The following is a 62,043-nucleotide window of genomic DNA, read 5'->3' as shown; positions in this document are numbered from 1 at the left end:
ATGGCATATGGAGCATTTCTGGGACCTTATTTCTGTCAAACATCAGAGCTCATTCTCTAAGAGCACTGACAATCTCAAGGACAGAGAAGTCACATCTCCTAGAAGGAGACCTGCAAGGTAGACACATAGCCATAAGAACATAAGAACGGCCGTACCGGGTCAGACCAAAGGTCCATCTAGCCCAGTATCTGTCTACCGACAGTGGCCAATGCCAGGTGCCCCAGAGGGAGTGAACCTAACAGGCAATGATCAAGTGATCTCTCTCCTGCCATCCATCTCCATCCTCTGACGAACAGAGGCTAGGGACACCATTCTTACCCATCCTGGCTAATAGCCATTTATGGACTTAGCCACCATGAATTTATCCAGTTCCCTTTTAAACATTGTTATAGTCCTAGCCTTCACAACCTCCTCAAGTAAGGAGTTCCACAAGTTGACTGTGTGCTGCGTGAAGAAGAACTTCCTTTTATTTGTTTTAAACCTGCTGCCTATTAATTTCATTTGGTGACCCCTAGTTCTTGTATTATGGGAATAAGTAAATAACTTTTCCTTATCCACTTTCTCAACATCACTCATGATTTTATATACCTCTATCATATCCCCCTTAGTCTTCTCTTTTCCAAGCTGAAGAGTCCTAGCCTCTTTAATCTTTCCTCATATGGGACCCTCTCCAAACCCCTAATCATTTTAGTTGCCCTTTTCTGAATCTTTTCTAGTGCTAGAATATCTTTTTTGAGGTGAGGAGACCACATCTGTACACAGTATTCACATGGATTTATATAAGGGCAATACTATATTCTCAGTCTTATTCTCTATCCCCTTTTTAATGATTCCTGACATTCTGTTTGCTTTTTTGACCGCCTCTGCACACTGCGTGGACATCTTCAGAGAACTATCCACGATGACTCCAAGATCTTTTTCCTGACTCGTTGTAGCTAAATTAGCCCCCATCATATTGTATGTATAGTTGGGGTTATTTTTTCCAATGTGCATTACTTTACATTTATCCACATTAAATTTCATTTGCCATTTTGTTGCCCAATCACTTAGTTTTGTGAGATCTTTTTGAAGTTCTTCACAATCTGCTTTGGTCTTAACTATCTTGAGCAGTTTAGTATCATCTGCAAACTTTGCCACCTCACTGTTTACCCCTTTCTCCAGATAATTTATGAATAAATTGAATAGAATTGGTCCTAGGACCGACCCTTGGGGAACACCACTAGTTACCCCTCTCCATTCTGAGAATTTACCATTAATTCCTACCCTTTGTTCCCTGTTTTTTAACCAGTTCTCAGTCCATGAAAGGACCTTCCCTTTTATCCCATGACAGCTTACATCTACATACATTCTCCAAATTCTACAGATTGGTCATCTAGGACAAGATCTTCACCTCCACTTTGGCCCCTTTACACCAGGTCAGAGGGACAGAGCAGTGTAAAGCAGCCCTCAAAGCCCCATATCTGGCCAGGAGAGCATTGCCTTGGTGCAGATATTAAAAGACAGCCATGAGGCTGCCCTCCAGTGGTCCCGCTTGCAAGCCCCAGCACAGGGGGCATGCTGGAGGCATGAGGGGGATGTTGGATGATGGGGCAAGCATCCAATGCTCATAGATTTTGGTTAGTGCTTGGCTCATAGGGCAGCCATAACAAATAGACGCCCTCTCAACGGCTATTGGAATTTCACCGGGGGCTTCTCCAGGCCTCAGAGCAGCACAGGATCAGGACAGGAGGGCACAAAAATGGCTTGAGGCTACCTTATGCCCTCCCTTTGGGCTTAGGGGCATAGCACAGAATCTCAATCTTAGTGTTCAACAACACTATTTGTCAGTAGAAGTGTTGTCTATACTCCAGTAAGGAGAAGATGACGTGTATACATTTTGCCACATTTCTGGATGTCCATAATTAAAGGATAAGCCTGCTTTCCACCCTGGAGCAATGCTGCTATAAGAATCCCACAATAACAAATCTGTGGACCTTAGTTGTCAGGACACTGGTCTTGAACCCAGGCCCATAGGCAGCAGCCTTAGTCGCTGCACCAGACTGGTGCCTCTGACCAACAGCCTTCGTGCTAAAGGCCCCTGATTGGATGGACAGGCAGCACTCTCATTGAGTACCTGGACAATACAAAGGTCTCAGTAGGAAGAGGATGCTATCTGAGTTACAGACCCAAGCCTGCTGGTTGCTCTCCAGAATGCCTGGCACTGCTGTCTTGCCTCCCCAATCCTTGACTTGGCCCCTTGGATTGGATCTTCTGGCTACTGAGCCCTGTGAGAACTCAGACCATTGCCTTAAGCTGCCTCTGAAATGGATTGACTTGCCAGCTACCCAGCCACCTGAGTGCACTTGGCTACTTGTTCTAGACTGTGCCCTAATACGCCTCGGCCACATTAGCACAATGAAGAATAGGAACATTTTATCTGAGCCTACTGAAAAATTTCCTTTCTTTACATAATAAGGTCCACAGTTTTATCCCAGCCTGAACACAGAGATGGAAATTGACATCCAAAGATTCAGATTTATTTTGTTAGTGGAAATTATCACCTTCCTCTGCAACAGGAGAGGCTGTTTTGGTTTTCTATGTAAAGTGACACAATCTCTAATTTAGGAAAGTAGGATGAAATTGTCCTGGTGCCTGTAGAAGTTGTCTCAATAGATGGGAACTTCAGCGGGTGGGCTTCAAAGTCTTGTTCTGAGCCATGCTACAAGCAGGGTGAGTGCATCATTAAGAAAAAAGTGCAAAGCATTCCAATCGTTAAGTGACATTCAGCCTTTTTTCTCTTAGTAAATACATCAGGAGAAAACATTTTGGATATAAGCTCTTGGTGCCAAAAGGATTCCCACAAAGCTGGGGTACATGGAACTCCATGAGCAATATGGGTGTTGGAGTTCAACCTCCAAACTGTGAACATGCTGCAGGGCTGCGGAGTACAGCACCTCTGCAGCAGATAGTTACAACTATTGTCTGGAACAGAGGCTACCACTCCTCTGCATCTCCTTGGGTAGGGGTCCCCAGCCACTGGGCCCATGTAAGTTCAGATACAGTGCACTCCTGTAGTCTGTGCTGATCTGTTCAGGGTTGGTGCAGAGTCCCCCTGCTCAGCATTCAGAGGGTACAGAACCGCCTCCATCAGATGGAGAGATTGGCATCCAATCACTCCCCGCACAGCCCTATCCCAAGACTTTAGTTGTGAAGATGGTCTTGGGCAGCCCCTCAGTGCTTTTATGAATTTCATCCATTTTGTATTAATAAACCTGCCTATCTTATTTTAAAACTAATAAAAACTTGTACATGATAACCTTGTTAACCCAAATAGGACTGGAGTGATGGGATTTATTTGCATAAAAAGGTAGCTTTTAATTTAAGTGGTATACAACAAAGACAATGTACATTCCAGGGATTGTTAAAGATGGGTTCTACTTACAATATACTACATTCGTTTCTGTTCATAGTTAAAAATAAGCTGGATGCGGCTAGCCAAAGCTAAGCTGCAAGTAGCGTATGGAAGTTATGATACTTTGCAAAAATGGTTTAAAAAAACATTTGATTATTACATTTCAACCACTGAAACAAACACAGATACATAGTATAAAATTATTTTTTTTAAATATAAGATTTTGCCCTTTTATACTTCAGTGGATAAAATAGTGGATAACGATTATTCCAAATGTATGAGTTCCTTAGAAGCAGTAATGTTACCTAGTGAGAGTTACTGCTCACTAGAATTAATAAACAAATCAACTCACTCGCAAGTCTTACGATTATGTATTTCTCTTAAGTAATGTAGTTAATGAAGAAAAGTCATATGAGAATAGTTTTTCCTTAGAATCTCATGGACACTCTGGACCAGTCCTGTAAACACTTAAACACATAAGTAACTTTATGTAGGTGAGTAAAGATGGGACTCATCAGGTGAGTAAAGTTAATATTCCAGCAACTACAGATTAATTCTTGGCAGTACTGAGTCTCAAAAACATGATACTCAATAGCTGCAATGTTTGCATGCCTTGTAAAAATAAAGGGAAGGATTTGTTGACTTCTGCCTTCTACACGATTCAGACAGAAGAATGTTAGGTTAGTATTAGAGGGGTGACCCAAACTGAAAATGTCATACATTCTGCAAAATACTCAATTATAACCGTCAAACTTTACACTTAGAAAATATGCCATGTTCTAATATTTCAGTTGATTGGCAACATTTTGTTTTCTTCCAAGCAATCATTAGAAGGAGCTTAAAAGAATTAAGAAAAAATAATTTAAAATGAAATATTCATTATTAAATTTAGCAAATTACAGTTCCTGATGATCTTGAATGCCTCATAAAACATTTTAACACTACTTAAAGATAATGGCAGCAGCAATTATTAGCAATGAAATCATACTTAGCATAGTTGTGAATAAGTTTATAGCAAATCATAAGATTTTATGGATCCTGCACAGGAATGAAACTCTAGCTGGAATATATATTATACAAAACAAACTCCTCACCGTTTCAGTAAAGAAATGCTTTTGAGGTATCTTGTGGCTAGGCACTGGGTCATGACCTAGGTCTTGAGAAGCTTGAGTTAGTAGATGTTAGGTTTTTGTTTACCATGGACTTAGACATTTTGTATTATTAAGAATCTGTGGCTTATGAGGACATTCTATTTATCTTACCAGTCTTTTTTGATGGAAATGCCTGAATTTTCTTGGAAACAGGGATTTTATTGTGGATTCTTGGTGCCCCTTGGAGAGGCTTATTTTTCTGGACAATAGTTTTCCTTAGTGTCACCACCCTTTTGATTTCCCAATGTCAAAGGCTCCCAAGGTCGTGCAGAGTGCATCCTTTTGTTATAATGAACCTAGAATTGTATATAAAAGGCACCAAAAAATTTCCATTAGTAATTTAAATATATTTACAGTCATGTATCTCTGTATTAGAATTTTTCTGGTCTGACTAAAAACCTGAAAAAAAGGAAAGGTGTGAGATGTAAAGGCAAATTGCAAGAATACAATTAATATAGCCATATCTTAAAAATCACCATATATGCTCCCATATGTAACTGAAATGAGAATTCTGAAATAAGACTTTCTAAATAAACTTCTGTACCATTTAAAAGTTCAATGTAATCAGTGATACTGTTTCTTAAACATATTTGCAATGTAAATATTAAACCAATATGCCTTTCTTTTTTGTTTTTTTCTTTTGATTGTTCCCCCCCCTAGAAAATGTGGTCATTTAAATGATGCTGCTTCTTTTAAATCCTTGTTGTTGGTTGTCTGTAGTAGAAAGTGTTGATCATTGCTGTGGCTCACTGCATTTTATGAAGATGCTTAACTTGCCTAGAAGATGAATGGCTTCTCTCAGCACTGATCGGAAAGAGCAGAACTCTATGAAGGTTGAACACTCAGTGAGATTAATAAGAATTTTAACTTGAAAATTTCCCTTAAGATTTGCCTGTGTTGCAATTTCCTTTTGACCTCAGTAGCATCAACTCTTGATTAAATGTGAGAAAACTGTGTCATCCTTCAGGAGTATTTCCATTCTTTATCTTTTCCTTACCTTTTCTAGCAAGATTACATAGAATTCTCTATAAACTTTTTCTCTGCTTAGATGGGAAGTATATTAAATCTACTAAAACACTATCTGAAAAGATGGCTAGCAAAAGGTGTAAGCACTTTAATAAAGTTTTTGCCTGCCAAACCAGAATAAAGTGTCCAGTTGCTTAATAAGTCATTTATGGGTATTATTACTAAGTTTTCATTAATCATGGTAGACTGTACTTTCATGTTATTTCTTCTGTTTTCCATAATCAAGTCAACCAGTTTTGTACACTGTCAAATGGATTGCCAAATAAATATAATGCCATTCCATAATTTGCAACAGAAGAATTACCGCCATCAGAAATACAAAGATTTCCTGTTTCCAAGACAGGGGTATGGATTTTGCCTTTAAACTAGCGGTTTTACTTGTTTCTGCAGAGATGGTCAAAAATTACAGCAGAATTTATGTGTTTTTTGCAATGTCTTTTCCTTGTCATTGTTCCTCAGAAATAACATTAAAATGGCCATACATTATTTTTGTGTATTCTTTTTAATTTTTATGATTACATCTATGTTGTTTAAAGGGAAACTGTCAGGTTTTAAATCATGTGTTTCAAAAAATATTTTTCCATGTCACCCTATTATGTAAAACTAAAATTTTTTATAACTACTTTCCACCAAATATACTTTTGTTTACTTTTTTGCTATTACTTCACTAGGCTTTGAAACTGTGAAGACTAGTCAGTTTCACTTTTGCTTACAGCATCCCATAATTTTCACTTCCTACAACTAGTGAACTAGCTGATAAAGCTGTAGAGGAATGTTCATATCCAAATAAAACTGCTTTAATTTAACATTTTTAGCTGTAAACATTTCCAGTAATAGATTTTTGCTTAATTTAAATAGAAACCTAAATTTGATGCATAAACTACCTGGTAATGTCCCTTTAAGCATATGGCATCTGATCCAAAGCCCACTGAAATCAATAGGAGTGTGAGTATTTCCTTCCATTGACTTCAACAGAATTTGGATAAGACCCTTGAGAAACAATTTTGGCAGATTACACTGTAAGATTTGCAAAATGACAACACCTACTAACATATTTTGCAACTACACAAAACGGTGGCTTATTCTATGAAAATGTAGGGTGGGAATCACACCAATTTTTTTTTAAAGTATGGTTCTTGTTCCACATTACTGCTTCTTGGGTCCAATTTTGCAGTCCTCTATGAAAAAAAATGTCATTGGCTTCAGTGGCAGCTTTGCCTGATCAAGATTTTCAGGGCTGGTCTCTCTTTTTGTATTTGAAATGTTTTCAGGTCAAAGAAGAACTCATTCAGTAATTAAGCTCCTAGGGTACTAGTAAGGACAGAGATACGAGATGATGAATTCTGTAAATCCTCCATTCTTGACAAACCAAGTTATTCCCATCTGCTCCTATTTGCAAGAAGCGCTTATTTAATCTACCTCTGTGATTCCCACAGAGTAGCAATTAGGATTTTATTTACCTTGGATTTACACATTTCATATGTTAAGAGACAGTGGCTTCTGAAAACATTCTCTTTAATTTAGTTGGTTTTGAGGAAATGCTGAATTTTCTTGGAAACCAAGATTCCTTTTCAGTTTCGAGCCTTTGTTGAGCTTTTTGATGATCCAACACATAGCCATAAACAGCCACACAAAGGCAACTGGGATTTTATTCTGCATTCCTGGTGCCCCTTGAAGAGCTTATTTTTCTAGACAATAGTTTTCCTTAGTGTCACCAACCTTTTGATTTCCCAATGGTCACAGGGTTCCAAGGTCGTGAAAAGTGCATCCTTTTGTTCCTCCTAACCTAAAATTTTGTATAAAAAGGCAGCTAAAGGACCCTAAAGTTGGTTAAGACCTGGAAGAGTGCATTTTGTATTGCAAAATTTTGTATGAAGAAATGTTTAAACAATTTCATGCAGTTAAATGTAAAGTTAATATTTTGGAAGAGTCTTTTTATGTTATCTCTTGCAGCACTTCTAAATATCTGATTTGCTTTAAGTGCAAGAACGTGCATGGCTTGAAGAAAAGCTTTTATTATATGTTTGGTTTTAATGACAATTTTTTTTTGTTAAAATACAGTTAAGGTTGCAATTAAAGAAAAGATGTCCTGAAATATGTCCTTTAAAAAACCCAAATGTTTAACTCACTGAGCAGCACCTAAGCAACTTTAGCTATAATTATTTTTAAAATTGTTATTTAGTTTTCTAGGATTATTTTAGAAGTTTTATGATGTTGCATTTTAAATTCTATTAAGATGTGTTAAAGCGATGGGAAGTTATAACCACGGCTGACGAGAGGGAAAGAAAAGAGGGACAATTGTATCAGCCACAAAACGCGAGTAACATCTGTGTAAATAAAGTGAAATGGGAGGGGGTGGGCCCCAGAGAACATGATGTACCAGGCCCCCAACTTTCTCCCAACAGCCCTGGTTATATCTGTTCTTTAACCATTTAGGGTGGTAGCTCTTAGAAGCCCTTCTGTTGTTTCAAAAAGAAAATGGAGATTCTTATAGGAGTTTCAGCAGCCCATTATGGAGGTTTTCTAAAAAGACATCAGTGCCTTTTCTTACTGAGGTGTACCTCATGCTGGGAATAAAACCAATTGTTCTGATTTTGAATACTTCTGTGCCTAATATTACCTTATCCCTCTAAAAGGGATACCAATCTCTCTTTAATAGTTCAACAACACTGTTCTGTAGCATAAGTCCATGGCATCTCCCTAATACCATCTGTCTATGAGTGACAGGCCTTTCCATGGGTGGCCATTTCAGGGAGAGGGTACAGGCCTAGTGGAGACTGTTCTAATTTCAGCCCAGAACATCGGAATTCTAGGGAGTGTAATTCTCAGAACTCATGGAAGTTGAAGGGTTAGCAGCAATGCATTTTGAGAAAGGGGGAGGGTTATCAAATAGCTCCTTCCCCCTTGCACCCTGAGAGAGAAAGAGAGAGAGAGCTGGACGGATGAGAAAAACAGGACTGACTATTGTTTCCCTCCAGCCAAAAGGCCTGGGAGGGGCTTTTAAAGAGCTTCAAAGAGACCTGGAGAGAGCAACAGCTGCTGGTGGGGACTCTCCTGTGAAGAGACCAGAGTGGCCATGGAGAGTTATGTGGATAAGTCTGGAATGGCTATGCAGAGAAGCCAGAGAAGGTCTGGGGAGAAGGCCTAAGAGACAGGGAAGTCAAGTAAACCTAGGGAATAGCACAGAAACTTGGAGAATGGGGAGAGAGTGAAACAAGGATGCTTGAAGCGGGAGTGGACAGCTGCTTCATTGTTTAGTGTTTCAGGACTGGAGCTTGCAGTAGAGGAAGGACATGGGCTCTCCCTTATGCTTCAGTAATAGTGCTGGTCACAAATTTATCATCAAAATTGGTTTTTGATGGAAAACCGTTTTTTTGACCACATGAAATGTTTAATGAAAAGTATCTGCTTTTTGTGGAAAATCTCCATACCAGCCCGGCCATGGTAAGAGCCACATCACGGGCAGCTGTGGGGAGCCACAGATCTTCCACCTGCCCTGGGTGAGGGTCCTGGGGGGCAGGTACACAGGCTGGGCGCTGCTCTCAGGCCCCTCCCCCAGGGCAGGTGGAGGTTCCACCGCGGCTCCCCACAGCTGCCCATGCAGCTCTTATCATGGCTGGGCTGCAGCTCCGAGGCCCCACCCCGGGCCAGAGCCAGGTCAGGGAGAACCACGCGGGCAGCTGTGGGGAGCCTGGGTCCCTCCACCTACCCTGGGTGAGCAGGGTGCTGCTTTCGGCTCCCCGGCCTCACTCCAGCTTCTGGCTTGGCCAGGGAGGAGGCTTCGGGAGTTTGGGAGGGAGGCAGGGCCTTGGGCAGGGGGTAGTGGCTCCCGGCCCTTCCACTTTTGGGAAGGCTGTGGTGCCCCTGCCGACCAGGGAGGCCAGCCTATAGAGGGATAATGGAAGCATGAGGCACCAAAACTACAATTTCCATCAGACACTACGGCAGCATTTCCAAACTGAAGTATTTCAGTTTACAGGTGAAATATTTCAGTATTTTCATTTATGTGAAAAACAATCAAACATTTCCATGGAAAATTTATTTTTTTAAATTTTCATCATAATTTTCCATGGGGGAGAAATACTATGTTTTAAACAGTTCTATTCAGCAGTGCCACCTTGAGGTGATATATGCTGATCCACCTGTATCAAGAGGAGGGCATCCCTGAAATCAAGAAGCAAAGGCTGCATGGTCTCTGGGAAAAGGGCTTTGTCCAAAGGACTCTTGCTTTGGCCAGACTTTTTGTTACTCTGCAAAGGGAGGAGGTTTCCTAATGTAGTTGGAGGGCTAATTTAAACCAACCAGGCCAGAGTGGGACTAGTTTGCTAACCAGAGAAGCGCTGGATTGCCTGGTGTTAATCGATAGGAATGCCTTCCTGCAAGCATTTTCCACAATTTTTGATGACCTTCGTCATCAGGGATTAAATTAACTTAGAATATTTCCCGGACCCCCTCATTTCGCCCCCATTCTCTGCCTACCAGACAAACAAAAAGCTACTCAAGGAAACTCCTTAACTGTATCATGTTGTTTTCATACATTTTTTCTTCTCTGACCTTGCTCCTGATATCAGTTGCAGTGTATCTTCCCTTCCTGATCTAGGATCTCACATATGGCTCAGCATTGAACTTTGTGAGAGGTGGTCCTACCAAGCTAATGAAAAGTAGCGTTGATATGGTCTGCACTTTCAGAGATGATCACAAAAGGGGTCACGACGCACTTTACAAGAGATTTTATGGGAGCTGGCATTGCCTTCTGGTCATTGTCCTTGTACTCTCTGAACCCACATACTACCCCTCTCTCATCCAATTTCTACCTACAGCAGAGAGCCTGGACTTCACATTCTCCTTGGAGTATGTCAGCATCCTGTGGCCAGTTCCTAGGATATAGATTTGACAGCAGCAGCAAGTTGCTCACCTGTTTCATCTATGAGCCTATGCTGCAGCTGGTTTGCCAAACTTCCGTAGAATTGGGATTGGTCGATTGAAGTGATGCCCCTTGTGTTTGTGTTCAGCGCGATGCCCTGAAATTCCATCACAGCTTTGGCTTCTTGCACAAGCCTCTCTTGCTCCCCTGGTCCTTGTATTCTCTGCTCAAAAACACAAATCTGCCTCAGAATTTTGACTTGTGCACTTTGGATATTGATTTCCCTGGACTATAGCTCAAGTGACAGTTCCGTTAACTCTTGTAGAGTATCAGAAAAATATGCCCAGGTTGAGTACATATGATGTATAGGTCACGTATTCTGGAGTCTACTGAACATGTCTTTTTCTTTACCTTGTGTTTCTGCAGACTGCTGGAAGTGAAGAAAGAGAGCACGGTAATTCTTCCAGACTGCTGTCACTGCATGGCTAGTTGATGCAACTCATCATGTTCCCAGAATGTGCCCAATTTTCAAGATTTCTACATGCAAAGTTGCTGCACATTCTTGAAGTTCCCTTGCACTTTTAGGGGAGACATAGTACAGAGAGTACAGTTTGTTTGTCCATAAACACTTTAAAGTGGTTGACTCCGTGAACATCCTGCACAATGTCGTGAACAGAGAGTTCTAATCAGTGGACAGAGCAGTGCCAATTACCTTTGGAAAATACAACTGTATCAGAGTAGCCACTCTGCTTTTCTGACCTAGCATGACTGCAGCTCCATCACAAGCAAGAGCCACCAAGTGCTCCTTCAAGTAAGCCTCTGTGAACCCCACTGCAGCCAACTTTAGCAGCAAGATTCTGGCAGTGGTTGAGGCATCAGTGGCTGGAAGTTCAGTTAGGTCAACAAACATGTTTACAGGCTGCTCCATTTCCTCTGTTGCAAATGGTATGTAGGTGGTAAGAGTGGAAGCCTGGCTCAAAGTAGTTGACTCATCAATCGTTACTGTGATTTTGCACTTACAAAATATTATATTTCAAGATATTTTTTCTTCATTTCCTCCGCAATGTGCTGCTGTATGCTACTGCAGGCAACGTTTCAGTGCAAAATTCACCCCATATTTAGTGCGTTTAACTTCAGATCAATTTCTGTTTCAAAATCATAGGACAAATAATTTTGTTTCGCCAGTTTGTAACAGAGTACGGAATACTCTGCACATAGCTTCACTATGCTGTGACTGCCCTTGCACTTAACATGCTGTCAATTTATCTTTCTCTGCCTCACTCTGAATATTTTCTGCAGCTTTGTGACTCTCTGAGACTTTGTGCTCATATATCTTTTTCCTCAGACACTTCATTTATTTTAATTTGCTGTCCCCATAGCTTGAAATATCAGAATTAGCCCAGGCTTTAACAATCCTCAAGCCATGATCTCTGCTCATATCTCCAAGAGACAGTACTTTTGAGCAGATGCTGCAACCCAGCTTACCTTTTCTAACATTTAGCCACATTTTTTTTTCCGCAAAAATCTTTTTTTTGGGGGGGGTGGGGAGTGTTCTGGTTCATCATCATGTACTTCTTGCTCGTCAGGGATACTGTGCACTGCTTCTTCATCCTTCAACCTAACGCATGTTAGGACAGAAGACGAATAGAAGACTGCCTTTTGAACCCGCTATAGGCATTTTGAATATTTGGTAATGCCATTTTGTTGGACCAATGCTCTCACAACCTTTCAACATCCTGGACCAGTATGTAGTCATCTATCTTAATGACATACTTTGTTTTTAAATAACTCTGAGCAGCATTGTTACCACATTTGTTCAATCCTGGAAAGACTATGAAAGCAAAGTCTGTACATGAAATTGGAAAAATGTACCTTTGACCAATTCTTCACAGAATATTTGGGTTATATCCTTTCCCCAAAGGGCATTAAGATGGATCCCCCAGAAGGGGGAGGTCATCCACAGCTGAGCAGTGCCCAGGTCCCATTGGGAATTACAGCTCTTTCTGGGCTTTGCAAATTTTTACCAGCAATTAATTCCTGGCTTCTCAAGGCAAACAACCCGCATGACAAATCTTCTCTGAAAGGCTGTCAAATTTGTTTGGATGCCTGAAACTCACCATGCCTATGACCAGCTCAAAGCCAATTTCACCATCACTTCCATTCTAGCACATCTGGACCCGGCCCAAGCATTCACACTGGAAGCCAATGCATACAAGTAGCATCAGGGCCCCCATTCTCCTCTTCAGGCAGGCTCCCCTGCCAGCCTTCCATGGCGCACCATGGTCAGACGCTCTCATGATGGGGAGGGATAGCTCAGTGGTTTGAGCATTGGCCTGCTAAACCCAGGGTTGTGAATTCAATCCTTGAGGGGGCCACTTAGAGATCTGGGGCAAAAACTAGTCCTGCTAGTGAAGGCAGGGGTCTGGACTCAATGACCTTTCAAGGTCCCTTCCAGTTCTAGGAGATTGGCATATGTCCAATTATTACCATCTGGAGGATGATAGGGTTATAAGAAATTGCAAGCATAGATTTGTCAAGAATAAATCACACCAAACCAACCTAATTTTCTTTTTTGACAGGGTTGGCCTAGTCGATGGGGGGAAGCAGAAGTCGTGATATATCTTGATTTTAGTCAGGCTTTTGACACAGTCTCACAGGACATTCTCATAAGCAAACTAGGGAAGTGTGATCAAGATGTTAATATAAGGTGAGTGCACAACTGGTTGAAAGACTGTATTCAAAGAGTAGTTATCGAGGGATCTCTGTCAGACTGGAAGGGTATGTCTAGTGGGGTCTTGCAGAGGTCAGTCTTGGGTCTGGAACTATTCAATATTTTCATTAATGACTTGGATAATGGCATGGAGAGTGTGCTTGCAAAATCTGCAGAGGGCACCAAACTGGGAGGGATTGCAAGCATTCTGGAGGAACACGATTAGAATTCAAAACAACCTTGGCAAATTGGAGAACTGGTCTGAATTCAACAAGATGAAATTCAGTAAAATGCAAAGTACTTCATTTAGGAAGGAAAAATCAAATACACAACTACAAAATAGGGAACAACTGGCTAGGCAGTGATGGATTCTCCCATCACTTCAAAAGAAAAGCATTCAGCTAGTACTGACTTAAGTTTTGGATTTATTTGTTTTTATAGCTTCTCACATGGGAAACGAGTCCAGTCCTGTATTTGCAAATGCAACTGCATGTCTTGCAAATGTAGTCATCATTGAGGGGAGGGTTTGAGGAGCTGACCTTACGACATGCTCTCTTCTCCTGCAAAGACCTCATGCACCACTCCTCAAAAGAGGACAAGGCCTCATGGCACAGACCTCTTCATCTATGTCTGTCCAATGCAATGTGTTTCCAGGTTTTGATGTCATCTTTCATGCTTTGAGGTTGGCCTTTAAGGTGTCTTTATATCTGAGGTTGACTTGACTTTAGAGCAGGTTTCTGTGCTCAGCTAACTGTAGAACACTGCTTTTGGTATACAAGAAACCTCCATACAGACTATGTGAAGTTGAGTCTTGATGAGCATATTCTCAATACCAGGGATTTGGCATCTCTCAAGGACTTCTGTGCTGAAGATCAGACTCTGAGTCACTGTAGATAGAATCGACCCCCATCCAATCTAAACTGAATGTGTATGCTTCTATTAGAGTCCTACAATGTGAACAAGAGCAAGGCTCAGAGGGTCTAGCAAGCAGCAGCTCTTTAGATTTTATAGATATAGATAAACAGATGTTTGTGCAGCAGTGACACTTTACTGGATAAGCAGCTGGCAATGCAGAAGAAGTGTGTATATTTAGAAAAGAGAATGCTGCAAAAAAATCTGTTAGTCTATAAGGTGCCACAGGATTCTTTGCTGCTTCTAAAGAGCAAGGCTGCGAAGACAATGGCAAAGAGGACTGGAGCCATTATGCTTCCTCGTTTGGTGCAGTTGGTTACAAGGAAGGCTTCTGATGAGTCACGCCATTCCATCACCCTGGCCATCATGCCATCATAAAATGAGCAAATGACAGCAATCATCTTCTCTGTACAACCACACTTATGAAGACGTTTCCATGGGCCCTCACAATCCAGTGTTGAAGGCCTTGGTCAACAAACAAAATGTACAGGTCCTTGTTCTGTTCACCAGCCTTCTCTTGTATTTGTCGGGCTGCAGAAATCTCCATAGTGCCATGGCCAACATGAAAGCCACAGTGTGACTCTGGATGCATCAAGTCCACTAGGCATAGGGTGACCAGATGTCCCAATTTCATAGGGATAGTCCCGATATTCAGGGCTTTTTCTTATATAGGCACCTATAACCTCCCACCCCCATCCTGATTTTTCACACTTTCACCCTAACGAGGCGAGAGACGAGCCTGATGAGGACAAGTAGTGCAAGGATCTTTCCTGCTATAGACAGCAGTGAGATTCCACAGTGGTTGTCACAGCTTCCCTTCCTCTTGTATAGATGGACTATGAAGGCATCTGTATACTTCTGGGGCACAATACTGTGTTCCCATATAGTCTTGAAAAGACTGGTGAGTTTCCTGACCAGGTGGGCCTCAGTAACCTTGTCTACAGAAGGATCCATGGACAGCTCCTCCAGGACAGGATGCTGTGGGAGTGAGCTGATGGCTTCATAGAACATAATGGATTGACAGTTCAGGAGACTATCAAAGTGCTTTGCTCAGTGACAGAAAATATAACTCTTTGTCTGTGAGCAGCCGATTACAATCTGCTGTGAGGATAGGGACTGTACCACTGGATTTTGGGCCATACACAGCGCAGAGACCTTCGTAGAGGGCCTTCATGCCATGCTTGTCAACCACTTTCTGCAGCCTTCTGCTCCTACCTGTGACTCTTCATTAGCCTTAATTGGGTTTGTAGTATATGTTTGCCCTGATATATCTGGCCTTCTTCATTACTGATTTCTTGTCCAAGATGTAGTCCTGGTGTTTCTGTCTTACAAAGCCAAGAACCTTGGATGCCGCATTATATGTGACATCTCTGAGCTTCTGCCAGGTTGCCTCAACATCTGTGGAGTTCTCTGAGACATCAGCTAACACAATCTCCAACTCTGTTTCAATTCATTTGTTTGCTGGGGTCTTTCATGGCAGCCACACTGATCTTCTAGGATGGTTTGAGGAATCTTTGGAATGCTTTGGTGAGAAATGTAGTGACATGATGCTTCTCACACAAGCCAATCGTCTCACCAGCATTCAGCATTTCTCAAAGAGTGACTGATGTACACATCTTTAATGTCTTTAGACCATACAATTACATAGTCCAACATGTGCCACTGTTTTGACCTCAGATGCATCCATCTTGTCTTATATTTGTTTGCCTTTTGGAAGACTAGGTTGGTAACTGAGATTGAACTTAGGGCACTCTTGGAAGAAGAAGCTGGCCATTGGAATTTGACCTTCCAATGCCATGATGGTCTTGTGCCCTGCTACATGTATCAGAGTCAACTCCCACAAAAGCAGTAAAGTCTCCAAGCACAAGTTTGTCCTGGTGTGGCACCCCTCTGATGACCCTCCTGAGATTTTCATAAAATGCCTCCTTGATTATGTCTGTATGAATCATTGTCGGTGGGTAGGCGCTGATGAATGGTGGCATACTGATCTCTGGGTAAGTTGATGCAGAGTACCATTAAGTCAGTCATTTCCCTTGGGGAGCGACTCGAGTCAAACATGCGGGCAATGTCAGACCATATGCTGAACCCTAGCCCCAACTGTCGTGGCTCATCCTTGGCCTTGCCAATCCAGTAGTAGGTGTAGCCTACTTCCACTTCCTCAAGGTGGGACGCATAAGCAAGTCTGGTTTCACTGAGCCTAGGCACTAGTACTGCTGAAAATGATCTGGGAGTTATAAGTGGACCACAAATTGAATATGAGTCAACAATATGATGCAGATGCAAAAAAGGCTAATATAATTCTGGGGTGTATTAACAGGAGGGTTGTATGTAAGACAGGGGAGGTAACTGTTCCACTCTATTCAACACTGGTGAGGCCTCAGCTGTAATACTGTGTCCAACTCTGGGGACCACACTTTAGGAAAGATGCGGACGAATTGGAAAGAGTCCAGAGGCAAGCAACAAAAATGGTAAAAGGTTTAGAAAACCTGACCTATAAGAAAGGTTAAAAAAATGGGAATGTTTAGTCTTGAGAAAAGAAGACTGAGGAGGCACCCAATAACACTCTTCAGATACATTAAGGGCTATAAAGAAGACAGTGCTCAATTGTTCTCCATGTCCACTGAAGGTAGGATGAGAAATAATGGGCTTAATCTGAAGCAAGGGAGATTTAAATTAGATATTAGGAAAAACTTTCTAACTACAAGGGTAATTAAGCTCTGGGATAGGCATCCAAAGGAGGTTCTGGAATCCTGTCATTGAAGATTTTTAAAAACAGGCTGGACAAACACCTGTCAACAATAGTCTAGGTTTACTTGGTCCTGCCACATCACAGGAGCTGGACTTGATGACTTATCAAGGTCCCTTCCAGACTACATTTTTATGATTCAATTGTCCTTAGTAAGGCAAGAAAGGGTCCTGAATGGGCCAGTTGAAGTCGTTAGTGTTTTCTTCAGAGGGCTTATATGTTGTAGATCAGATTTGCTACATATTGTTGACCTCTACTAATTTATGTGTATCATTATAATGATACTTGATTGGTAGTCCATTGCTCACCTTGAGTCAACTCCAAGACAACCAGTGCAAGCAGCTGCAGCCATAGTTGGTACACAGCTAAAGCATGTAATAAATCTTTAAAATCCCACAGTTGTTCCAGAAGGCTGCAAAATTATAAACAGGGTACTTATTCTCTAAAAAAAAAGAAGACAGGGGCAATTCTTGGTATTATATAGTGGTGAGCCTTACCTTGGTACTTGGAATCTAAGGATAAAATAGTCCAATACTTGGATAAGGCTTACTTGATAAGATCACACCAATACTGATTTTCAAAGGCAAAATTATGCCTCCCTGACTTGATTCAAGCTAATAAAATAGTAAGTACTGGAGACCTAGGGGATAAAATATACTTGGATTTTCAAAAATTTTTTACTAAGGGCTCTCATAAAAGATGTAGAGAAGATAAACTGACGACAAAGTAAAGGGCAAAGTATTGTCGTGGATCAAAAAGCTGGTTAGTGATAGGAAACAGTCATACAGAATGGCTGCTCCTCACAATGGAGATGAATAGTTTTGCCTCCATTGGTATTGGGGCTGATGCTGTTTAAATATATTTGGAGGAGAACGTGAACAGCAAGATAGTGATGTTTTCTGATTTCACAAAGTTGTTTACACTAAATGGATTGTAAAAAATATAGAAGAAAGTGAGAAGTTCCATATGTAGATGTGTGGCTAGGGCACCATGATGGTACAAGAACTCTACTGGGAGTTTGTCCCTGTTCAGGGACGGCTCCAGGGGTTTTGCTGCCCCAAGCAGCGCGCGTGCAAAAAAAAAAAAAAGCCGAGATCGCGATCTGCGGCAATTCAGCGGGAGGTCCTTCTTTCCGACCAGGAGTGAGGGACCCTCCGCCAAATTGCCGCAGAATACCTGGACCTGCCGCCCCTCTCCGGAGTGGCCACCCCAAGCACCTGCTTGCGAAGCTGGTGCCTGGAGCCGGCCCTGTCCCTGTTATAACCATCAGTGCCCAGCCACCAGTATAGTTGCACCCCTTGTGTAAACAAGATAAACTGCTATAAGCAATTTGCATCAATGCTGTTTATTTGTGTTTGAAACTGGGCTAAAATGCACTGGTGCAAATCATAATTTATAGCAGTCTTCCCTGCGTACCCTGGGATTTGCACTGGGGCAGCCAGGGCCGGCTCCAGGCCCCAGCACGCCAAGCGCGTGCTTGGGGCGGCATGCTGCGGGGGGCGCTCCGCCGGTCGCCGGGAGGGCGGCAGGCGGCTCCGGTGGACCTCCCGCAGGCGTGCCTGCGGAGGGTCCTCGGGTCCCGCGGCTCCGGTGGACCTCCCACAGGCATGCCTGCGGATGCTCCACTGGAGCTGCGGGACCAGCAGACCCTCCGCAGGCATGTCTGCAGGAGGTCCACCGTAGCCGCGGGACCGGCGACCGCCAGAGCGCCCCCCGCGGCGTGCCGCCGTGCTTGGGGCGGCGAAATTGCTAGAGCCGCCCCTAGGGGCAGCTACCTCAGTGGGTGGCCACTGATGGTTGAAACGTCGTGTAGACACGGCTTAATATTCAATCTGGATATTGTGATACAATGTCTTGTATGGTATGTTTAAAAAAACTGCCTGCAGAGCTAAATAAGCAGGGTGAAAGAGAAATTAGAAATGACAGGAAAAAATGGGTTCTTGGAAATAAGATGGAGAATCACTGAGGCCAAGGTACAAGAAGGCTGTTCTAGATGGCAGAAGCTGCAAAAGAGGAGGCGTCTCCAGTTCCAACAGAACCTAGTGAGGTGGGACCGAGATTACCAGGGCTAGATGAGCTGCTAAGTAGATGAGATGAGTAGATGAGAAGGGCTGAGCAAATCCATGGAGGGGTTTTTAGGAAACGGCAATTGCTTACTAATCTTCAAATGAATGTGGGAGCCAGTTGAGCTGTCTGAGCATGGCAGTAGTGTGGCTGCATTTCTCTGTAAATAGGGCCCTGGACAGCTTCATAGATTAGGGTTGGAAGAGATCTCAGGAGGTCATCTAGTCCAGGGGTTCTCAAACTGGGGGTTGGGACCTCTCAGGGGGTCATGAGGTTATTACATGGGGGGGTTGCAAGCTGTCAACCTCCACCTCAAATCCTGCTTTGCCTCCAGCATTTATAATGCTGTGAAATATATAAAAAAGTGTTTTTAATTTATAAGGGGGGGGTCACACTCAGAGGCTTGCTGTGTGAAATGGGTCACCAGTAAAAAAGTTTGAGAGCCACTGATCTAGTCCAGCCCGCTGCTCAGCACAGGCTGTGCCTGTCATCACTCATGGTCCCCCATTTCCACACGAAGGCGTCAGTGCAGGTGCCCTGGAGCGTTGCTTGGAGCCTTTGGCATCACCCCCTGCAGCAACGCGCCAACCCCGAGCATTCAGCCGTCATGAGGGAAGCCCGGGAGGCAGCGCCAGCCCAGCTGGGAAAGGATGAGGAGGTTAATTAAAATAAAAGTGCCCTGTTGGGTTCTTTATTTGCCTTCTAGGTGCTGAGCCCTTGGGGGGAGGCTAGAAACCAGCTCTGGGTTTCTCCTCTGCGCGGGCCCCAGCCACTGGCTTCACACCTCGCCCACGGTGGCCAGGCTCCTGGCTAGGCCGGGGATCCCGCACGTGAGGGAACAGCGGGGCAGCCGGTGCCTGCACTTGGGGCCCCTCCGGGCACGGACGGGGGCAGGACGAGGGGCCCGGGGCGGCAGCCCCTCCTCTCCTGCCCGGCCCGGGTTTCGCCCGCCACGTCCCTGCCCCGGTTAGTGCGAGGGGAGCCGCTTCCCCTGCCCGCCCCCCGGGGCGGAGCCGGCCGCGAGCCGAGGCCTGGAGGCCCCGCTTTTCTAGGCCGCGTTGCTAGGGGGACTCGCGCCGGGCCGCTTGGCTCGCAAACGCCGCCGCTGCTGCCCCGCGGGAAGGACTCCGCCCTCCGGCACCAGGTAGGGCTGGGCTGGCGCCGCCGCTGCCCGCCGCTGCCAGCGGTGCCAGGCGTGGGCAGAGCGCACGCAACAGTGCCGGTGTCCGCTCAGCGCTGGGTGCCCGCACCCTAAGGGGTTACACAGCCCCCTGGGGTGCTGGGTGCCCCCACCCTATGGGTTACAGCCTGGGGTGCTGGGTGCCCCCACCCTAAGGAGTTACACAGCCTCCAGGGGTGCTCCCACCCTATGGGTTACAGCCTGGGGTGCTGGGTGCCCGCACCCCAAGGAGTTACACAGCCCCCTGGGGTGCTGGGTGTCCCCACCCTATGGGTTACAGCCTGGGGTGCTGGGTGCCCGCACCCTAAGGAGTTACACAGCCCCCTGGGGTGCTGGGTGCTCCCACCCTAAGGGGTTACAGCCTGGAGTGCTGGGTGCCTGCACCCTAAGGAGTTACACAGCCCCCTGGGGTGCTGGGTGCCCCCACCCTATGGGGTTACAGCCTGGGGTGCTCGGGTCCCTTCCAAGGGGTTACACAGCCTGGGGTGCTGGGTGCCTCCACCCTAAGGGGTTACCCAGCTTGGGGTGCTGGGTGCTCCCACCCTAAGGTGTTACAGCCTGGAGTGCTGGGTGTCCCCATCCTAAGGGGTTACAGCCTGGGGTCTTTGGGTCCCCCCCCAAGGAGTTGCAGCCTGGGGTGCTGGGTGCCCCCTCCCTTATAACCTGGGGTGCTGGAGTGCCTCAATCTTATCAAGTTAGCTTCTCCTACAGCTTGGGGCACTGGGTAGCACTCTGTACCTTTGATGTTCCTACCATTATTATGGCTCTATTAACTCTGAGTCCTAGTCATGTGGGGTGCTGGGTAGCCCCTCTGCAGCAGTAGTCCCCCTGTCCCGCTGTGGTTACAGCCTTTGATGATGGATGGTGCTGCGGTGACATTGGGTATCCCCTGAACTTGGGTCATTTATCACCCTCGAACTCGTGATGGGTAACCACAGGGTGAGGACAAACCCACTTACCTGCAGGAGGCATTTGTTCCCCCATTGAACCTCCTCAACAAACAGTGTCTGTTTATCTTTTAAAGGGAATAAAAATATGAACAAACATTATGGCTGTGCAAACTCAGTTTGGTTTTAAAATGGACTGGAATGCTAATATGGGTCTCTGTCCTAAAGATTCCTATATTGTTGGAGAAAGGAATGCCAGGAAAATTCACCTCTCTCAGCTCCAGGTAATACTCCCCACTTTCTCTTTCTTCATAGTTTATATGGTTATCATCAGGGCTTTGGAGCTGTGCTCCGGGCAGCTCCACTGCTCCGGAGCTGCTCCAGCTCCAGGCTCCGCTCCAAAGTCCTGGTTCTCATGATCACTTGCTAAATATGACCTTGATCCTCTGAGCAGCCACATGGGCAGACTCCTATTGACTTCAAAGGGGCTTCATATGTGCATGAATTAAGCACTGGGGCCTTAATGATGGCATGTGATTTACCTTTGTCTGCAGCTTCAGTACATCTGTGTGGCTTACCCAGTTTTTTCCCCAACAGTTTAAAAAATCACTGCATCGAGTCCAACAACATTATTTTGTGTCTCTTTTGTCGTCCCTCCCCGCATCTGGCCTACGCACTCTTTCAGTTTGTAAATAATAATTGTTCTTCAGGGTCAGGCATGTGCTGCATTTATTCTCAGTGGTGCTAAACATGGGACAATTTAACACAGGAGTTAAAAAAAGAGAGATTTAAAATATCACATAAATATGCATGAAATTCTTCATCCTCAGTGTAGGATACAGTATTGTTTCAAAGATCTGAAATTCCCAATTATCCAAAACAGGTTTATGTCCCCCAGCATTCATTACATAAGAACATAAGAACGGACATACTGGGTCAGACCAAAGATCCATATAGCCCCCTATCCTGTCTTCCGACAGTGGCCAATGCCAGGTGCCCGAGAGGGAATGAACAGAACAGGTAATCAAGTGATCCATCCCCTGTCACCCATTTCCCATGCTGCCAATCCTGGAGATTGATGACTTCTATCTACATAATGGGTAGTAAGTCTACCCAAACTGCCCTGCCACTGTACCTCAACACTGATAAGGGACAACCTTAAATGAGAGGGTAACTGGCTCCATGATTATAAAGTTGCTGGCCTCTTTGTGTCAATCCCTGTCCCCTCTCTCCAGGTTATTTTAGTCACTGGCAACAGCTGTAGCGATCGTCTCGCTGTGACATGGACATCTGTCCACAAGGAACTAGACGGAGACCACCAAGCTCATTTCACATAGGTCATCAAATAGCCATTAGATCATGAGTGTCAAACTTATTTGGAGAAGGCCTGATTCCATGTTATGGATCTTGGGCCAAGATAAAAAATTAGAAATCATACCCTCCTCAATCTATGGCAGATCACGGCCTAATGTCAGTGGGAGGTTGTACAAAGTGCAGAATAAAGCCTTCATGTAGTAATTAAGCTTCAATTTATTAAGCTAAGATCAATGTATTCAGTACCTTATTGTCATATTCAGTGTGACTCCATGAGAAAATCCTTGAGACATGAGACACTTTTGAATTAGGGGGATCTTTCAGTCATCACTGAGCTGTTCTGAATTTGAATCAGTGAAATATTAGTACTTTTACTATTCTAGTATCATTATTACCCCTCTTACTCCACAAACCTATCCCTTGTGCCTGAGACATAGCTTGTCCATATTAAATTTATATTCCTATTTGGTTTTATAAAACTCTTCAATATTTGTAGACAGTCAAATCATTAGAGAAGCTAACTGATGTAATCTCTTTTCAATATATTTTGCCTCATGTTATTGTTCTTGGATTTCAATGTAAATCCAAATAAAAATGGTAACTGTCTTAAATATTCCTAGCACCATGCATAACCCTTGATTCATCTTCTTAGTTCAGTGATGATAGTGCAGGGAAACATGGAGTAAATAGCACTGTGGATTAATCCATAGATCTTTCATCTCTGGCGATCTTGAGTCAAATTCTGATTTAGTCTCTAGTGAAAAGTATTTGGGAATCTTATTGTTGTCCCTAAAACATTGATTCTCATAGCAAAACTAACCGTTGCTACACAATTGATAGTCTGTGCTCAGAGAGGATGAGGACTGGAATATCAGAAATTTTGCAGAGCAATTGTCAGAGTTACAGGAGGAAGTCTATGTATAGTCTCTTCATATTATGTGCAGTTTTTCAGTAATTTATTTTAATAAGCACTGACATCTCCACAATTTTTAAACACTTAGTATTTACATACTGTGATGTGTCACATATTCAGATCCTTGTCTAGATGTTAACTGAATAAGCACCTTTTAAAGAGTTTTTTAGTGATAGAGTTTAAAAAAAATTACAAACAAAGAAAATATGATTCATATCCTTCAATCCACATTCAGGCAAATCTCTCATTACAGGCAATAGAAAATTTACCTGGTTTAAAAACTAGGATTTGCCCCGTATAAGAACAGTATAAGCTTTTCTTTAACAGGATCAATCTCTAAACTGTTTCCTCAAAGCAATCTACCAGTAGTTTAATTTCATATAGACAGTTAAAACAGAGCAGGGCTTCTGTATAGTTAGTATGTTCTGACACTAGTAACTTTGGACCAGTTTCTGATATCCTTATTCATGTTGAAAAGCACCTTACTCCACAAGTAGGCCCACTGAAGTCGTGAGTAAGGTGCTAAAGGTACCTGAAGCTTGCCCTCTAAATTTTTACAAATTATAATTACTAATAATTTTAGTTTCTTTCAGATGAAACTTCACATCAAAGTTTAAATGTGTTCCTTTGGCTATTGATTTTATTTTTCTGCTAACAGGCAATGGAAACCTTAGAAATGGAGAACAAAGGTAAACATTGGGTGGAGAAGTTATTTTCTCCTCATTTTAGTGCACAAGATTTTTTTAGTCAAGTCTATCAGCCTGAATCTCTGATGTTTGAAAAATTGGCTTTAGCAAGAGCAAAGAGAGTGGAAGAAATCTACAATAGAGCAATTAAAAATTTTCAAGAAGAAAAAAGGCTCAAAAGGAAAGAATGTTTTTCCAAACTCATTGTACGAGAATATGAACCAAACATAGTAGGTGCAAAGATAAACATTTCAAAGAAGGAAACAGAAGGGGATTCTGCCTGCTGTGGAGCTGGTAATTTAGATGTTGGGACTGAAGAAAGCTTAAAGAAAACAGAGGGTCATTGTATCTGGAATGCAAAGGAATTAGCAGATTTGCGACAAGAAATGCACAAGAACCATGTGGAAGGAGTTTCTCTGAAACTTCAGCTGTCCACCTTGAATGCAGAGTTAGTGGAACTGAAAGCTAAATGCAAAAAAATACAAGTGGACTTTGAAAATGCTGAACAAGAACTTCTAAACTCCAAAAAAGAGGTTCGCTGCAAAAATACCCAATTACAGCAGATTCAAAAGGACAGCTTAAAAAAAGATTTTGAGCTTCAAGCCTTAAAACAACATTTACATGAAAAATCAGCAAACATAAGAAGCTTAAATGAAGAGCTGCTTCAGGCAAGAAAAGAGATTCAGAGTTTGGATCTAAAGAACAAGGATTTACAACAAGAAGTTAAGAAGTTAAAACAGCAACATGATCTTGGATATAAGGCCTGCATAGAAAAGGTGAAACTGCATTATGATTTAAAAATAAGAAACATACAAAAAGAACTGGAGGATGTTAAAAGTGAGCTGAGTGATGAAAAGCTTTTGCATGCTAAGAATGTTAAGGCTTTAGAAATACTTAGGAAACATTTTTCAGCCCAACCATTATCTAATATATTTGACAATCTGAGAGTAGATTTTCTTTAAAATAAAACAAGGAGAGAGAATCCTTGCTAGTTGCAGTCAAAAAGCCCTAGTAACTATATTTGCAGTTTTACTTGACTTTCTACTTTTCAAATGCTTCTTGGTTTAATGTTGAACTTTTATTGTTAAGTTTTAAGGCAGTCAAGTGTGACAGTAAAACACTATCTAGTTTTAAAATTAGCTTTGTTCAGAGTTTTGTTTGAGTGAAATTGTACCTTGATTCTTTGACAAGAGCGTCCCTGTGAGTCTTCATGCCACTGACATCCATTATACCCTTCCTGCAGTAATATGCATCTCCTTTCCCCTGGAGAACGGCTTTGTAGAGAGGAAACACTAGTTTGTATTGAGTTAAATCATGGCTTTGATACTTAATTTGAATGTCGGGTTCTATATCCCTCACTCTTTAGATGTATGAATTGACATATGCTGAATAAACAAATTCTGACATGTTCCAGTCATCTTAAATGCTAAAAGAAATAACTTAATATAATAGTCCTGACTTGTATCTCTGATTTTCTTTCTGTTTGGTCTGCTTGTGATAGTTCATGTCTGAATGGGTGTATCCATTGCCACAGTACCAATCCTTTAGTTTAGACAATACCACATGCAGGTCCTTTGATTACCCAGCAGGGTGTACTGTCTACATAGCTCTGAAGCATAATTCCACTAGAACCTTTAAATTCTGCTGTACCCAGATTTTACTTTCTTACAGTTTGCTAAAAATCATGTTGCTGTTACTATAGCATTTAGTTTGCAGTTTATATTGTTGCTCATAACTGTTGTAACAAAGATTTTTCTCTTTAAAATCTCTTGGAAATTCAGGTTAAAATTATGTGTTGATTTTTGGAGAAGGTTGTAAATCTATACCTTAATTTGAAATAATATTACTACTAAATGTGTAATTATTAAATAGTGCACCTGCATGTGAGAGGAGCTAGTGAATTTTTTCTAAACAGTCTAAATGTGTTACAACTACGGTCTTTCTCTACTGAGAGTATGAATATAAATGATTAATACAGTATTATTAATAAATTGATTATTGATGTATATGTTATACACAGTGACTTAAATTCTCATTTTAATTCTAGCTCAAAAGGATTCCTCTCAAAAGCTGAAAAAACTAAATTCCAGAAACTATCCTGAGAGCAGAAGTGTAGAAATCTAGAATGGTGTCAGATAATTCCTATAGTTTCTTACCTCTTCATTGGAACATTTTTCTTGAATTTTAATTGGGTAAATAAATGAATCATGCAGTTCTATTCACTCCAAATGATTAAATGACTATTAACTAATTGTTGCCTTATGTGTTTTTAGAATGTCAAATATTGAGGTACTGCTACATCTAAAATCTAATTTAGTATAGCATTTTACCTGTTTTGGCTAGGAGTTTCTATAAATCTAAATATATTTACTCTCCCTGAAAAGTTTCATGCTTTGTCTAGTTATAAATGTAACTTATATCCGTCAAGCAAGTGGTATGTAATTTGAACTGAGCTAATTTAAAGCTTCAACCAAGCAATAAGTATTACTTGTTTATATATTATAACACCCAAAAAGTTAGAACATAAGAACAGCCATACTGGGTCAGACCAAAGGTCCATTTAGCCCAGTATCCTGTCTTCTGACAGTGGCCAATGCCGGGTGCCCCAAAGGGATCAAGTGATCCATCCCCTGTTCCCCATTCCCAGCTTCTGGCAAACAGAGGCTAGGGACACCATCCCTGTCCATCCTGAGTAATAGCCATTGATGGACCTATCCTCCATGAACTTATCTAGTTCTTTTTTGAACCCTGTTATAGTCTTGGTCTTCACAACATCCTCTGGCAAGGAGTTCCACAGGTTGACTGTGCATTGTGTGAAAAAATACTTCCTTTAACTATGACCTTTTGTTTTTCAAGTATATCTGCAACCCAAAATATTTAGCTGGAATGTATAATAATACACACTATAATAAAATGTGAAGTACTTTATATTGTGCATCTCCAACACTTATTATTTTGTGATAAGTAGGTTTGTTTCCTAGTGGGGAATGGGATTGTTTGCTAGGACTGCAGAATTCTTGCCATTTTCTGTGTCCTATCATCGGTAGAGGCAGACCTTGATTGTGGAGACAAATGCCTTCTTACATCAACCAATTAAGTTCTTTTTCACTCTGTTCCCTCTAATTTTGTAACTTCTGTCCTCTGTATGGAAGTTATCACCAGTGATATCTGCGGGATTCTCTTGAAGGCTGTGTTCTATTGACCTTCCTTCAAAGGGGGAGAACTCAGAAGCTGATTGACAGAAAGACTGCTTCTAGTCTGCTGCAGAGATAAGCACTAAAACTAAGTTTTGTTTACACGATTCATATTAATCAAGAACCTAAAGCACATGGTTGAGAAGAACCCCACCCCCCCGACTACGTGAGGAGATGAGTGATTTTAAAGGCTATTGGGCTTCTGTTCCATGACTGATATTTATATGGGGGGATACATTTAAAAATTACCCATTTCAAAGGTATTGGCCAGGTTTTGCCTGTCCTTCTGTTCTAGACGCAATAGTTCGAACTCCGAGAAGTCGAACTCACCACGTTGACCCGGACGGTGAGTATAGACCTACCCTAAGAGTGCATTTTGATTGAGGAATTTAATGGAAATTAAATCTCTACTGGAGTTGTCCATTCAACTCCCAAAGTTTCAACACAGTTTTGTACCTTGGATGAATAGCTTTAGAGGGGGTGCAGAAAGCCACCTTAAACTAGGGAATGTTTCTGCTAATTTACTTAAGTACTAGAATAACTAGTTAAAATAAATAAATTGTAAAAATATAGAAGCAACACATCCTAAGGGTAGACGCTATGTCTTTGTAAATGAGGGCTGAGTGGTTTTCCCAGACTTCCAAAGCAGGCTGGGAAGAACCCCGCTGTCCAGCAGATTGACAGAATCAAAAACCTGGTCCAGGAAAGTGGCATTTAATTATGTAGATTCTGGTGGCTGTCCTGAGTAGTCAAGTTGGAGATGGGTTGGTGTCTTGGAAGTGGGAGGGAGACTGCGGAGTGAATGTAGATATGTTCCATGGGCTTTTGTACTCTGTCCCACGTCCAGGGCTGGCCCACAACATTTTGGCACCTGAGGCAGGGAGCTCAAATGACGCCCCTATGCCCCCTCACTTGGGCCAAAATTTTGAAAGGTCTCAATTCTGCCTTCTTCTGTTCTACATCTCTCATGGTACTGCTCTGCTACCTACCCCAATAAAGGAGAACTAACAACTTAAAATGCCTTGTTCAAAAATTTAAGTAACACTTGACTTTCAAATGCCTGAACAGCAAATGTAATTCTTCTTGTCTGCATAGTAAACACTGGCATTTTTATCTGTTTAAATTATCAAAGTGGTGCTTTCCGTGCCTTCGTGGTTGCAAAGATTTGAACTGCTTTCTGCTGAAGATCCACAGTCTTGGCCAGCTCATGCTCTATTGAGATGGTTGCAAGGCCGACCAGCCTCTCCTGTGTCATTGTGGAGCGTAGATGTGTTTTTATTAACTTCAGCTTGGAGAAGCTGCGTTCTCCACTGGCAACTGTTACAGGAAGTATTAGAAGTATGCACAGAGCAAAAAAGCATTTGGAAAGAGGGTGGTCATCTTATATGTGCATATATATTCCAGAACAGCCTTTGGAGTTGATCCTGCTGAAATGTATCTTGAAAGGGCTTTCAGTTCATCACCTAAATCACTCGCATCAATATCACACATATCATCATATGTCAACACTGTCTCTGGTGCCCTGTATTGCTGGTGTAGGTCTTCTTCAATGAGGAGGTTTGGAATATCATACATGAGGTACAATGAGGAGTTTTGGAATATCATACAACATCCCAAATATACTGCTGTGTTCCTTGAGCTGCATGAAACGTTCTTCAACTGACTGTATTGCACAATCTAGCACCTGGTTAAAAAATTCAACTTTGTATTGTTGTTTGGGGTCTCTTTATGGGATTATCCCATGCCTCATAATCAAAATGTCATCTTCTTCTTCGGTATTGTAGACTCTTATATTCTTGAATGGGTGGGAAAATAGATTGTTTGAAGTTCCTCTGCCAACTTCTGTGCATTCTTCAGAACATTTTGAAATCCCTCATCTGACTGGTAACATAGTAGGCATGACTGCTTCGTCCAGTTGTTCCATTGCTCCAGATATATCAAGGTCAACACCTTGGAGTCTCTTGCTTACAACATTTATTTCAAACAGTATGTCATGCCACAACACTAAGCCACACAGAAATTTGAAGTTATGTATGTTTCTGGTGATTCCATTTCCCTCTGCCACTGTTCTCCCACGAACAGTTCCTGTCATAGCATTATCCTCCATAATGGCAACTATGGCATCATCTATCTTCCCAATTTGGTGTTTGATAGGCTTTATCGCCTCCACTTGACTTTCCTAGCATGTGGCACTCAGTGGTTTCAGTGTCAGAGAGGATGTTCCCAGATGTTGCTTCAAAATTTGCCATCGATGAGTTGATGCAGAGAAAAATACATAGATGATTTGAATTACATTAAAAAATTGAGCAGTCTCACAAGAAGCTGATGCTGCATCACTGACCACCAAGTTCAATGACTGAGAACTGCATGGGACAAAAAAAGCTTGAGGGTTTAACTCTCAGATCCGTGTCTGCACTCCTCTGTTCTTTCCTCTCATGTTGGCACTATTACCGTAGCCCTGACCTTTCATGTCAACTATCGCAATTCCTGTATCATCCAAAGAGCCTCAGGACACAGCAGGCTCAGTAGCTGCTTGGAGCTTGAGGAGGGAGGATTGTGTCTGGAGTAAGCTGCAACCCTGTAGCATCTTGGATAGGCAAGAACCCGGGGAGAAGAGAAGGAGCTCCGGATGGGCTGCTTGGACTGAGGAGGGTGCTGTGGCCACAGGGAAGTGGCCCAGGGAAATGCAGTGATAGTAGAAGCAAAGGAATGCAGTAAGTGACTGTGATTTGGAGAGTACTTGGTCTGGGACCTGGAATAGTCCCCCTGACTCACCACTGGGGAAGTGGCAAGATAATTGACTACACTTGTTACTGGGGAAGTGGCTGGACTAGGAGCTAAACTCCCCCGGTCAGGGGAACATTGATAGGGACATGGCTGGAGGGCTGAGTCATGAAGAGGATGCTGTGGGTTCTGGATGCTGTGAGAGGGGCTGCAGGCAGACTGCAGAGAAGAAGTGATAATGTGCAGACTGCACATGCGGGTGTCAACCTTGAGCTAATTCCCAGAGTGAACAGGAGGAAGTGCCAGTCTGGCAGTGATTGATGTGCCCCATGATAGAGGGTAAATATTTTAATGCAAAATGCCCCAAATTTTGCTTAGATTAATAATCTAAAGTCTTTTTGTGGCCGTGTCGGAGAGGGGCAGCTCCTCTGCTGAAGTCAGCAGAGCTGTGACAGTTTATACCAGCTGAAGATCTGCCCTCCACTCTTTAAACCACTATCAATCCTTTATTAGTTTGGTTTAACAATTGAAAAATTAATGTTAACATTTATTCAAAATGCTTCACTTTTGAAAACCTTATTTATAGTCTTACTATACAGGCCTTTAGTATCCTAACGTTCCTTACAGGCCTCAGGCTAGAGTATATTGAGCTTGAATATTGTCAGAGTCCCAAATGCCATATTTTTAGCATGATCTTTATTGCTAGAAGTAGGCTTATAAATGTCACTTGTAACTGGTACATTGTTTTTCATATGTATTTCACAGTTTATTTGCATTGAGAGTACTTTTTTTTTAAATCTTTTGTCTAGTGGGCTGCCTAAACTATAGTGTTCTTATAGTATGTTGGAGACCTCACTGAATTATTTGACATGATGTATATGATACTGCATGTAAATATCAGTGAGATTTAGCCCACAGACTGTTATTTTGCTGTTTATGGAGTTTTATCAGAGATGACTAAAATCACTTTAGCTGCACCTTTTATCAAAGGGCTGGCTGCTTGCCAGACAGTAGTTCTTCATGATATCCACTTCTGAATCTTTCTACATGAACAGAAGACTGAATGCTGCCCCTTATTTTAGCTTTTGGCCGTTCTGCTCAAGTGCCCTTTAAAGTGGGGAAACGTTTCGGACAAAGATTGGAAACAACAGCATTGTATTTCGCAGTAAATTATAAAGCTATACAATAGTATTGGTGCAACACATTAGAAAGTCCGGTGCTATAGTTATGAAACCCATACATTTTACGTACTAACTACAAAAGTAAAGACCTGTGTCAGAAAGTGTTTAAAATAGTATGAAAATACTCCATGATGTTAAGGTGAATAAATAAAGGTATAATACATTCTTTCTAGGTTTAGTGTAAAGAGAAGGAAAAGATACAGTGAGGTTAAAACCACAGCTCAACAGCTCTGATTCTCCAAGAGGATCCCGCGTTGCTGAATTACATAGCTGCTGAATATTAAATGGCTTTAGAACTCAAATCCTCAGTGATATACTTCACACTCTTACAGCACTTGCACCAATCAAGGCACTTCTGAAGCACCTACCACTGTCCAATCCAGGGGACATATCTGCAGCTGGAGGTATGACAGTTTATACTAACTGAAGATCTAGGTGGTAGCAGAGAACAATATTACAGAACTAGATCCTCAACTGCTGTCAATGCACAACTACACTGAAGTCAGTGGGGCTACAGCAGCTGAGAATCTGGCCCAATGAATTTTGGCTTAGAGCATTCCTATAAGTTAAGTATTACATCCGTACCAGAAGTGGGAAAACTGAGGCACAGAATTTAAGTGCCCTGTACAAGGACACTTGGCAAGTCTATGGGAAAGCCTAAAAAATGGGACTCCATTGCTCTACCTGCTGGACATGGCCCTTTTGTGTGGGTGAAGGGTCTAGTTCCGTACTAGTATACAGTAACTCTTAGGGTTAGTGGGCAGGACTGGGAGTTAGGACATGTGGGAGCAGATCTTCAACGGGTTAAAGTGATCACAGCATGGAGCTATGATCATTTACACCAATTGAGGATCTGCCCTAGGGATTCTAGTCCCAGATCTGTGACCTTGGTCAAGGTGCTTAGACCAAAAATTTCAGAGGTGTCCACTGACTTTTGGATGCTTAACTTGAGACACTTTGGGTCTGATTTTAATTTTTTACATCAATGTTGCTGTCATAATAGTCTGTCTAAAATACATACCTTACAGTGAGGACAATAAAACCATTTTCTTAGTACTTTTAAACGCAGGGCCCTGTGTATTCCACAAATTCACAGCGGTGGAATCCATCCCTTACTGCAGATATGGTCTCCAGAATCTAAGCGTTAATTAAATAATTTTCCCAGCCCTTATGTTTGTGAAGATAATCCTAACAATATGTAATAGGTAATAATTGGAGATATACCTATCTCCTAGAACTGGAAGGGACCTCGAAAGATCATCGAGTTCAGCCCCCTGCCTTCACTAGCAGGACCAAGTACTGATTTTGCCCCAGATTCCTAAGTGGCCCCCTCAAGGATTGAACTCACAAACCTGGGTTTAGCAGGCCAATGCTACCACCCATAAAAGGTGCAATGATGTCCTTTTGAGGCCATAGATAGCTTGGAGAATTTAACTGGATTGTTAACTCAAACAATTTTGTTAAATATTGTTAGGTTTAAATTAGTTAATTGCTGATCATTTTAGAAATGAGGAGTTTAGGATGCAGGAGGGGGCTCTGGGCTGGTCCGGGGGAGTGGGCTGCAGGCTCTGGGGTGGGGCTGAGAATGCGGAGTTTGGGGTGTAGGAGGGTGTTCTGGGTTGGGACTGAGGGGTTTGGAGGGCAGGAGGGGGATCAGGGCTGGGGCAGAGGGTTGAGGTGTGGGAAGGCATGCAGGCTCCGGCTGGGGGTATGGTCTCTGGTGTGGGGCTGGGGAGGAGAGGTTTGGTGTGAAGGAGGGTGCTCCGGGCTGGGATCAAGGGGCTCAGAGGACGGAAGGGGGATCAAGGCTGGGGCAGGAGGTTGGGGCATGGGGAGAGGCTCAGGGGTGCAGGTTCTGGGCGGCACTTACCTCAAGCAGCTCCTGGAAGCAGCAGCATGTCCCTTCTCCGGCTCCTATGCGGAGGCGTGGCCAGGCGGTTCTGCACCCTGCCCCATCCACAGGCATTGCCTTTGCAGCTCCCATTGGAGTGCTGGAGGGGGCCATTGGAGCACATAGGAGCCAGAGGTGGGCCATGCGGCAACTTCCGGGAGCCATGTGGAGTGGCACCTGACCCTGCTCCTTGGCTGGAGCACCAGAGGGGGGCCATGCCATGGCTTCAAGGACTCACATGCTGCCAACCCCAACCCTGTGCCCCGGCTGGAGCGCCAGAGGGATGCTATGCCACGGCTTCCCGGAGCCGCAGGGAGCAGCCCCTGACTCTGCACTCTGGCTGGAGCGCCGGAGCAGAGCCATGCGGCTGCTTCTGGGAGCCGTGTGGAGTGACCCCCAAGCCTGTGCCCCAGCTGGAGCACCAGAGCAGGATAAACCCCAGACTCCACTCCCCAGCAGGAGCTCAAGGGCTGGCTTAAAACAGCTGGCAGGCTGGATGTGTCCCGTGGGCCGTAGTTTGCCCACTCCTGCCATATGACTTCACCCACCCACTCCCATAATAGGCCCATAACCTCTGGCTGAGTTACAAATATTGATTTAAAGACTTCACATTACAGAGAATCCACCATTTATGCTAGTTCAAACCAGCAAGTGACCCATATCCCACGCTGCAGAGGAAGGCAAATAAACAAAACCAAACCCTGGGTTTCTGCCAATCTGACCTGGAGGAAATTCCTTTCCGACCCCAAATATAGCAATCAATTAGATCCTGAGCATGTGAGTCAGACCCCTCCCTCTGTGTAGCCACATGCCTGGAAAGAATTCTCTGTAGTAACTCAGTCCTCCCCAACTACAGTCCCATCTCCAGCAGTTGGAGATATTTGCTAATACCAGTCATGGATGGGCCATATGCCTTTATAGGCAACCTCATCATACCATTCCCTCCATAAACTTATCAAGCTCAGTCTTGAAACAAGTTAGGTTTTTTGCCCCCACTACTCTACTAGAGGCTATTCTGAAACTACACTCCTCTGATGGTTAGAAACCATTGTCTCATTTCAAGCCTAAACTTGTTAATGTCCAGTTTATATCCAGTTGATCCTGTGCCAACATTGACCCTTAACTTCAATAACTCCTCTCTCTCCCTGGTGTTTATCCCATTGATGTGTTTACAGAGAGCAATCCTATCTTCTTTCAGCCTTTGTTTGGTTAGGTTAAACAAGCAAAACTCTTTGAGCCTCCTCTTGTAAAGCAGGTTTTCCACAGCTGTAGTGTAGGCATACCCTAAGCGAAGTCACTATCCCTTGTTTTTTGGTGCTTCCTGCATTTGGTGAAGCAGGACTTTGTACATTCCTTGTAAATAAGTGGGACTCTATAAAAGAAAATACCAGACTCAGTGAAATTTAGTGAGGGTGCTTGTCTTTAACTTGACCTCCTAATTCATTTGCAAACTACAAACTGGCTTGTCTTTACAAGGATTTTATCTTGAGTTAGTTAACTAGGCTTGTTAACTAGAGTTAGCTCACTTGAGTTAAGAACACACCTTTTCTGGCAGGAAAATGACAAGTGAGGTTTGTTGACTCCTTATTGCATGTCTGTTGATACTCATACAAATATAAAGGATGTAGAAGTGTTTTATAATGAAGACCTAGGGTATGGGCTGAGCAGTTTTTGAGGAGGAGCCTAGGGAGCTGCCAGCCTTGGAGAGAAGGCTTGACTGGATTTGATGTTTCATTTCAAATACCTCTTATAAATAAAGCCAAATACCAGATGGGGATAAGATTTGATCCACTGACATTTATGTTGTAACTGTTTCAGGCTGATTGAACCTCTAAGATTATCTTTTAACAGCTCTTCTGGTATATTCTGAAGGAACTTGTGTAATGGGGTTTTCTTTAAATCGACCATTACTCTGAGGAAAATAAAGTGTGCTTTCTTTCCCATTGTTTTAATCAAAAGTTACATATACACACTGGATTTCTTGTAAAATGTATTCCCCTACAGCTGGCCTATAGAAAATCCAAAGAAATTGATCATCTCTTTTATGGAAGATGAATATTGTTTATACAAATCTGTGGTGTATACAGCAACTGGATTAATGCTATGGCTGTGAGCAAATGACAAGCTCTGCCTTATAATTTAACTCCTTTTAGATGCTTGATTATGACATTTGTTCTTCTGCTGAAATGGGAGAGAGTAAATAAATGAGTTTGTGTAATGAGCTTGTCAAATACACTGAGAAGTTCTAGAAGATCCAATTGTTGTTAATGCTCACTGGGCTCCTGGCCAGTGCGGTCAATGTATGTTAACATAAAGTTAGAATCTCCTTGTGTTGTCATGTAGTCATTATGATCAATCAGTCAGCCATAGTCTGGTAGCCTTAGCAACTTAAAAATATACCTTTGTTAACACTATTTCACATGACCATCACTCTCAAAATCTCTGGCTCTGAAAATGTAGATTATAAAATATTAAACCACCTGGATATGTTATTTCCAAAACTCATTAATTCATTCTCCTTGCTGAGCTTCTCAAAGAAACTGTCAGAATTTACTATTCATGGAAGGCTCAAGTGTCCAAAGAGAGCTCTTAAACGCTGCACAATAAGAAAGTAAAGCAAATGGCTATATTAATTTCAAGTTCCTTTAGTAACAGAGGTAGAGACACTAGTGTTTGCAAAATTTAAAATAAAATAGGGCCAAATATAAGCCTGAGATTGGCACACAAAATGTCCCCTCCACCTTTGAATCTCATCTTTTGTACTGGAACGAGAAATTAATTGACTCCCTGGCACCATTTTTCTTCCCAAGTTTGCCTGGACTATATAGCATCATGATGTATACTATGATTTTGTGCAGGACTTGAAGCAGACTATCATAACAACTGTCATTTCTGTCCTATATATTTTAAAGGTTTTAAGACTACTTGTGCCAAAGAGAGAGAGAATGGTCCCTTGAAGTATGTGTTAACTACTAAGAGTATGTCTACACTACCTGCCGGATCGGCGGGCAGCAATCGATCCAGCGGGGGTTGATTTATCACATCTAGTCTAGATGTGATAAATTGATCCCCGAGCGCTCTCATGTCGACTCCTGTACTCCACCACCATGAGAGACGCAGGCGGAGTCGATGAGAGAATGGCAGCAGTCAACTCACCGCAGTGAAGACACCACGGTAAGTCGATCTAAGTATGTCGACTTCAGCAACATTATTCACATAGCTGAAGTTGCGTAACTTAGATCGAATTCCCGCCCACCCCCCGCCCCCAAGTGTAGACCAGGCCTTACACTCAACAATTTGTTCCACCTTGTATTTAGCCGTAATTCTCTGAGTACATTTCCCAGACCTGAAGAACTCCATGAAAGCTCAAAAGCTTGTCTCTCTCTCCAACAGAAGTTGGTCCAATAAAAGATGTTACCTCACCCACCTTGTCTCAAGTAAACCGCCATTCTGGACAGTTGTCTGTCCCACCTGTTCTTATGAAGCTCCAATGATGGGGATTCCACAACTTTCCTTGGAAGTCTATTCCAGAACTTAACTCCTCTAATAGTTAGAAAACCTAAATCTTCTTGTCCTACCTTCAGTGAACAGGGAGAACAACTGATCACAGTCCTCTTTGTAACAGCTCTTAACATATTTGAAAACTGTTATCAGGCTTCTTTTCTAAACTGAAACTAAACGTGCTCAGTTTGTTTTTTTTTAAAGCTTTCTTCATAGGTCTGGTTTTGTAAATGTTTTAGTATTTTTGTTGCTCACCTCTCGACTCTCCAATTTGTCCACATCTTTCCTAATGTGTGGCACCCAGCACACGGTACTCAGCAGAGGCCTCACCAGTGCTGAGTAGAGCAGACAATTGCCTCCCATGTCTTATTAATGTACACCAGCACGATATTAGACATTTTTTGCAATTGCATTGCTTTGTTGACTCATATTCAATTTATGATCCACTATAACCCTCAGATCCTTTTCAGCAGTACTACCAGCTGGCCAGTTATTCCCCATTTTGTAGTTGTGCATTTGATTTTTTTTTCTTTCTAAGTCAAGTACTTTGCACTTACCTTTATTTAATTTCATCTTGTTGAATTCAGACCAATTCTCCAATTTGTCATGGTAATTTTGAATTCTAATCCCATCCTTCAAAATACATGCAATCCCTCCCAGTTTGTCACCTGCAAATGTTATAAGCATACTCTCCACTCCATTATTTAAGTAATTAATAAAAATATTGAATAGTGACAGACCACTGTGGGACCCCACTAGATATGTCCTCCCATTTTGACAGAGAACCATTTATAACTACTTTTTGAGTATGGTCTTTCAATTAGCTGTGAACCAACTTAAAAGTAATTTAATTTAGACCACATATTCCCAGTTTGCTTGTGAAAATGTCATATGGGTCTGTGTCAAAAGCCTTTCCATGGAGAATTAACCTGTGCTGTAGGATAGTCTCTGTCCAACTTCCATGCATTTTGGAATTCCAGGCTCACACCCAAAACCAAAGCAGCAGTTTGAGTTTGCTCCTTAGATTCCCCTCTTGCCCAGCAGAATTAATGTACTGCTTCTCCTCTCTTTGGTTAATAGGTTTAACCAAAGACGTACTGTGGGTCCCTTCCATCATAAAATCATAGAAAGGCCAAGAAAACAAACTTGGTCTTTGCTCTGAAGACTAACTGAATCTCAAAGTAAAACAAAGTCTGTAGGCAGACGATAAACACAGACCGCAGTGAATGACGTATATTTCAGAAAAGGAATTAGTAATTAGGAATAATATCATGGAGCTTTACAGGGATAATATCAATGCAAAGCAAAAAAATGGTTTGCATTTCACTGGTTGAGTTAGAAATCAAGCATGACCTCAAGTAATGTCTAGTGGCATTTGCATTCACCACTTCAAATTTTTGTAGAATAGTTCTATTCAGCAATTGTATAATCACCAGGAGCCTCCAGCATCAGTTGGAATAAGATTACTGGGTTCTGTAGTTGCAATTACACAAGGGAGGGAATTGCACGTGTTTCTCCATTCCACCCCAAAGTGCCAGGAGATGCTGGAGTATAGTAGAGGCATCTCAGGAACCTGAGCTATATAATCTAAGATCAGAAAAACTTTGCTCCTGAAGCAACTATAAAATATAATCATTCAAGGCCTCAGTACCACACGAGGCCTCTAGCACATCTTGATCATAGCAACCCATAACATGTAAAGGTCAAGAAAGAAACAGGTTTTTAATTGACTTTTGACAGCTCTTTGGCTATTGTTTGCAGCTGCAGGAGGGCTAGGAGTACACTTTAGTCTTAATTAAAAAACTGTTTTAGAGGACTGGTGGAGGGAAGCTAGGACCTGATGGTAAATCTCAAGGCAGCTCCAGCTATGCCTGGTTTCAAAGCTCTTCTGCTTGATTATAACCAGTTATGCTAGCACTTTTTACTCATGCTCCTGAAGGAAACCCCGGGAGATTTCACATGGAGTCTTTCTTTAAGACAATGTTATAATGGCGGGTTTGTGATGCCATAGTTAAGGTTGCAGCATCATTTTCATTTTGACAGGAATGTTGAACCTTTATTTTTAAGAAACGCTTTAAAAGTGGCAGTGGATGAAACATGGACATTAAAATTCACATAATATTTGATTTTTCTATCTTGATTTGCTGCACCTGGGGTTAAATACACACCGAATAATTGTAAATGACCCATGGCAGATGCTGCAATGCTAGCTTGGGCATTAGCAGCACTCAGACTTCAGTCCAGACCCCTTGACAGACCAGCTAGCTTGAGTTTAAAGCACCACTTCACTTCAGCGGGTCAGCATTGGGCTTACTGCTAACCGGACCTTAACTGTTAACCCTGGCAGCTGGCCGGCCTAGCTGGCCAGCCAGAGGAACTCCAGCCCTGGCTGCGCTGGGCCAGCCAGCCGGAGCAGGCCCAGCCGTGTCAAGTTGGCCAGAGGGACACCAGCCCCAGCTGAGCTAGCAGGACCCCAGCCCCGGACACTCCGGGCCGGGTGGGCCGGAACAGCTCCAGTGCCGAGCCAGCCCCAGCTGCGCCAAGCCAGAGCAACTCCAGCCCTGGCTGGGCCAGCGGGACCCCAACCCTGGCCACGTTGAGTAGGCTGGACCGTCTCCGGCTGCGCCATGTCGGCAGGACTCCAGCTCCAGTTGCGCCATGCCAGCGGGGCCCCAGCGCCAGCCGCGTTGGGTATGCTGGACCATCTCCGGCTGCGCCGTGCCGGCGGGACCCCAGTGCCGGCTGCACCATGTTGATGGGACCCTAGCCTCAGCAGCAGCAGCGGGTGGGCCAGTACGGCCCTGGCCGTGCCAGCCACACCCCAGCCCTGCAGATCTGGCGGGACCCCAGCCCCTGCCACACCAGGCCAGCCAGAGCGACCCTGGTTAATGATTAACCAGTTAAATGATATAATTTTAATGTTTAACCGGATAACTTTTTAAACCAATATTTACATCCCTAGGGTGGACCTGATCCTAGATTTTGCAGCTTTGTCCTTCACTGCAAAATGTGGAGGCCAACCTTAGCCGACTCCTCCTCCATTTGCTGGAGTGCCTTGCAAAATCTGTCAGGCAGTGGCAGATTAGCCACTGGGCCAATGGAGCCTGTGCCCAGGGGCCCTGGATAATTGGGGTACCCACATCCCCTGACCTGCTCCGCCCGCTTGGCACTCCTTCCAGGAGTAGGGGAAGCTCTTGTGCCCCAACCCCACTCCCTGGCAGGAGTGCAGGGTGCGCAGGGCAGGGCAAGCCCCCACGCCCTGACCCCACTCCTTGGCAGGAGTGCCGGGCAGGCAGAGTGGGGAAGCCCCATGCTCTGACGGTGACCCCACTCCCCAGCAGGAGTGCCAGGAAGGCAGAAGCCCCCGTGCCCTGACCCTGTTTCCCCAGCAGGACTGTGGGGTGGGGTTTGGGGGGTGGGGGATTGCAAGTGGAAGGGATGGGAGGGGCCCCCACTTGCTCTGGCCCAAGGCCCCACAAATCTCTAATCCGCCTCTGCTGTCAGGGCTTCGTACTGGAAGAAGAACATCATCCGCACAGTCAAGGTCTGAGAGTGAGAGATCACCAATCTTAATGCCTATGGATTTGACAAAATGCTGCATTATGAAATCCATGGGGTGTTTCACCTCTTTTAAATCTCTTTTGGCAAAAAATGGGTAACCTCCTGGGATCTGATCTTTGTCTTACACATTACTCCACTTACGCTAATTTGAACAATAGTAGTTTTGAATGCACTTTCTCTGCCCTGTGCTGATTGGCTGTTTGCTCCAACCCTCTTCCTGCTCATCCCTCACAATTTTTTCCTTTGGCCAGGAACGGCGAACTGCAGCCCAGGCCTAACAGGCTGCATGCAGCCTGTGGGCTGCAGGTTGCCCACCACTGGCTTAGCACAATGGAGCCCCATTCTAGGATGGTCCCTTAAGCACTATGGTAGTAAACATGATTATTATTAATAATAAATTGGGAATACAACTCAAGTTTCTGAGGTCTTGTATTCACTGTAATGTCAGCTCAAGGTATAATTTGGGTGTCACCCCACTCTGACTCCTGTCCACACACAAAAATCTCCAGCTCAAGTGAAGTGGTGCTTTAAACTCAAGCTAGCTGGTTAGTCAAGGGGTCTGGACTGAAGTTTGAGTGCTGCTAATGCCCAAGCTAGCAGGGCAGAGAGGATGCAGCTACTGGCTATGAGCTGAGTTAGCACATTTGTGATTCTAATCTAATCACTCTGTGTAGCTTCACAGTGTGAATACTTTCACTCCACCTATACTAGCTCAAATGGAGTAACTTGAGCTAACTGTTACAGTGAAGACAAGCTCTGAAGAGAGTTAGGCTTGACTTTTAGCTATGTTGCTTTTCAGATCAATTCATCCATATGTAGGTTCTCTTATCTCTAACCACTACTACACCACATTGTCTTCCCAGAATCAGGGTAGAGTCCAGGGACAAGAGCCTCGACTGATGAAAACTGTCATCGTTCCATTGACTTCAGTGCAATGTACACCAGCTGTGGCTCTGCCCCTAGGATTCCTGACCTCCATTCTACTACTAACAAATAGCTGTGCAACCAACGCACTGAAAGTGTGTCAAGTCCTCTAGTAATTACTCCTGTAGTTCAAGTGTACTGAGCTGAGTCTCAAAGCCCAGAGTTAAACCCTGTTAACAGCCCACAGCGGGGGATCCCATGGTTGTATGTACTAGAACTTACTTTGGTTTATTTTAATTTATGCAGTAAAACATCTTTTTTAACCTAAAACTACTATCATCTTTGTATTATGGTGTGATGCATACTTTATTTCACTTGTTTGTCATACATTGGCGAGTCTGAATGTAGGCGTCACAGGGGCAGACACAGGTGACCCAACTACCAAAAAAGAATATTATTCCAGCTTCATCAACTTTGCACTCTAAGACCAAATCTTAGTGGCAACCTCAGCAATGTTAAGGCAGAATAACTTCCCAAACGCCCAGGAAATGTGATCATTAGATGTGCTGATCTGCTGATGCAAAAGTGTTTGAAGTCACTGTTAAGGGTTAGCATCAGAGTGCAAGTTTGATGGAGCTTGGGTATGTGTTGCTTTTTGGTAGCTATTAATTGGAGATGGAAATAAAACCTTTACCCAATGCTCGTGCATGTTACCAACAGAACAGGAGGCAGGCAAGGCATCCCTCTTGACAGGCTTTTAAGAGTTGGTGGCCTGGGTCCTGATGCAATGGATCTGTCACTAAGCAAAGCTTTTGTGTTAATGTAACCAGCCATAGCAGGTGACACAAGAGCCATGGTTGGCAGGTTGTGAACTCCTTGAGGCAGGGGTTGTCTTTTTGCAGAACACACCCCCTGCCCTGGGGCCCTAATGGGGGGGGGTCTGGTGGTGTAAATGCAGCAGGCAAGGCCCTGCACTGTATATGAGGTACTATGCTCTCCAGCCCTTCTGCAGAGCCAACTCACTCACGCGCACGCGCAGCCTCCCAACCTCCAGTTCATTCTACCCACAGCAGCCTTCAAAATGATCTGTACGCATGCGCGGGTCACCCTCAACGTACTCAAAGGTCATTCTACGCACGCGCGGGTTCTCCATTTTCCCCATCCCCGCTATCTGTCAGGTCCAACTGCGCACGCGCGGGCTCTCTCTCTCTCTCTCTCTCTCTCGCGCGCGCGCGCGCCTCCCCGTCCTCCCCGGCAGCCGACGACTTCAGATGCTCCTGTGCGCCTGCGCTGGAACCGCAGGCCGCTCCGGGACCAGTCCTTCTCGGGCGCGCCTCGCAGCCTCGTGCACCAATCAGGCGCCGGTTGGAACGTCGTGACGTCTTGGCGCCAGCGCGAAGACGTGCGTGCGGCAGCCGCGGCGGCGGCGCAGCGTCCCCTGCCCCGAATGAAAGGGAAGGTCCCAGCGCCAGCGAGCGAGCGGTCCTGAGTGCCCAGCGGCCCCCGAGTCCTCGTTCCCCGGCGCCGCGCCCACCCGGGTGAGTGAGCGAGCGGCCGCGCACGCTTGACGGAGGCACCGCTCGGCCCCGGCCCAGCCGTCTGTGGGCGGCGGCGGAGCAGCCCCTGCCCGGCCCCTCCGCCTGAGGCGAGACCCCCCAGCCCGCCACGGCGCGCGCCCCTTCAGCTGGGGGGCCGCCGGGGCTCAGGCCAGAGGAGCAGCCCCCTGAGCCTCGCGGGGGCTCGCCCTTCTGGGGGGGCGGACCCTAGCCCGTCCCGGGGTAGCTCCCGAAGGGCCCGACGACCCCTCCCCCCCGCGCCCGGTGGGATTCGTGCCCTTGTTGTAAGGGGACCCCAAAACTGGGGGCCCTTTTCCTCCAAGCCTAGACTGTTCTCCCACCTCTCAGGGCCCCCATCTTCTCCTGGCGTCAGTAATCCAGCTGGGAAGCGCCCCTGCCTTGAAGGGAGCCGTAGGGATCGATTTCCGCTTGAGGATCCCACCCCAGGGACACTGCCGGCTACGGCAGAGGGGATTCCCCCTTCTGAGAGGGGCAGCCTGCTCAGCTCTGTGGCTTAGCTGCCTGCCCCACCAAACTATTCAAGCCCGGGTTTGACCCTCCTCCTGTGAGGTGGATGCCCCAGGTCATGGTCTCCATGCCCCTTCCTGGGTGGGAACCCCAAACTTTCCTGAAAATAAATCCAATTTATCTGCTGCAGGCTTGTTACACCAACCTCTCTTTCAGTCTTGGGTGTTTTCTGTAGGTATGAAGTACACGTGAAATCTTGTTTGCATGTACCTTAAAGCTGAGATTTTCACGTGATTAATGATTTTGGGTGCTCGTGGTTCAACTAGATACTTTAAAGGGGCTTGATTGGCAGAGGATGAGTAGTCTGTGTTTTCTGAAGATTAGCCCCTTTAAAGTACTTCAAATTGAGTACCCAAAATCACCAGTCACTTGTAAAAATACTTGCCTAAATGTGTTTTTGGCTTTCATCTGAAAGTATCCAAAATCACTTTTCTAACAAGTTTAAATAAAAAATGTCTAGGCATGTTTCTCTTGTGCTTCTCCCAGATGTCTCAAATTCTGTTACATGTTTAAAAACAAAAACCCAAACAATCCTGCGTTTGCATAGTACCTCTAGTCATGAAGAATCCAGAGTTTTAACAAAACAATTAAACTTTCCTGTGGAGAGCCTTGCATATAAACTAATCCAGTATTCTATGTAAGAAATAGCAAGCTTGGGCCTGACTTTAGCAAATAAATAGAGCATGAAGAAAAGCTCTTGAACTTCCTTTCTTATCTTCCGATAAAGTGGGTATTCACCCAAGAAAGTTCATGCTCCAATATGTCTGTTAGTCTATAAGGTGCCACAGGGCTACCCCTCTGATACTTTCTTATCTTAGGTTTCAGAGTAGCCGCTGTGTTGGTCTGTATCCACAAAAAGAACAGGAGTACTTGTGGCACCTTAGAGACTAACAAATTTATTTCAGCATAAGCTTTTGTGAGCTATAGCTCACTTCTTCAGATGAAAGTTTATGCTGAAATAAATTTGTTAGTCTCTAAGGTGCCACAAGTACTCCTGTTCTTTTTTCTTATCTTACTTTCCCTCCCTCAGTGCTGAGTAATGTTTCATATATTGGGGTAGTGCCCTCCGTGGTTTTTTTTTTTCCTGAGAGATGTTGAATATTGGAGAGACAATATGGATGAGGGAATATCTTTTATTGGACCAACTTCTATTGGGTGAGAGAGACAAGATTTCAAGCTACACAGAGCTCTCTCTCAGGTCTGGGAAAGGTACTCAGTGTCACAGCTGAATGCAAGATTGAGCAGATAGTTTAGTATAAGTCATTAGCACATATTGGAAGGGACCATTCAAGGCAAAGTGGCCTGTTAACATCCTTGTATACATAGGACAAAAAGGGCGGTGAGTTACAGATTGTTGTAGTAAGTGGTAAATCAAATGTCTTTATTAAGACCATGATTTTTAGTGTCTGGCAAAGTTATGAATCCAAGCTCATCTTTTGCAGGAGTATTCCTGTTTGTTGCACATTTAGAATTAGCCCTATAGAAGATGGCAATAAAACTAGAGGGCCGGGCTTAATGTAGTTTGTGTGAAAAACTCTTGCCAAAAAAATAAAAATCAAGTAGGAAAAGATGGGCTTGAGTACTGTCTTAATATGCATCAATTGAACTACACAAATGAACAAATTCTGAAGAGAGAATTACAAAAAGAATCCCTTTTTAGCTGAGAATCTCTTATCACAGCTTTCATTTTATAAGAGATTTTATTGTGGAATTAGGTACCCCTTTAGATAGGATCTAGGAAGATATTGACATGATCTTAGTATTGTCAGTACAGCTAAAAAAAAAAATATACTCATCTGTGTCTTTTAAATAGGTTGCCTAGTACTGGTATAGATAGTTGTCTCCATAGTCAATGTGTCTATGATATACCTCTGTTTACAGGGTTTATAGCGTAACTGTAAATCTTGCTTTTGACTGAAACTTGGCGAGTAAGGTTTCAGTCCAAGGATATATGTACACGTCACTCTTTTTTTGAGAAAACAACCCTGTTTATAGTTTTATTTTTAAAAGTAGATTGGAAGAATATTTTGCTGATTTTTAATTGTACCTGTTTTTGTGTTCAAGTGAGAAGTAGGTTGGTGTTTAATCAGTAGTCTGGATTAGACATTCTTAAACTATTTTCAATAAGAAATTAAATGGCAAGATTTTAAATGTTTGCATTCAGGATTATGGATCTCTAATGTGGCAGGGCAACTGGTTCTAACTGTTTTCAGAAAATGTAAATTAGCTAAAATAGAGCTAAAAATAAAGGTTTCTGCTTTTCTGAAACACTGTCAGATACATTTCTTATTTGTAAATACTCTATCGAAAATCTAAACCTAGGAATTTTTCTCTGCTAAATAGCTTGCTCATTCTTAACCTATGTTAATATACATTCCATGGTGGTTTGTGATGTGAATTTATGCAAAAAATATACATGTGAAAAGGATGCCGAGTGCACCCTATGATATGAAGGAAAGGATTTCCAGTACATACCTGATTGGCGCATGCTATGAAAACAGGTTAATATGCATCATAGGTGAACAAATGTAACTTAAAGTCAGTAGTATGGATAAAATACTTCTTGTACTAATCAATTTCTTCTGCGAACCCTAAAAATTTGTACATTATTTATACATGCCTAGGTATACAGAAAACACATGCAAACAAAGCACAAAATTAGAGAGCATTTTTAGGTTTCTTTAAAAATGCATTGGGAATAATAAAATAGGAATGTGTGTTACCTTTCTGGCCTAATCTTTGCTTTTTGCTGTACTTGCATTTTAAAAAAATATTGTAAAGTATTTGAATAAGCATGCCAAAACACAATTTCAGCCAGTTAGGTGCATCTTTTCATTGCTATGCTAACAGAGATCTGCTCAATGGAACACACATTACCATCATTTTCTAAGTTATAAAAAATACCAAATTACTTCAAGGAGTAAGGTCATATAAACAATAGTACATACCCTATTAACCGAGAACCTTGTTATATGTGTGAGTTAGATGCACTGTACAACATGATGCTGAAGACTAGGTGACTTCAGCCACCTGTGAAGAACATACTTCTTTATCAGTAACTTCCAAGAAGCAAAATATTAGTGAGCAATCATTTTGACTCCCATGGTTGTTATGAATTACTCAGATTTTCCAAAATCTTAGTTTGCCATTCAGATTGAGAGTAAAAGGGAGAGTCTATTGATGTAGCAGCAAGAGTGATTGACAAACGTAAAACCAAATTTTCCATATGACTGTGTGTATGACTCCTGTTTTAGCCAATGGGACTTGTGAACACACATCCGAGGACAGAATTTGACTTTAAATTTCTGAAGTTACTTTTATAAGGACTGTCATTGTTGCTGCTACAAGAATTAGTTCCTGAATAAGAAAATAAAGTAAGAAAAATTAAATGCAATGTAAAAAAAAAAGTCAAAGCTAACGCATAATGAATGCACTTAGCCTTATGTACGTGTGTGTGTATATATATAATTGCTGTAATATTAATTATATCAAAACAGAAGTTATTCTTGCATTTTAAATTTTGTTACAGTATCTCCAACCCATTATTGCATGATTTATGTGAAGCTTTTGAATGTGACCCAAGAACAAAAAATCTTTTTATATAGTTTCCTTCTGTTCTTCTGAAGCTCTTTTTCCTGCTTCCAAAATCTCATTTAGATTTTGAAAGAATTAAAGAACATTTTGAGTCTTTCTTTCCTTTCTTCAAAAGCCAGCCCTTCTTGCTGTTTAATAAATGGACTGCAGAGTTACTTGATTTTGGTTTCTCTTTAGAAGAATATAGTAAGTAAATTTTTTTTAACATTTAAGGGTTCTCTTTTGCCACTGCAAAAGGGTGTGACTCATTTATTCACATTGGCACTTTTTTGTGTGTAAATCAGCTAGATCTAGAACATACGCATTTTTGTTACAAGTATGTGTCACCAATCTAGTAAATTGCTTTATAGTTAAAAATGGAAGTAAATGAAACAGTAAAAAGAACAAGCACTAGAGATAAGATGTTCGTACATCAAAATGTAAATGTATCTTGTATTAAGCATGGCAAGAAAAAATGTTTTTAAATTATATCTATGAAAATTTGTGAATAACACTACATGAGAATTGAAAGGATCTTCATTAACCGTATTAAGTATAGAGGTATATAAACTTAGCACTATTCCTCAACTTTCTGTAATAAAAATGAGTGATGTTAGTGTCTAGGAGAGTGAGGAACTTGTAGCACTTTCAAGAACCACGCAGAGTTCGGCTATGCAAATTTCACCAGTCAGTTGTGTAATTGCAAATCAATCCTGACCAATGACACCTCTGCCACTGTAGCCAAGGACCTTTTTTAGTAGAAGTTCTGAACTATGTAGTGGTCTTCCTGATTTAGATGGGCATCTGCTGGAGACAAAGGCTGAGAGCCATATTCATTGCCGTTGTGACCAGAAAGATACTGAGATCCAGATCTTCGGAGAGGAAAAACAGTAAACAAGCATGCTACTTAGGTTCTCGAATTAGACCATGTTAATTATATAAATTATATTGTTGTTTTTTCTTTTAGAGATATAAAGGTGAATGGACACAAACTTCAGCTTTAGAATGGGTCCAAAAAGTGTGTATCCTTGAATATTGAGTGTTTTAGGGCCCAAACTTGCAATGAGATCCACATAGGCAGATTCGTGTATGAAGCCTCATTAAAGTGGATCCATCTATGTGAATCTCATTGCTGAACTGGGGCCTTGGTGTTTGTATTTTTAACTATGTTGCTTGTAAAACATGAAAAATGTGATTTATGTGGAGTTTAATTTTAAATTACTTAGGATAAGAACAGGTGTTGTCATGCACTTACTCAGAATTAGGGTAAGGTTGTGAAAAACAGCCCTGGATCTTAAAGGGTTTCTATTGCAGCATATTAGTCACAAATATTCACCTCTAAAACTTTGTGACTTTAACTAGCCACAATGTATCTGTGTAATGATAAAATGTTACCATTTTAGGTTTCTCATCTCCTAAGGACAGTTACTCATATTTGTAAAGATGAAGATGAGTATTTAAATTCAATACTTATTAGCTTTTATGGATTGTAGCCTAGTTTTTTTTATTGCTTCTTCTAAAGTAGTTCAGTAGAATGGGTTTTATTGTATGGTAAGGTGAAGCTCCCCCTGTGCAGTGTGCTTCTGGAATAAATAAAAATAAAATGGAATATGAGACAGTATTGCATCAGGATTTCCCTAAGAGCCCTAATGGTTGCTATACTTGTTATATTTTTAATTTCCTCCTTCCCCTCCCCTCTCTCAGCCTTTACGTTTGTATAAATTTTATAACTTCTCTTACTTTGGGGACCATTATATGCCTTGTTGCCACATTCTTATAAAGATTTTGGGAAATACAGCTTTTGCAATATACATGTTTATTCATATATTATACTCTAGCTGTATGTATGAGACAAATTCTATTCCACTCTGAGACATAGTGGATGTTTCAGGTATTTTAAGAGAAACACAAAGTAACTTGAGTAAATATAATTTAAATTGATTTAAGTTGAAATTAACATCACTATTGGACATTTTTATTCTCTGTAGCATTTGTGAGGACTGAAGTGTCATTCTAAAGCCATTTTAAAAATCATGACAAGCTCAATTGGACAGAAAAAAGGGTCTTCAAGGCAACGGAAGTGTGGTTTTTGTAGGTCTAATAAAGATAATGAATGTGGACAATTATTGATATCTGAAAACCAGAAGGTGGCAGCACATCACAAATGTATGGTAAGTAACAGAGGAAAAGGAAGTTAAAGCAGTGAGTTGTTAACTACATTATGTAAACAAACGAAATCCTGAATGATTTCAGCCCACTTGTGGCAGTGATATATGTTACTAATACCACTGTTTATTTTTATTTTGAAATTGTTCCTTTTTACAAATATAATTATTCCATATTACTGGAAACACTTTAAAATTAAGTTTTATTTTTACACGACTTGCAGCTATTTTCGTCTGCATTGGTATCTTCACACTCTGATAATGAGAGTCTTGGTGGATTTTCTATTGAAGATGTTCAAAAGGAAATAAAAAGAGGCACTAAACTGGTAAGTCTGTAATTCTGCCTCTTGAAAATGGAAAAGTAGCATTTTATTAACTTCTGCAAAGTAACTAATGAAGTAATTCAATGTACCACTGAAGTTATCTATTGTATCAATCTTTTTTTTTTAAGAAATGTTTTCCCTGTGTCTGTGAACTCTAGTGTAATGGGTAACTAACCCATGGGAGGAGTCATTAAGATAAAACAGGTCATGCATTTTTAAAAATGAAGGTAGATCTCAGAGAAAGGGTAGGGTAGTAGCTAGATGGATAGCCACCAACAGGTGTGATCGCTTATTGAAATCAATAGTAATTTTGCAGTTGATTTCAATAGGAATAGGACTGAGTTCTAAATGTCAAATGACTAATGATGAGAAACTTCTTAAAGCAATCAGTTTTTTATTTTAATCATAATGTATATAGTCTAATTTAAATATATAAATAGGTTATTTTGGAGATTGTGGAATATTTTTGGAATTCCTAAAAATGAACTGCAAATCTTAATATTTTCACTAGCACTGTCCTTATGTTATCGGCAAATAAAGATGGTTATAGTGAATATGTGGCATAATTTTTCCAGTCAAGTTTTAAAACTCATTAACAAAATAAATTTTCTTTTTAATGGGCTGCATACAAAGAGAAACCAGCATTTCTTAAATTTACTTTCCTATTTAATATTTTCTGTCAGATTTCACAATGGAAGCACATTCCAGGGTGCTATGCAAGTGTAACTCTGCTCCTTCAACAACATTTGGTTTCACTGCCAAAAACTGTCCTTTACTGCCAAGATACTTATTGCGTCCATTTTTTAATGATTTGATAGAGCCTTGGGATGCAGGTTTTTCATGAGATGCACATACTGAAAACTAGTTTAGTCATAGCCTCACCAAACTGCTGTGGAACTGTGAGATATGACTGCTGTTTGTTTGCAAGGCATTCCTCAACTTTTAAGCAGATTTCTGTTTGATATAAGAGCTAGGTGGTATTACGATCATCTTTCTTATCTGGGAGATGATTGGTTTTGCAAATATTTTCTAACAAGTGATACGGTATAACTAAAACAGTCCTTAGACACTTTCATTTTTTGGGGAAAGATGGGGGAGGGGGTCTGAAAGAGGTTTTACCAGGGATGCTTTATTTGGAGGCTGAAGTTACATGATGTTGCACCTCATTATACTTACAGCCTCATCACTAAACAGTACAATACTTTGCTTAGTCTTTTTCAGTGTGGAGTTTTATTTGGTCTAATTATATTATGTCTTCATTGAGCTATACTAGTTGGAGACTATAGGTGTGATTGGAGATTTGATATTTATAAAGAGCAGAGTAGCATATGGCTATGTGGGCCAACAAGAAACTTTTTGACAATTAAATCTTTTTAAATGGTTTTATGAGATTTTTAGGTTTTAGGGATTCATAGATTATAGATTAGAATATAGATTATAGATTTTTTTGTGCTTCTGAATCTTTTTTTGTTATATCAGTAACATGTTGGAAGAGGATGGATTCTTAAAGCACACCATCTAGAGCAGGGGTAGGCAACCTATGGCGCACATGTCAAAGGCGGCACATGAGCTGCTTTTCAGTGGCACTCACACTGCCCGGGTCCTGGCCACCGGCCCAGGGGGCTCTGCATTTTAATTTAATTTCAAATGCAGCTTCTTAAACGTTTAAAAAACCTTATTTACTTTACATACAACAATAGTTTAGTTCTATATTATAGACTTATAGAAAGAGACCTTCTAAAAATGTTAAAATGTATTACTGGCGCACAAAACCTTAAATTACAGTGCATAAATGAAGATTCAACACACCACTTCTGAAAGATTGCCAATCCCTGATCTAGAGAAACCAGGCACTTGAACTAGGTCCAAGTTTTATATGAAGAGGCTAAATGGTTTTGTCCTGATAAGCTTGAATGTGCACTCTCTTCAAACATGTTGCACTTAGTGATTGCTTTCCATTCTTGACTGGTCCTTTATAGGAGATGCAGTAAAGCACTCAATGTGGTTCTCCAAATCTAATAGTCATATTGGTAGTTTTTACTAAATTGCAGACAGAGTTTAAGTAGTTGTCCTCTTTTGGTAGATGTTGATACTTAGCAAATAGGCACTGAGGACTTGAAGCTACTTCTGCATATTAAAGCAATGATGGGAGAAATGCAGAATATTTCTGGTAATAGTTGAGGGGATGAGCTATAATGAGAGGCCAGTAATATCAGCTTGTTCTTAATTTCCAGTAAATGCGCTGATCTGAGGTCATTATTGCTTCTATTAGCTGTATGTGAGAAGAAACCCTTAAAAGTGGTCTTTTTTGTGCTTAGAACTTTCCATGTGTCTGATGTACCTAGAGAATTAAACATGTTACAAGCCAATCAGATAATAAAAATCATTCTAACAAATTTAAAAACTTATTTCAATGGGAAATAGATCCGTAAATCGATATAAAGGTTCTTACAGTCTGTCATTTCACCAGAGAGATTTCACAGCTCATGTAAGAGTAAATTGTGCCCGTCTAACCTATTAAAATATATGAAAGAATTAAAATGGTGGCTAAAAGGGAACTGATAGATACGCTTATTTTGAATGTGTAAATACATTTTAATAAAGTTGCTCACAAGAAGTTACTTAGGAAACTTGAAATACAGAGGGTTGATTAAACACCTACCATGGATTTAAAAACGGATTAAGAGCAATGGAACAGTATGAATAGAGCAGTTCTCTCAATTTGTAGGGAGGTAAATAACAGAATGATCCAAGATTCAGCTCATTTTTTGTTTTGTTTTATTCAGTTAACTTCAAGATGGGGTAGATAGTGGGGTTACAAGACTTGCTGGTGGCACGTTTATTTAGGTTAGTTAAGACTAAGAAGAATTGGAAGATCTGTAGAAGGACCTAATAAGCAAGACAGTTAGGCAAGGTGATGGATGGGTAATTTTACTCTTCATAGACTTATGCAAGGTAATGCATATTGTAAGGAACAATTTAAACTGGTCATGTATGCTGATGGGTTTTGAATTAGTTATAACCTTGCAGGAAACAAATTAGATGTAAATATATAGCTCAGTAAACATACCTCAGAATCAGTCAAAAACTCAGTAAGAGTTTGAGCAGTGTTAAGAAGCTAGAAAAAATATGATGAATATTAATGGAATTATATACATTGACTGTATGTCTTCCCGTTTAATTCAGCACATGAAGAAGGGCCATGAAAATGTTTAGAAGCATAAGAGGTGTTTCTCAAATGAGAACCCATTACAAATTAGTGTGGAAAGTATCTATCCTTGGAAAAGGAAGAGTAAAGCAATAGCCCTCTATGTAGCCTTTTCTATAGCATAAAAACAAAAAGGTGGTGGTATTAATACAAATAAGAGAAATTCCTTTTGTGTACCACAGTGTCATGGAATATGCCTGAAGCAAATTACACCTCTACCTCAATATAACGCTGTCCTTGGGAGCCAAAAAGCTTACCGCGTTATAGGTGAAACCGTGTTATATCAAGCTTGCTTTGATCCACCGGAGTGTGCAGCCCTGCCCCTGCCCAGAGCACTGCTTTACCATCTTATATTGGGTCGCGTTATATCGAGGTAGAGGTATATTTGAAAGAGGATTAGACAGTTGTAGGGGAAAAAATGGCAGGCAGCTGCAGTTAACTAAGGTAAAATTTCAAGCATTCAGTTCTTATGCTTCAGGGAATAAACTGATTTGCCAGCTGAGGTCAGCAAGAAAGTCCCTTTTCTCTCCTTCTTTCATAGTATAATCCACAGTTGATCAGTGTTTGGTATAGCCCACTCTTGGAAGCATAACATCTAAGTGAAAAATTAAGTTTCTTCCAGTATGGCACTTCTTACTTAGCTAAAGTTATTGGATTATTTTTCCACTGCACTAATAATTAAGATGATAAAATTATTATTCTGCTGTTATATTTTATAATTGAGTAGCTGACACATCTATCTCTCCTTTTAAAATTAATTAAAAATGACACTTGGGAAAAATGTGGACAAAGACCGTACATTGCTCTCAGTAATGCCATCTGTTTGGTGAGGAGGGGAGTTATTTTATGCCTGTTAGTTCCAATTATTTCCAAAGCCAAAAGTATTAAACTACTGCTAGCATGAATGTTATTTTTCTCTCTCCTTCTATTATAGATGTGCTCTTTATGCCATTGTCCAGGAGCAACCATTGGTTGTGATGTGAAAACTTGTCACAAGACATATCACTACTACTGTGCATTGCATGATAAAGCTCAAATAAGAGAGAAACCCTCACAAGGCATTTACATGTAACTACTATTTATCATGTTTCTGTTTGTATTTATATTTCACCCTCTTTGTAAAACTATCATTGGAATACAAACATTTTGGGTTTAAAAAAAAAAACTATAATAGTGAATATGGAGTTTAATATAACAGTGTGCTAGACTGTCTACATTTTTAACTGCAAAATTGGAATTTTAGATTATTGTAAATGGGGTGAAATTTACTGTTTAAATTAAACTAAATAAGCTCTGAATCGTGACTTATCTGATAGTTTAACTACTTTGTTTTATAGGATTTTATGCCGAAAACACAAGAAAACTACACGTAACTCTGAAGGTAAAACTATTCAATGTAATTCCATTCCACCCCACCCCACCCCGACAGATACTTTGATTACATCTTAAATTTTGTGGAAAATATAAATGTTTTGGGCAAACTAGACTGGACTAGAATTAGATGAGTTTCTGAAAGAATTAATCTAGAAGCTGAACATATAGGGAATTTGCATATGGCGTTAAGATGCTAAAAGGTAGGCATCTGGTTTGAAAAAAAAATAAAATAAAAACCTAAATCCCAGAATGCTCTGGAGTTCTGATGCTCTGTCATAATAAAAATTCTGTGAAGGTAATGTGTTCCCTCTTGGGAAGAGACGGTCCCTTTTAGGAAGAATCTAATTTGTATGTTCAAGTAAGTATTCTACATCTTAAATGTGTCAATTTTGTCAGGCAATGGCTATGTCTGAACTGTTTGTAACAAAATCCTACAAAACTACAGTATTTTTTATCTGTTGCAAGATTAAGCTTTAGGTGTTCCTTTCGTAATATTCCTGATAATTTTGTCATAAATTAGAAAAGAGATCTGGTATTATATGTAAGGGGTTGTGGTCAGATTACCCTTTGAAATGCTCCTTTTGACTATTTGACCTATGAATTGATTAACACAAGCAGTTGTATGAAAGCACTCAAGCAACCGTCTCATAACTGAGGGGAGACTTTTGGAATGGGTGAGGCAGTTGTGCAATCATTAAAAATAGCTTTAATATGTTGTATGGTCTTTTGACATTCAAAACCAGTTACTCAATTTTATGTGGTGGTAGTTTTTTGCCATTTTTCTATTGTATTTGAATTTGGGTAAGTAGAAATTAGTTTACCTTTGCATCATTCTAAATTGAAATGTAACCTCAAATTGAAACAATGAAGAAATGAATTACTGTGTCTTTTAGTGGTATTTTTGAATTGCTTGTAAATTGTCATTTGTTTCTGCCAAATGCTTTTTATTTAGCATATACATATTATTTTGTGCCATTCATATTAAATAATTATATTAATATTAGAGATTTAATTTAATCTCCCCCCTCAATCTTTTTGCACAATGTAAATCAGAAATTCCAGGCTAAAACTGGATTTTTGTTATCCAGTCATACCTAAATATCGTAGTGCACTCTGCATGTAACATGCACTGCACTATGACTTCTGTAACTAACAAGGCTTTATTTAAGGAGACTGGAGAAACAGCATAGAATTTGTATTAATAGTTAATGGATTTAAAATAGACTAGACCTAGTTACTTTATTGTAGTTTGGTGTCTTAATTTCTGTTTGGGGTTTTTTATAAACAGTATTGTAGGATGAAAATTCTTATGAAAAGATTTTTGGAGTGAAGTGAAGGACTAGTCTCTCATGTAAATAGTTATTTTAGACAGAGACACAATGTACATATACGCACTGTTGGCTCATAGCTATTGCCATCTATTGAAAAACCTAATTGTGATCCTAATCCTGCAAGTTGTTCCATGGGAATGGACCTCTGCTGCTTTGTGGAGCTCCTTGCAGGGCCAAGGTCTATGCTAGTATTTGAGAGTCTGCAAGAGCTGTTTCTGCTTATTCTAAAATGTCACTCTTTACTGTGAGGAGCTCTGTATTTTAATATGGATATTTGTATTGGAAAGGACATGGAAAAAATTACTGCTGAAGAGCAAGAGCTGTTTTTTCAAATAATTGCAGTTTTTTTAAAAACACACAAGCAGTGTTTTCTATAACAGCTTTGGTTTTTAAAATAGGTTTAAGTCTATCTGAGTTGTTGAAGACAAAAAACCTGATTATACCTTGTTTGGATTTTAATTTTTCACTCCATTGAATCAAAATGGAGGATTTGGGTCAATAGTATGTTGCCATAGTGTGTGCGCTCTTTTTAGGGAGGGTCCCAAGTTTGAAAATCTGACTTTGTCACTTTGTTCTCTGGCTTCTGGGGACTGAGTATGCTATACTGACAGAACAGTGCTGTTGTTTATAGTTTGTATTTTGGTAGTGCCTACCAGGCCAGGGGCCCGTTTTCCTAGGCCATGTACAAATATAACAAAACAAGCACATTTAGTCTCTGCCGAGGAAACACCTTACCCAAATGTTGCTGCTATAGAATGATGCATGCTGCTAGATACTTGTATCCTGAGAGATAGTTGCTATGTCTTCAAAAGAATGAGATATCAGGTGGTCCTCAGCACTCTGAGAAGGGGCTTAAAGGATCTCCTGTGTTGTTTACTATTTAAGTGCTGACATTGTACTCAAGACTGGAACGGGCACATAGGGAGTCTGTCACACAAACATGGCACAATGAGAAGTCCAGAAAAGTTTTTCTTACATATTTTGTTGGCTTATTTTTTGTGGCCAGCATGGAAAAAGTGAGTGTCAAGTAGGGAGCTGAATGTGTAGAGGGAAACTAGGGCTTGGCACACTAGAAAAGACAAGTAGAGAAGAGTAAACAAATTGGACTGAATAATCAAATGCTGTTATAATAACCTTTTTGTCATATATTATTTTGTTTCCATGAATTTCACTCTTGGGGTTGTTTGCATACCAGAACAGTTAATGCTGTTAATCTGTGGTCATGTGCCTCACAGCTTCTGTGTGAGGTACTGGGACCGAAAGTCAGATGCGAAGGAAGGATATGAACCCTGCCCCTTGGTGGCTGGGTTTTTGTGGGAGAGGGGTTTGATCAGCGTAGAGCAGTTCTGGTTGTGTGTCCTAATTGCAGTAGTTCTGTTGTTTTTATTTTCTCTTTTGGAAGCAGCTGTTGGAATAGAATATTTTTAATAGAATAGTTTCTCATTTGGGTCATGTCAGGTTTAGACAATCAAGAATCATTGGGACTTAAATTCTGTGGACAGTGCTGCCGCAAAATATCTATTAAGACCAGCATTTATTCTTCCTACTTTATCTAGAAAATGGTTGTTCTCTTTGGAGTTCTTGGTAAAGCCTCAGAGGTATGTATTGTCATGTCTGTTAGCAATTCCAGATTGGTGGGCCAATAGCTGTTAGAGGCTAATATGTTCCTGCATACCAAGCCCTTCTTCCCTGTCTGGAGGAATGGTATGCCATCCAGTACCTGTTGGGGGAAACTTTCAGTGTGGTGCAGAGAGATTTGGCTAAATTACTTACTTGAACATTAATTAAAGTTGAACAGCTAAAAACCTGTTTACCCTAATGAACATTTACTCTTTGATGTCCAAATCTCTCATGAAGCCCAAGAGGGGCAAGAATTCATGATGCTGAATGCTTCACTACTCCCCAGGACCAATTCATGAGTTAATGCAAGATCTTATTCATTTAATGTCTGGGAGGAGATGCTGAAGTTACTCCTGAGGGCATTCTGCACCAAAAATTAAAAATTCTGCACACACAATTTGCAGAATTTTAAAATATTATTTGTCAAATAAATGTGGAAGTTCCAGCCTGGCCTTGGGGAGCACAGGCCCCTGGCTGCACAGAGGTGGGAGATCACTGTGCAGCCTCCCCCCAGGACGTGGACTCAGCGGTGAGGCTACACCCAACTCTGACACAATCCTGCAAGGACTGGGCCTGCCCCAGAAACACCCCAGGACCCTGCCCCTCCACGTCAGGTGCAGCAGGTGTGGGCATGCTGGCTAAGCAAAGCAAGATCCAAGTGTGGAGGAGCTTAGTGTGGGTGGATTCAGGTGTGGGTTGAGAGGGTTCTGTGTGGGGCAATCTGGGTGCGAGCAGCTCAGTGGGGGATCTGTGTGCAGGGGAAATCTGGATGCACAGGGGCTCGTTGCGGGTTTTTGGGTGGAACAGTAATGGTACTCTGCAGGGAGGTCCAGAGGAAAGTGGGGGGGCTCTGGGTGTGGGGAGTATAGAGCTTGGCAGGGGGGTCTGGGTGTGGTGGTCTCAGTAGGGGGTCCAGATGCTGGGGGAGTGGAGCTCAGTGGGGTGGGGATCCAGGTGCAGGTGGCTCATCGGGGTTGTTCAGGAGGAGTCGGGCTTATGGATGGGGTGCCGGGTGGTGAGGCTCCATGGGAAGGTCTGGATGCACGGGGGTTGGGTGGATGGGGGAGCAGTTCCCTGTACAGGGGTCCCTCCCCCAGCGGCTGAGGCGCGATGGTGTGTGCGCATAGGGGGAGTTTGCAGAGCTTCCTGCAGCTCGGAGAGAAATCTGGGGGTGGGTCTAACCTAGCCCTGGATGTCATGCAGGGGAAGAGGATGTCCTGTCCTGCCCAGCTCAGTAGCAGCTGAGCACAGGGTAGGCGCCACCAGTTGGGTCTTCCCTAGTCTCACCTGCCCCACAGTGATTTACTTCTCTGCCGGCTGCTCTGTGAGGGTTGCCTGGCTGCTTTTGTGGCTTCCCTTGGCTTCCCCATCAGAAAGTCACTTTTCTGCAGGGAAGCAAAGAAATCTGTGGGGGACATGAATTCTGTACATGAGTAGTGGTGCAGAATTCCCCCAGGAGGATGAAGTGTCTTCTGTTTGTTTTTTAATTTAATAAATTTAGCGTGGTGGCACAAAAAGCTATAGCTAGTCATTCTCTAAAATTGTTGATCTCCTTTAATATTTCTTTATGATCCACCATTCACATGACATCAGAGCTATATGTGATGAATCTATTTCTTCTCTTTACTTCTGCATCAGAGTGATCGCAATAAAATCCAAATGGTACACCAGACAGATGTATGCCTCTACACAGTAGCTTTAATCTAATAACTCAAGGGTTAACTAGTTGTCACTGCATAGGCATAGAGACCAAGCTGGAATCTTATATGCTGTATTCCTACTAACTAGAAGAGCATGTCAGTTAAAGTAGTTTGGAGGCAGCTGTTCAGAAGAGCAGATTGAGAGCTATTTGAAGTGCACTGTTCTCTAAACTGTCTAGATTTTTGTTTTCATTTCTCTCACTGCTTAGAAATCTTTTATCTAGAAAATGAAATAAAATCCAACTCCAAATTAAGCATTTTGTTCGAGAAACCCAGTGGGCTCTTTGATTTTTTTCAACACCCAACATCATGTGGGAGTTGCTATCATTGTTCTGTTTGGCTTGTAAATGATATAGCATTTCATTAGTTGAATTATGTAACTTTGCACAATTGTACTTATGTTTTGAGAAGTTTGGGACTGAAGTTGACCCATACTTATTTTCCTTCATTAGTTGCAATTTTGTTCAGTCATTTTGGTTGTTTCTATGGTGTGGTTCAAAAATAATTTTTCTTTACCTTACATTTGAGGATCTCCAAGTGAACTGGGGAAACTAAGGGACATAGAATTGGTGATGTGCTCAAGGTCACTCAGTAAGCCAGTGTCAATGCCAGGAATAGAACCAAGATTGTCAGTTGTATGCTTTACTCTCAGGGCAATTACAGGTCCTTCAAATGTTAAACTTTTATCATTCTTAGATTAACAGAATTTTTGTCGATACTCTACTTCATATTGGATAATCAGTCTTATCTTTTTGCAAGTTTGTCCCTTGTCTGATATTTTTTTTTGCCATTGGGGTAGAATCCTTGACAGCCTACTTCTAGAACCAGTTACTACTTTCAGGGCATTAGTGTAGGTGTCCACTTTTTGTATGCTACTGGTATTCTAATTTATGCAACCAACCCACAGATATCACTTCCTCTTCTTGCAGAGAAGTACCTGGTCTTGTCCCAGGTTTATGCAATACTTATCTGAGGTGCTAAAGTAAGGCTTACTGAATATCAGTAAGTACTTAAGTACCTGGTTGAGAATATCTTCAAGAATAAGAAAAGAACTTTCAGTAATTTAACTCTCCCTTTCGGAATCTAGACAAGAGCTTTCTCAGAGGAATTCCTTGCCAATAGCCTTGATTGCTAGTATTACTATAAAGATGGTAAATTTACCTCTTCATTCCAGAGTATGGACCATATATTAAAAAGTGCTCAGCATCCCCTTAGAACAGTAGCTGCTGTATGCTGAGCTCTTCTGAAAATCTGGCCCTATAGCTTTGATACGTTATTGAGTTATGATTTTAAACATACTTGTTTGTTAGGAGTAATTGATGGCCAAAAACTAACTCTATATCCTTCAGTTCCCCGAATGGGGTTGTCTTAGCCCTTCCAAACTGTCCTTACTTAACTGATGAGGAATATTTCAAGAAAGGAACACCTGCATCTCATTCCTTTTACATCTGCTACATAGTAATCAAATGGAGAAAAATGAGGCCATATGACTGTACACATTGTTAATGTTCGGAACAGATGCTTGGAAGCTGTGAGGTCAGAAAATGAAGTGTCCATAATTACCACAGTTGCTGCACCCAAAGCTCTCAGGGATTTAAAGGGAATGGTCTTTCTACAAATGGAAATCTAAAGATTCCCTTAGTCGTCATGCTTTTTATTTCTTTACAAACTTCATGTTTGATCTAATCTCACCTAATTCATGGAGTTGAGTGAGGACAACATTTCTCTAGCAAACCCATTCAGAAATAGCACATTCTGTACCAAAGCAATTATTTTATTCCGTGCTCTGCATAAACCAGATGCCAACAGGAAAAACATCAAAGACATATTGGCATCAGATTTAGACAATGTTCTAATTCATCTGGGATGAGATTTGCGTTTTAGTCAAGAGTATTTCTTGATGCAGCCTCATCTTCTTTAATGTCAGGCACACACTACGCCTTTCACACTGTATAGTTGCCTCACTATGCACACACTTCTCTAGTCACATGTGAGTTAGGATGTATGGTTTTTACAAGGTCTGGTCCTCTTGTCTTTCCATTCCTACTGCAGAGAGGTTGCATAGTCTTTCTGCGGAAGACAGATTAGGCCCAACTAACCAGAGCCACCTTATTTTGTATCTTCTGGAGACTATTCCTCTAAATATGCGCCCAAAATGTCTACATGTTCTTATGTCATCCTAGAAGTCTGAACAAACATCCTCATAGCAACTGTTTCAATAGTCTGATTTGCAAAGACTTCTCTCTATGGAAAAAGTCCACTTGATAACTAGAGGAAAAGTCTCTTTTACCTTGATATTGGAACAGTGCATTGTGTTTATGGAAGATTTATGTAATTCTTCAGTTTGAATCTGTGACACTTTTTATACTGCACTCATCACTGTAGTAGCTGAGTGCCTTCAAGTAGTGCATTAAGCAGTGAGACTACACATCTGTCACATGCTATTTGTACTCTCATCCTCTCCTGAGAGGGACAAACGTGTGCAGTAGAGTGACTTGTTTTAGTAGGGGCTTTTAAACTTATTTTAAAAAATACCGTGTGTGTGTGTGTGTGTGTGTGTGTGTGTGTGTGTGTGTGTGTGTGTTAGGGAAGGCAAGATCAAATAAATGTGCATTGCATTTGGATTGGGGAGTAGGGAGATTTGTGATTATACTTAGTTTATGGGAGAGTTCATTCCAAAGTCTCCGAACAGTCCTGGTGAAGGATCTATCTCTCACACAGATAAGGTTTACTCTTACTGTGTTAAACAAACTACTAAAAAAAAAAAAGCATAATTTTTCTTTTGCGTAGTAAAATTTAAATGCTGTATTATGTCAGTGTTCAATTGTAAACTGTTCTGCCAAAAGTCATAACGTTTTGTTCAGAGTTATGAAAAACCTCCATTCCCAAGGCGTTCGTAACTCTGAGATTCTTTTGTATCTTGAGCCCAGGCCATGGAACGCTTTGAAGATAGGGACCAATACCTTGAACTTGATTCAGAATTCTATCCGGAGCCAGTTTAGAGAGTAGGATGTGTTCATAGTAGCCTGTGTTTTTGAGGAGACTGTGCTGGAGTGTTTTATAGTATTTGGAAGTTCCGAAGTGCTGAAAGTTTCATGCCCAGGTATGTCGCATTGCTGTAGTCCAGCTGAAAGATGATGAAGGCATGAATAACTGAGGCCAGCTCTTCTTCTGCCATGATGGGATGGAGTCTTGTAGCCAACTGGAGATGATAGAAACCATTACTCACAAATGTTGCAGTGAGAGAGCTCAGGATCAGTGAGAAATCCAATAGTACTCCTAGACTATAGACTGAAATGACCATTTGTGGATGTGAGCCTTCAACCAAGGAGACTGTACTGTACCTGCAAACTCCTCTAAATACTTCCCTCCTCCCTCTGGCATCACCTCTATTTTGCTCAAGTTCAACTTCAGCTAGGTATACTTCATCCATGACCTGATCTCATGCAAGCATTGGGCCATCATGTTGGTAGTGGTGTGGTTATATGTGATGAAGGATAGGCATAGCTGTGTGCCATCTGTGTTGAGTGACTAGTAGTTGTATGTAGCTATTGAAAAGGACCAGAAAGAGAACTGATCCTTGTGGAAGCCCACAAGTGAGGGGCCTATTGGTGGAGATGCAGGGCATCATTACTTGTTGGGAGTGTCCTTTCAGGAAGGACTCAAATCATTTTAACACATTACCCTAGTTTCCTGCCACCTCTCTCAGGTGAGACAGCAGTATCTCATGGTCAGCAGTGTCAAACTTTACAAAAGGATCCTTAAATTATATGCAGAAAGAATCTCAAACACTTCCTAATATAAATGCTGTTCAGACTATAAATTCTTTTGGTCAAGGTCCATGTCATTACTGGTTTCTATGTGGAATCTAGTATACTTGAAAATATAAAATAATAATTGGACTT

At 41.8% G+C, this 62,043-nt stretch overlaps 2 protein-coding genes and 1 long non-coding RNA gene across 13 annotated transcripts in view; 2 read left to right on the top strand and 1 right to left on the bottom strand.

Moving 5' to 3' along the window:
• Positions 1–2,569: 2,569 nt before the first annotated feature.
• Positions 2,570–19,891, bottom strand: LOC120371352. The gene is made up of 4 exons (XR_005584299.1): positions 19,649–19,891; positions 4,654–4,838; positions 3,744–3,858; positions 2,570–2,698 (listed from the first exon to the last, which is right to left on the bottom strand). It is a non-coding gene; the product is annotated as an uncharacterized LOC120371352 (long non-coding RNA).
• On the top strand, positions 19,457–31,255 carry CCDC160 (coiled-coil domain containing 160). 9 transcript variants are annotated; one of them, XM_039487002.1, is made up of 4 exons: positions 19,879–20,008; positions 21,069–21,215; positions 23,817–24,620; positions 31,117–31,255. In XM_039487002.1, exons 2-4 carry the CDS (start codon positions 21,093–21,095, stop codon positions 31,120–31,122), a joined length of 933 nt encoding a protein of 310 aa, XP_039342936.1. In that variant the 5' UTR covers positions 19,879–20,008; positions 21,069–21,092; the 3' UTR covers positions 31,123–31,255. The 9 variants fall into 9 exon arrangements, with proteins under 9 accessions (XP_039342928.1, XP_039342931.1, XP_039342934.1 ...); XM_039487001.1 differs by lacking the exon at positions 31,117–31,255 and adding an exon at positions 25,892–26,447; XM_039486994.1 differs by lacking the exons at positions 19,879–20,008; positions 31,117–31,255 and adding an exon at positions 19,457–19,522 and having other exon boundaries at positions 23,817–25,883.
• Positions 31,256–42,094: 10,839 nt separating this feature from the next.
• PHF6 (PHD finger protein 6) overlaps positions 42,095–62,043 on the top strand; it is a 35,600-nt gene continuing 15,651 nt past the window's right edge. Inside the window, exons 1-5 of one of the 3 annotated variants that reach the window (XM_039489108.1) lie at positions 42,095–42,298; positions 48,406–48,588; positions 48,807–48,908; positions 53,048–53,181; positions 53,451–53,494. In XM_039489108.1, coding sequence (XP_039345042.1) covers positions 48,451–48,588; positions 48,807–48,908; positions 53,048–53,181; positions 53,451–53,494 — 418 coding nt within the window. In that variant the 5' untranslated portion in view covers positions 42,095–42,298; positions 48,406–48,450. Of the gene's footprint in view, positions 42,299–47,408; positions 47,436–48,405; positions 48,589–48,806; positions 48,909–53,047; positions 53,182–53,450; positions 53,495–62,043 lie in introns of those variants that run through there. The other 2 variants (XM_039489110.1, XM_039489109.1) reach the window with 2 other exon arrangements.

This window comes from Mauremys reevesii, linkage group 9 (assembly GCF_016161935.1).
Source record: "Mauremys reevesii isolate NIE-2019 linkage group 9, ASM1616193v1, whole genome shotgun sequence".
NCBI lineage: Eukaryota > Metazoa > Chordata > Testudines > Geoemydidae > Mauremys > Mauremys reevesii.
This window is presented reverse-complemented; position numbering and strand designations above follow the sequence as displayed.

Bases quoted from the DNA above. Each gene is read 5' to 3' on its own strand.
- CCDC160 (XM_039486994.1), top strand. From the start codon at position 21,093: ATGGCTGTGCAAACTCAGTTTGGTTTTAAAATGGACTGGAATGCTAAT. The intron at 21,216-23,816 runs GTAATACTCCCC...TTCTGCTAACAG, and splicing joins TTCACCTCTCTCAGCTCCAG to GCAATGGAAACCTTAGAAAT.